Source organism: Schistocerca americana, chromosome 3 (genome assembly GCF_021461395.2).
Source record: "Schistocerca americana isolate TAMUIC-IGC-003095 chromosome 3, iqSchAmer2.1, whole genome shotgun sequence".
NCBI classification, from domain to species: domain Eukaryota; kingdom Metazoa; phylum Arthropoda; class Insecta; order Orthoptera; family Acrididae; genus Schistocerca; species Schistocerca americana.
This window is the reverse complement of record NC_060121.1, coordinates 571,145,236-571,206,183: the sequence shown is the minus strand read 5'-3', so window position 1 is coordinate 571,206,183 and position 60,948 is coordinate 571,145,236. Positions and strand designations below refer to the sequence as shown.

At 40.8% G+C, this 60,948-nt stretch overlaps 1 protein-coding gene across 1 annotated transcript; it reads right to left on the bottom strand.

Annotated features, from left to right (window-relative positions):
* Nucleotides 1–817: 817 nt before the first annotated feature.
* LOC124605428 (aspartate aminotransferase, cytoplasmic-like) lies at nt 818–57,013 on the bottom strand. Its single transcript, XM_047137087.1, has 8 exons — nt 56,430–57,013; nt 32,620–32,801; nt 22,331–22,439; nt 21,464–21,681; nt 16,263–16,413; nt 11,345–11,510; nt 7,742–7,884; nt 818–1,303 (listed from the first exon to the last, which is right to left on the bottom strand). The coding sequence occupies exons 1-8, from the start codon at nt 56,809–56,811 to the stop codon at nt 1,137–1,139; spliced, it is 1,518 nt and encodes a 505-aa protein (XP_046993043.1). The 5' UTR covers nt 56,812–57,013; the 3' UTR covers nt 818–1,136.
* Between the last annotated feature and the right edge of the window lie 3,935 nt (nt 57,014–60,948).

Here is a 60,948-nt window from a genome sequence, read left to right as displayed (position 1 = left end):
CAAATGTTATTACAGCGTAAGTGAATTTCTATGCTCAGCTGTATTAGAATATAAAGAACCACATGCTTGAAAATGTTATTACAGCATAAGTGAATATCTCTGTGCAACTGTATAAGAATACATGTTTATATATCTAAAAACAAAGATGATGTCACTTACCAAAAGAAAGCGCTGGCAGGTCGATAGACACACAAACAAACACAAACATACATACAAAATTCAAGCTTTCGCAACCAACGGTTGCTTCGTCAGGAAAGAGGGAAGGAGAGGGAAAGACGAAAGGATGTGGGTTTTAAGGGGGGTAAGGAGTCATTCCAATCCCGGGAGCAGAAAGACTCACATATCTTTAAGTTAATGTGACAAATGAAATTACATCAGTGAATATGTCTATCAAATACATAAGAAATTATGTTATAAAAACACTTATTAGTTGTATACTGTATTAAACATAAGATAGATTCATATGAATACAGCACATATAAAAATTTTGTAAAGATATTATATAGTTGCTAAAATGTACCCTGACAAATCCTATATCACAAATGTGATCATTGGGATGACAATAAATAAATAAATAAACGCCGGAAAGCGAGAGGTTTTTCCACACTGACAAGAATGAAGACTTTCGTTAGAAACACAATGAAAGAAGAGAGACTGAGTGTAGGCCTATTAGCTATGTGCTCTGTAGAAAAATCACATTTGAATGTGCTTAATTTTAATGAACTCGTAATTGACCAGGAAGTGCATGGAAAAAATCTTTGTACTATTGAGAGACAGTCTCTACTTATTGGAGGTAAAAACAGATAGACAATCTGTATAAAGCTGCAATACAATTTTATTTAACATATAAAAATCATACAAAAATACAATACAATATTAAGCAACAGTCTTACTTTTTAATAAGAAAGAAAATAATCAGCTTTAATACTTATATTCTGAGTCATTGCTTCATAAATGAAATAACTTCACTCATTTCCATATCTACCATCTAACTAAAGGACTTGTACTGTAAGTTTCAAAACTAGTACACTCTGTACCAAATAAATAAAAATAAAAATATGGAAAGTAGAAATCAGGTGCCAATCTCAGAGGCCACCATTATGGTGACCCCTCAGGAACGAATAAAACTTGTAGTTTTAGGCACGCAAAGGATTTTTGTCCTCTTCTGGCAATCTTGTCACAATATCATGAATGGCATTTGCAGTATAATCGAGATTCTTTGTGTTCAGACCACACATGTTGGCACGTCCATTGCTCAGCATGTAGACATGATACTTTTCTCTCAGAAGTTGTACTTGACGTTCTGTAATTTAAAAGTACCATATAAATGCCAGATTTGAAATGTATTTCTAAAAATTATTACTTTCGTGTGACTAACTCCTTTATGGAAAATAAATTGTAAGCCAAACAAATGCATAGAGACTTCTCTGTTCTGTCACTTGTACTTGTTATATAACGGCATTAAAGATAAAATAGTACCTTATACACCTGTGCACACTGTAAAAATGGTAAACATGTATACTGTAAAAGGGATTGGGTGGGCACTTAGCACTGGTAGTTCTTCAAGCAATAAAATAACATGAAATCTACACTCAAGAGCGCCAAAGAAACTGGTACATCTGCCTAATATCATGTAGGGCCCCACAAGAACACAGAGGTGCCGCAACATGAAGTGGCATGGACTCGACTAATGTCTGAAGTAGTGCTGGAGGGAACTGACACCATGAATCTTGCAGGGCTGTCCATAAATCCATAAGTATACAAGGAGGGGGTGGGTGGCAAAGATCTCTTCTGAACAGCATGTTGCAAGCCATTCCAGATATGCTCAATAATGTTCATGTCTGGGGAGTTTAGTGGCCAACAGAAGTGTTTAAACTCAGCAGAGTGTTCCTGGAGCCATTCTGTTGCAATTCTTGATGTGTAGGGTGTTGCACTGTCTTGCTGGAATTTCCCAAGTTTGTCAGAAAGCACAACTGATGTGAATAGATGCAGTTATCATTGGTCCCTTTCTGGAGGTTCTTTTTTCTGTTGTAGCAATGTTGGAGATTTGATGTTTTACTGGATTCCTGATATTCATAGTACACTCGTGAAATGGTCATATGGAAAAATCCCCATTTCATTGCTACCTCAGAGCTGCTGTGTCACATAAATCATGCACTGACTATAACACCACATTCAGACTCACTCAAATCTTGAAAACCTGCCTTTGTAGCAGCAGTAACTGATCTAACAACTGCACCAGATACTAGTAGTGTTATATTGGGGTTGCCGACTGCAGCACCGTATTCTGTCTGTTTACATATCTCTGTATTTGAATACATTTGCCTATACCAGTTTCTTTGGCACTTCTTGTAACTCTGTCGATAAAATAATGTGGATCTTGGCACTTCATGTAACTCTGTCGATAAAGTAATGTGGATCTAATGACAAGTTTGCTAAATAGCTTTTCACAAAATTTAAAAGGTAATAGTAATAATAATAATAACAACAATAATAATAATAATAATAGAAAAGCTAATACGGTAGAATATCTATGAGACATATTTCACAATACACATGTTATAAATGACATGAAATTCCCTTTGCCTGTAAAAATTATTTATTTACACTATTATAGTTGTAGCCATGTGGCCATAATCAAGTAATATAACTGTGCTTGAGCACATGAGAAAATCTAAACTCTTCTGACATGTGTAGATGTGATTGTACACTTATAGTTATTTGCTGTGATTCATATTAAAGGTGTTAACAATATCAAAAGGTGTAGCACACAGATACAATGATGATGTATACTTGTACACATGTGAGAAGATTGGTAGATTTTAGACATGTGCTAAAGCACCACTTAATAATGGTCAAATGTACAGCAGTGCAAGTAGATAACTTTTACAGTCAAATGCGAATATGTCATTTACAAAGTTTTACATGACTGGTAACCCCAACCGTGGGAAGTTAAACAGTACGTATTATTCTGAATGTGCATAATTTTATTTTTTCATCCTCTACAAATGCGAACAGTTCAGATATCTTTATCAGCATAATTTAAAATCAGTGAAGAGGACTTCAGTCATTAAAAAAACAATAATTTTCAAGTATCAGTCCATCAGTTGGATGGCTACATAAACTATAGTTCATCAACGAGAATTTAAGCAGGCAGTTTTTGTTTTGTAGTGAAGAAAGAGCACATGTCACATGTGTTTTACAAGAGTGGGATAACTGCCTCATAAGACATGTCTGATAAATACCTTGCAGAGAAGCTTCAACAAATTGAAAGTTTTTTGTGTTTAAGGAACAACCTGCAGTAACTTATTATTTTATCACATTTTTCCACCATTGGTTTTTAAAAATCCCACTCCCTTTGTTTTATTATATAGATCATAGGTTAAGGCACTGATGATGATCCTGTGTCCTCTACCCCAGGGAAACATTGTTTCATTGCCACTGTGTCATCCACCATAAGGCAAGAAAGCTAATGCGTATAGCACTGTGCCCCAAAATGTGATACCATATTATACATTCTCTGAAACCTGGGCGTTCCTGTGAGAAGTGCCCATTTACAGTATTGGTACATCTATATTAGGACATACTACAGTCAAAATATGCAAAGTAGACTTGTCTTCACATTTCACTGCCCATGACATTATCTTCAGTACTAAAGATGTAGAATGTTTGATTTCAGTGATTATGTGATGATCTTGTGAAGGAAACTGTTACTTCTTTTATAAGGAATCTTAGTCAGAAATAGTAATCTCAGTATTTTATTGCATGCACCCAGTCTCCACCTCCACACAAACACACACTTACTTGTTGCTGCTTTCTGAATCCAAACTGCTAATCTGAGAACAAATTATGTGTACAGAGGCATGTTACTAATTTTTGAGCCATCAGTCTCCTATTTGGTCCAAAGCAGCCTGTCATGAAATCCTCTCTTGTGTGGTAGCACTTGCACTCTATGTCCACATTCATTTAGTTAGAAGTATTCAAGTCTCTGTCTTCCTATGCAGTTTTTACCCTCCCTCTCTAGTACAATGGAAGTTATATCCTGATGTCTTAGCACAGGCTCTCTAATTCTGTTTCTTCTCCTTGTCAGTGTTTCCAATGTCTTTTTGTCTTCACAGGTGCTCTGGAGAACCTCCTCATTTCTTGTCTTATCATCCACTTAATTTTCAACATTCCTCTATAGCATCTCATCTCAAAGGCTTTGTCCTCCTTTTCTGATTTTCTCACAGTCCACAATTCATTACCCTGCAATGCTGTACTCCAAAAATATGTTCCCAAAAATATCTTTCTCAGGTTAAGCCCAATATTTCTCTTGAAGTTAAATGCCCTCTTTACCAATTTTAATTTACTATTTAGTCCTCCTTGCTCCATCCATTGGCAGCTATTTTGCTTCCAGGGTAGCTGAATTCCTTAACTTCATCTTCTTCGCATTTCCCAATTTTGATGTTAATTTTACTGATAATCTCATTTCTGCTACTCCTCATTACCTCTGTCTTTCTTCAGTTTTAGTCCGCAGCTCGTGGTCGTGCGGTAGCGTTCTCGCTTCCCGCGCCCGGGTTCGATTCCCAGCGGGGTCAGGGATTTTCTCTGCCTCGTGATGACTGGGTGTTGTGTGATGTCCTTAGGTTAGTTAGGTTTAAGTAGTTCTAAGTTCTAGGGGACTGATGACCATAGATGTTAAGTCCCATAGTGCTCAGAGCCATTTGAGCCATTTTTTCTTCAGTTTACTCTCAGTCCAAATTCTGTGCTCATTAGGCTGTTCATTCCACTCAGCGTGTCTTTAATGCTTCTTCACTTTCACTGAAGGTAGCAGTGTCATCAACAAATCTTATCAATGATATCCATCTTTCCCTGTAGCTTGCTCCTATTTTGCTCATAATTTCAAACATATTGCACCATTATACATTACTGAACACTTTTTGCAGGCCAACAAATCCTACCAATTAGTTTTTATTTTTCTTAAGTCTTGCTTCCATTATCAATCACAGTGTCAGGCCTACCTGGTGCCTTTTCCCTTTGAAAGTCCAACTGATCATTAGCTAACAGATACTCAATTTTCTTTCCAAATTTGCTGTATATTATTCTTATCAGCAATTTGGATGCATGAGCCATTAACCTGATTGTGTGATAGTCATCACACTTATTTGCCATTGCTACTTCAAGACTGTGTGGATGACACTTTCCTGAAAGTCTGATGGCCTGTCTCCAGTTTTATAATCTACACACCGACATTAATAATTTCCTAACTGACACTCGCCCCATTGATTTCTGCCTTATTTGATTGCAGCACTTCCAAAGCCCTCGTAAACTCTGGCTCTAATACTGCATCCCTCGTGTCTTCCATACGGACTCTCATTTTTTTCTGAGTCACATTATCAGGTATGTTCTCCCTCTCAGTTCCTCATAATAATTGCAGTTTATAGGGCACCTGTGGGGAACATTAAAAAATTCTTCTCTCAGCTAGAATTAGTTCTTACACAACTTTATGGATTAACTGTCAGATCACATTATTGGCAATTTTAACATTAATTTTCTTTTGAACAGTAACAGTCACAAGCAGTTTGAATCATCATTGTCAACTTTAAACCTACTTCTGATGCTTTCACTCACAACAAGAGTACATGGGTACAGCAAGGCCTTGATTGATAATCAGTTCCTGGACCCCACAAATTACAATGACATAAAAACGCAAGCCACAATGGTCATGATGGTCAGTCGACACCCTTAAAACTCATCAGTAGAAAAGTGGTAAATGGTCATACTCAGGTTACACATGTTAGAACAATAAATATGGGACCTATTAGCTTGTTTAGAATCAGTTTACACCATGAACAATGGGGGGAAGTGCACCCGACAGATACAATGAGTGAGAAGTTTATTTCTGCACTTATTTCTCAAACATTTTGAAGCCTGCTTCCCACAAAGACAGGTTAAAATGAAATGAACCTGTTGTGAAAGGAAAGAGAGGAAAACAGCTTACATCAAACTATCAAGTGCTAAAAAGAGAGACCTATATGTAGAACAAAGGGCTAGAACAAAATTAGCAGTGAAACTACACGACAAAAAAGTACTGTAAAATTCAAATATATGTCATCAGAAAGGCCACAGAAATGCATTACACTGAAAAAATTAGGAATTCAAAAAATAAAGTAAAAACTATACTGAATATCACAAAAAGTGAGGCAAATAGGAACCTAAAATCTGGACAAGCAGGGACTCCACTGTCCTTGGTCAGGACAAAAATAATCAAAAAGTTGCAGCCCCATATTTGAATAACTTTTTTCTTGCTGTAAGTAAGAGAACAGGGAACCATAATAAACATTTTCCCACAGAAGCTATAGAGCTACTTAATCACATGCAAATCACACCAAATATAACACTTCATTTCAAAAGCACAACTCCTAAAGAAATTGGACAAAATTGTAAAATTATTTAAAAGTTCTGGATCTTCTGGATGTGATGGAAATGAAGTAGGATTTTAAAATGATAGGCAGACTTAATTGATCACATATTATGCTATTTATGTAATCAGTTAGTGAGAACTGGGACATTTCAGGATAGACTGAAACATGCAATAGTGGTGCCTAACCACAAAAGTGGGACAATATCAGCCCATCCCTTTGCTGGCAGTGTTCTCAAAGGTGTTTGAGAGAGTGTTGTATGATATAATTTATGGCTACATGTCACAAAATGGCTTACTGACACCTACTGAAGGACATAACATGAACTGTCATATTGCCAAGTCCGTAAAACAGGCCAAAACGTTCTGGAATTTTGTTTTAAAATAGTCTCATAGGGTCCAACTGCACGATGAACTGAAAAATGCATAAATTGGTTTCCAACTAAAGAAGACTTGGGCCTTAGCATTGAGTATGCTCAAGATCCATTCATGTCATGCCAATTGAAGAACTCAGACCACATCACACAGACCCATTTCCTACACATCAGGAACTGTAGGTCACGGCTGACATCCCGGCACACACTTCTCCTTACACCACATCAGTACAGGTGTACCTGGGTACCACAGACGCATGATCAACTGCAGTAGGGAGGAAATATATCAAACATCACTCAGCAAAAGACAGTTATTATGATTGCCTGGAGATGACAAGTCAGCTTCCCAAAATATTGCACCATTTTGATGATGCCACATTCCTGAATACCCAAGAACATTTCAAAATGATGCCAGGAAAGCTTATAAATCACATTCTAAAAAGCCTTCAGAAAAACACTGTTAAAAAGGAAATTGGGCTGTATTAGTCCATGTTATCTCTCTACCCATTTTATGAAGCAACAAGTGTTTTAGTCCATTTGCAAACTGACTGCACATAAAAACATTGTATAATGGTGACAGGGCAACACTAATATGTACTGCATTGATTTTCATAATCTTGCCTGATATTTCACTGAACCAGGTACTTTATAGTGTTTGTTTCTTGTAGATTTAGCTTTGTATAACTGACAAATTTCCTAATGTCTTAATGGAGGAAAGGTTACAAATCTCCCATATTTCCTGACTTTGTCATAGGCCCTGTCATAGTTTTACTGTTCATTAGTCTTAAGTATTGTTTATAAGTGTTTTGACAACCACTGGCTGATTTATGTATCAATAATTCCTTTACCAGTATTTAAAAAATTGGAAACTGATCTCAGCTCTCCTGTGTGAATGGCTGCAGAGAACTCTGCAATTTATGTTCGTTGGAAAACTATTGGAGATGTGGTTAACATACGTGAAGCTTACCAGAGAGTCCTGTAAATGAAAAGAAGCCCACTTGCTGAGTGATGTGATCCCATGAGCCAGGTGTTCCCAATGCATCCAAGCGCTCTTTTAGGCCTTTCCTCATATCTTTGATGCGGTTTGTCATCTCTCGCAAGCATGTTTTCCTGAAATAGGAATTGTATAAATAGTCAATAAGTGTTGAGTTGTTAATGTACTGAATGAAAATTTTGGGGAACATATAGACTAAATAAAGCACTTTCTTTCCACGAAGTGAACCACACATTCAAGATGTGTTTGCATAAAATCCGTTACTGTAAGTTTAATTTTTAATATAAATGTAAGGACTAATTGCATATCAGTAGTCTAATAAGCAATATAAGAATGAGAATTTTCTGCTTCTAGTTCAGAAACAGAAAGCTGTTTTCAGGTTTCACATCCCACAACTACCCTCCCTACCTGGTACAGAAGCAAATAACCAGAGCCACTTCCTCATCTCCTCAAACCCAGAACCTCCCACAGAAGAACCCCAAAAGTGCCCCACTTGTAACAGGATACTTTCCGGGACTGGATCAGACTCTGATTGTGGCTCTCCAGCAGGGATATGACTTCCTCAAATCCTTCCCTGAAATGAGATCCATCCTTCATGAAATCCTCCCCACTCCACCAAGAGTGTCTTTCCGCAGTCCACCTAACCTTCATAACCTCTTAGTTCATCCCTATGAAATCCCCAAACCACCTTCCCTACCCAATGGCTCCTACCCTTGTAACCACCCCCGGTGTAAAACCTGTCCCATGCACCCTCCCACCACCACCTACTCCAGTCCTGTATCCCGGAAGGTGTACACGATCAAAGGCAGAGCCACGTGTGAAAGCACCCACGTGATTTACCAACTGACCTGCCTACACTGTGAAGCTTTCTATGTGGGAATGACCAGCAACAAACTGTCCATTCGCATGAATGGACACAGGCAGACAGTGCTTGTTGGTAATGAGGATCACCCTGTGGCTAAACATGCCTTGGTGCACGGCCAGCACATCTTGGCACAGTGTTACACTGTCCTGGTTATCTGGATACTTTCCACTAACACCAACCTGTCAGAACTCTGGAGATGGGAACTTGCCCTTCAGTATATCCTCTCTTCTCATTATCCGCCAGGCCTCAATCTCCGCTAATTTCAATTTGCCGCCGCTCATACTTCACCTGTCTTTCAACAACATCTTTGCCTCTGTACTTCCGCCTTGACTGACATCTCTGCCCAAACTCTTTGCCTTTACAAATGTCTGCTTGTGTCTGTGTATGTGCGGATGGATATGTGTCTGTGTGCAAGTGTATACTTGTCCTTTTTTCCCCCTAAGGTAAGTCTTTCCCCTCCCGGGATTGGAATGACTCCTTACCCTCTCCCTTAAAACCTACATCCTTTCGTCTTTCCCTCTCCTTCCCTCTTTCCTGATGAAGCAACCGTTTGTTGCGAAAGCTTGAATTTTGTGTGTATGTTTGTGTTTGTTTGTGTGTCTATCGACCTGCCAGCACTTTAGTTTGGTAAGTCACATCATCTTTGTTTTTAGATATATTTTTCACATGTGGAATGTTTCCCTCTATTATATTCATATCATTTATTTTGTATGTTATTTTTATTCAGTTGTACATCAGCATCAGTGACTCACTGTCAAAGAATCAGTTATAACATAACAAAACTTAAAGAAGAAAATGAAACAGAGTAATAAAACATAGCTTGAGGGTAAAATGTAGATGAACATCAGTAACAATACCAAGATTCTTTAATTGTTTTCTGTTTGATGTTTAATCATTTATACAACATTAACAATTTTCTTTCTTGCAGAATTATAATAGGTTTTTGCTGCTCTGCCCCTGAAATTCACCCCTAAGTATGACATTAAAGTCTGTAATACAAACAAGAATTTTAATTTGCAAATAGATATGATGAGAATAATTATAGGTATGAATATTACTTATCTTCCTGTTGACAAATGAATTTCAATTGTTTCTCTGAGTAAACTGTGTTACATCTGTCTAATTTAAGTATATTGAGCATGTGAGGCAGAGATCACAATTATCTCTGCTTAATGGCTATTTGGCATTAACAAATGTTTATTTCATGTTCTTGGCATCACTGCCTATACTGCAGGATGCATTTTTTCTATGTTGCTCTGTGTAAAAGTATTTGTGACACAATGCTGACATTCATGAATTTGTTTCACTATTTCAATTACATACAGAAAGAACTTAATTCCTAACAAAAATTGCTTTTCATCTATATTTAACTAACTGAGTTGTTATAATATAATCAGAGTCACCAACAATTAAAATTAGCAATTTTTAATGAACGGCATCATTTATCAGTGTTATGCTAACTTGATTTTCAGGGAAGGATATACTAATGTAATGTCAGGCATTTTTTTCAGGCATTGGATATTAGTAGGACCAAGAAAGAACACTTAGGAGCTAATGCCCCGTATCATAATGCATGTTACAACCATCTGAAAAAAATTATAAAATTATTCCTTGAGGCAAATGACACCTTGAATTATCAGAGCTCTCTAAGTAAACATTGTACTTAATGATAGTTCTGTGCAGCATGTCCATAGACCAAGAGGCTCATGAACAATTACAAATCCCATGAAGTGGCATTCCCATTGCCCATACTTAAAACTGTTAAATAAATGTTCTATACACAATGTTAACACCCATAAGAACTTATATAACCATTAGTAATGTAATAATAGAACATGCGTCCTATTTCCAATATCTAGGACATAACTTTTGAAGAACAGGGAGATGCAAGTAAGAAAATTAACACCTATCAACATATATAACAATAACATTAAAGGGTAAAACTAAAAGACAAAACCAAATGAAGATTCATAGAGCTATGGCACTAACCACAGTAGTAAATGGAGCAGAAAGTTGACATTAAGATCAAGAGAGGTAAGACATCTTGAAACATTAGAAATTAAATTAATTAGATCTGTGAAAGTTGCACAAACGATGTTCAAAATAAGAAATGAAGAAATAAGGAAATACGTGGGGAGTACAGCTATTAACAGAAAAAGTAAACCAATAGAAGCATGTTTTGAAAGAGCAGGTCACCTCACAGAATCACTTAACAAGTGATGAAATACAGTATCATTGGAAAGAGGAGTGTGGGAAGGCCAAGGTAACAATGGTGAGGCCAGAACAGGCCATAAGGCCTAAACCCTCAATTTGCAAAAGAAGAAGCATAATGTCATCATGTGTTTTTTTTATTATAATATTTTTGACTAACACTCTCACAGAAGTTAGTACTTCTATATCCCTCATGGGATTATCTATTTAATTGTGTTCCTGAGTCAATTTAATTAATTCTCTTTCCTTTGTTGCTGTCCACATAATTTGTCATAAGAATGCATCCTGATTATTTAATGATATCCCCAATATTTCTGTCTAGTTAGAAAAACTATACCAAAATGGAAGTTTTATATTGCATTTTGTTATTAATTCAAATAAATTTATATTTCAAAAATGGAAAATCAAACTAAAATTAAAAAATCTTGTTTACATGTATTAATTATAGCATTTATCAATGCCAAAAGCTTTTTATGCACTTTAATTAATATTTTACTTACCACTCTTCCTTCAGTTTAGGATCTTCTAGCATGGTAGTTACTATACGAGCACCTTGACTAGGCGGACTGCAGTATATTGATCGTGCGATAACAATAAACTGAGATTTCACTTTCTCAATCTTGTCTGGATTGTTTAGCATCACAGCCAGGTTCCCTGTGCGTTCACCTGTGGAGAAGAAAATGTATTCATGTCTTCTAAAAATGTCAAAAACTTTGAATTTACAATGTGCATCTAAAAAGTTTGGTGAGTTGACTGATATCTAAACAGTGCAGTATATTTAAAAAATGTGTGCATGTTCAGTCAGTCATTCATTCATTGTGTTCTGTACATCTATTCAAGGAGAGGTGTTGTCAGAGATATGAGGAAGTCAACAAATACATTTAAAAAAGAAAAGAAGATCATAGAAACTTAATTTGTATTCTATGTTAACAATAAAATGTCACTAAACTGCTTAGTGCTATTCACAATTACATTTCTAAATTTGGTTTGAAATCCAAGGTTTGACTCTGGGGGTGGTCATAGTTCATAAACTGAGTGTAATACTGTTAATTTTGTAGGCTTCCACAGCTTGTGTCATTGTGGGTAAAATAATTTTGTGTATTGGGCCAAGACATTGTATATTACTAAAACAACTAAACTGCTGATGTTTTGACTGATTCCCTATGGTCCTCTTCAGAGCAGTTCACTGCTGTATACTGGTGAATGTCTTCCTTTACAGTGTCTTCCTTTTACAGTGGCGTGGCCCAATGCCCAAAATAATTTTATCCTAAATGAGAGCAGGGCTGTTTATTTCAGTGTTCTTCCAACTATTTTTGTGTAGTCATTCTTTCATTTATTTTTTTCGTAGTGGAGTGTCTCCAGTTTCCATCATGTAGTTTTCTGGTAATACCTCCGAACTCTTGAACTGTGTCTGATATGTTGCTGACAGCAGGTACTGTCAAGCCTGAGAATTGGTGCCTTTACCTAGCAGGAATGTTCCATGCAGGCATTCAAGCCACAGCCTCAACCACATGTGCAAGCCTGCTTGGAAGCAACTAGAAAGCACCCTGTGTTAAACATATCTTGTAATTTTGCCAATTTGGAGATTTTCAGTTTTCATGTTACACTGTACATGAAGCTCCCAGCCCCTACCCACACTACCCTTTAATCTGAGCCCATTGTATTTTAACTGAATAACTTATAAGGAAAGCTGCTGCCTTTTCAGTTATACTAAATAGCTACTGTTTTTCTGCTGTTAGTGGCTTAAGATTTACTTGATTACAGTGGTATTTTTCAAAGAAAATATTTTCCTGCATCTACAAACACTGAGTCCTATTTGCAGTACATGCAGCTTTACTGACACTTGCCATGTATTAACAGAACATTTCAATACCTAAATCTAGATATGAAGATAATGTGTAAAAAGAGTGGTTAATGAGGAATGTGCTTAATTTTCTTTTGAATTGGTACATATTTCCAATTTCTTACTTTATGTTGGATGGGAGTGTGTTGCATATCTTCCCACAAGAGTGCATAACTTCATTTTGAACTCTGTAGAAGGAGGTTCTGTTGTGATTGTGTATATCATAGTTCAGCTGGAACTGATTTCTATTGTCAACGCCATAAAGCACAAAGGAGTAAGCATACTGGGAAGTGAGTGTAACAATTCCAAGATACTTAAAAAAGATTATGCAATATGTATGGTAATCTGCTTTACACAGTATTGTCACATCATAAATCCAATAGCAAGGTATTCAATGAAGCACAACACATTGCACTGAAATCATGTTTATTACAAGTATCATTGTGCAGACAGAATAGAACTGAACTCCTGAATGGAGAGTTCTGCTCTTCATATGAATGTCAAATATTGCAGAAGATACAAACATCACAAATGTAAGAACTTTTGAGAAGATTTCAGAAACAATAAATACCAATTGCTGCTGGTAGGTTTTGAAATGGTGCCCTGTAGCTCACCAGCCTGTGACACTAATCACCACTCCATAAGGCATGCAACATAGTTTGTGGCATTGCTCACTCTCGTGGAGAAATAGTGACCCACTGTTTCAGAATTTCTCAAAAGTGCTGCCTATATCATTCTGGATCTAGATGTTGTCGATGGTCCTCTATATGGTAGCACTGGTAGACCCTTGCATTCTGCTCATGTTGTCACTCTCTTCACTGCTGCGAGCATTGAAGGTCCTCCACCAAAGCTTTGTGACTGTCAAGTGGGTCTTCAGTTTCCTTGAATACTCTGATCTGCATCTCAGGATTTTAGTAGATCTTCATAAAAAAGACATGGACAACACCTCTGCACTTTTACCTTTTTGATGAATGGTCATAATCTTCAACTTCATATGTAATGTCCAACAAGCACAATATAATATGTGGTGAAGTACCACTTCAGTAAAGTTTCTGATAATCCCACTTCCTGCATAGGTGTAGAAATCCATAACAAATCTCCTGGGCTGTATCTCACTGCCCAGTACTCAGATTATAGCATCCTCAGTTCTTTTCCTAGGTGTCAAGGGTCCATATATGAGCCATCTGTATTTTCTTGTCACTGTAATGAGGAGTTTCAGGTACTGATCCTGAGTATCATGCAGTTCAAATAGGAACAATGTATCAACTGCCATAGCGGCCTCATGACTGTGGAGCAGAGAGAACAGTGTGAAGCTTGTAGAATCATTCTTCATGGTGTTATATGTAAATGTTACCACAGTCTCCTTGTTTGACTCAGCATATGTTGAGAGATATCTATCAATATCTTATTAAAACATTTTGTGAGTTCATGCATCTGGGTGTGGCAGATAGCTGTAATCCTGTACATGATGTCAAACTGGGAAATTATCTCTGATACTAACCTCTGTAAAACTTTTCTACAGTCCGAGACCAACACATAGTGTTCTACATGCTTCAAAATTATGTTTAGAGAACTTTGCTATTTCCAGAACTATAGCAGTCAGTGCAGCTAGTGATGTAGTAGTAAAGTGTAGAATACTATCCATCACTTTCTGTTTTGCCACTATCAGGAACATACCCAAGAGGTAAATTCCAGTTCAGTGGAATGGTACTGCAACAGGTGGAAATGGTACCAGATGCCCTAGAGGTAACTGCAGAAAATGTTTCCACCACTGCCACTCATTACAGTGGCTCACATATTGTCTTAATGGACCAGTAGTGATGTGGCCATTGTTCCCTAAGTCTGATTCTATTTAAAACCTTCTAAATCCCAGGTGATCAGATGTTGGAGCATCATGGACAATCTTTGGGAAAACTGGCCATAGATGAACTTGAATTACAAGTAACCATTGCAGACCCATCAGGTCATAGATCCTCTTATTCAGTGTTCCATTTATTAACTGGAATTCTCCTTCATTTTGTTCCTCTTTCTTCAAGACTTCTATGGCTTTCAGTAGTGCTGGATCTCCTTACTGTTCAGCAGCAATATCATTTAATGGAGCAATGGCTAAAATTTCATAGTGCTGCAGTGTTATGCTAAAAGATTACTTGAATGGCAGTTGATATTCATGTATTTGCATCTTTTTTTCCGCTATGGTGTCATACTACTGAAGTTTCAGTGCCCTTTTCATCAGTTCAGCTTACGGAGCATTCAGGATTGTCAGCACACATAGAGGATGGTGGTCCATCACAACTGTAATGGTTTACTGGATAAACACAGACAGAAACAGAAACTGCAAGACAAGCTTTCTCTGTAGTACAGTAATTCATCTCAGACTTGAAGAATACGCTGAAAGCATAAGCTATCACATATTCAGTACCTTTCTGAATTTGTACTAGGACTGGACCTACCCCATAACCATCAGCATTGGTGAAGAGCCATATTGTATTCATCACACTAAATTGAAATGCGTTTGTCTTTTACGGCTTGACAAATGTTTTTGTGAACTCTGCTTTCATTTGCATAAATCTTAAAGTCTAATAAAAAGTTATTAAAGTAGCAATAGAATCCATGGAGTAATGGTGCATGGATACAACAGTTTCAGCAAGTAGAAAAGGTGTCTGTGGTTTGTTCAAATGCTTTGAGAGCAAAAAAGGAAACTGTTAATTATGAATAATATTGAAGTCAAATGTCGACAAACTCTAACAGATAATACCAATCATATATGACAAAGGCTAGTATAAAGTTGATGATTGTCTCTGGGATTAATATCATAAAATTTGGAGATTAACAAGGCCATTGTTCACACCATGGTTCCAAAAGCAGTGTGCAATCAGGAAAAATGTTTCCAATTTATGCCACAGGAGCTAAATGACTAGCAGAAAACTGCACAGGTGGTACTCACTGGAGATTTCACTGGTAATAGTGACAAAGATCTTTACTGCAATCCGCATTCACAAAGTACAGAGCCTGATGCTACCAGTTATGCCTGGAGTAAGATAGGCAACATAGTTACATCAGGAACAGGGAAAAAGAAAAGGAAGGGAGGGAGGCATGTGAAGAGAATGTTTTTATCAATTAAAAAAGGAGCCTTTGACATATCCAGCAACACCAAAAACATATCAATGAACATGCATCATTTGGTGATGTACATAGATTTCTAATAGCTAATTCAGTTTATTTTGTTTTTATCTTATGTTCTGTTACATCATGAAGATGAGGTCAGACTGGGGCTACTAGTGTCATATTGATTTACCGGGTACCTAAAGTGTAAACTACCAGTCACAAATTTTAACTTCAGTTCAATTGAAACAGTAATTTATTGTGACCTTTCTATTGTTATTCGCTTTCTTAATTTCATTAGTCAATTCTTTATTTTTTAACTGTTCACCCTCATTCATTCATTCCTCTGATTGCACTGACAGCTTCAGATAAATGAGGAAGTATAGATCATGCATTTTGCTCAGTATATCTGTATCTAAGAAATATTTCAAACTGGTGTGTCAGCAGGAATGTTAGAAACTGGTATAACTTACCATATAACCCACAGTTCTTAGAAAAAGACTGTGCAGAGAAAAATTCAATGCCTCTTTCAGCGAAGCGTCTGACAGCCCAGGCATCTTCATCAATATCTCCAGAAGCTAGCCCCTGATAAGCAATGTCAAAAAATGGGAACAGCCTTCGTTCCTGGAAAAGTAATTTCAGTGGCTAATTAATTTCATGGCCTTGACAGTTACTGCAGCAAAAAATGTGCAGAAGTAATACAAACACTTAAATCTGCTATCTTGATCATGGAAGCTAAAGATTGCAACAGACAACAACAGAAGAGAAGGTTCTAAGCTAGACACACCACATTACAATTGTGGTTTTTTTGTATAATGTAAATTAAATATTATCTTTTCTTAATATTTGTGCCTTACCTCAGTACCAATTGCTTTTTTATTGTTTCTTATTAATTTGTCCATTACTCTATCACTGCTGTCGCTCATTGTTAGTGTTATTAATAGTACACTCTCTTTTTATTCTGACTGTTTTGCTTTTAATACTATTACATGCAGATTATTCTAGGCCTTTTCAGCAAGGGTTCCATTTCCTATTACCACTCTGTTATCCCATGACTGATGCAAACACTGCTGACCTTGGCCACAAAACCTTCCTTCTACCAGAAACTACCTGAATCTCCTTTGCTTCCTGGAGTTCTCCCATATCAACACATTCCTTATGCTCCATGCTGTTGTAAGCACTGACTGAATCAGAAGTATCCACCAGCAGTGTCCTTGCATGAGCTACAACTGAATGCGCCACCTCCATGTTGTACATGCAAATGTCCAACATCAGCCAGCTCATCTCTATGAGCGCCATCGTATATTCCAAGACAGCCATCCATGTAATATTTCATTGGAGACCTGGCTCAAAGCAAGACTTTTCACTAGTTCTAAGGCATGACGTAACAAATGAAGAGCTGAAGTAGGTGCACACTTACACTCTGATTTATCACCTACTTTGCTAAACACATACAAAGGTAATGAAGATTTATAGAGAACAAACCCATAATACAGGGTTATTACAAATCACTGAAGCGATTTCACAGCTCTACAATAACTTTATTATTTGAGATGTTTTCACAATGCTTTGCACACACATGCAAAAACTCAAAAAGTTTTTTTAGGCATTCACAGATGTTCGATATGTGCCCCTTTAGTGATTCGGCAGACATCAAGCCGATAATCAAGTTCCTCCCACACTCGGTGCAGCATGTCCCCATCAATGAGTTCAAAAGCATCATTGATGCAAGCTCGCAGTTTTGGCACGTTTCTTGGTAGAGGAGGTTTAAACACTGAATCTTTCACATAACCCTACAGAAAGAAATCGCATGGGGTTAATTCGGGAGAGCGTGAAGGCCATGACATGAATTGCTGATCATGATCTCCACCACGACCGATCCATCGGTTTTCCGATCTCCTGTTTAAGAAATGCCGAATATCATGATGGAAGTGCGGTGAAGCACCATCCTATGGTACGTTTAGCTCCCTGCTTGCTTTATTCGTCGACTTCCGCGGGCTACGCGTGAAACTTGCCCGCACGCGTTCAACCGTTCCTTCGCTCACTGCAGGCCAACCCATTGATTTCCCCTTATAGAGGCATCCAGAAGGTTTAAACTGCGCATACCATTGCCGAATGGAGTTAGCAGTTGGTGGATATTTGTTGAACTTCGTCCTGAAGTGTCGTTGCACTGTTATGACTGACTGATGTGAGTGCATTTCAAGCACGACATACGCTTTCTCGGCTCCTGTCGCCATTTTGTCTCACTGCGCTCTCGAGTGCTCTGGCGGCAGAAACCTGAAGTGCGGCTTCAGCCAAACAAAATGAGTTTTTCTACGTATCTGTAGTGTGTCGTGACCATATGTCAATGAATGGAGCTACAGTGAATTTATGAAATCGCTTCAACAATTTGTTATAGCCCTGTAGAAAGTGCCAAATATGTGTCCTGTACAACCTCCTAAAGTAGGCAGGTTTGCCTCATTCCTTGTCAAGTCTCAAATAGACATTTAAGCATATAGTTGCAGCTGGTGACATCAACATAAATTTTCTATACAACAGTCCTTCCAGTGTGAAATTTAACTGTTTGCTATTTTCTTCAAACATTTTTTTTCAGCATTATTTGAATTTGTGTCTGTCCATGACACAACCTGTAGTCACACCCTCATATGTAGAATTACAATGAAATCCTCGAACAGAATAATTTGTGCCTCATCAATATCTGCACCTGGTATGAGTTCAGTCTCATGGTGTATTCACTAGAATGTCCCAGGAAGAAGCCACAAATGACTACACATGGAGGCTTGAAACACATTAATTTATCTGAATTTGCAATTGAGGTGCAAGAAATTATCCAACAACAGACAGAGATGAGTTGCACAATGGAAAGACCTGCATGATCTTGGTATAGTTAGAGTCAAAGCTGCAGCTGATAACCATTGTCCCAGCTGAAGAACTGAATCAGTACTTCACACTACCTACCATTTCAATTGAACCACAAAGGAAACAAAGACTTATTGATTACGTCATGGGCATTAACAACGGTCATCACAAAAATTCTGTCTAAAGCATGTTTCATGCAAAACCATTAAAAAATCTATCAGGCATATCAGATCAGCATCTGTTGAACACTGTGCCATCATAGTTCAGATGTTGAAGCTTACTATTGACCCACTATTGTCCACTACAACAGTTATCATAAACCACTTCTTAACCACAGATGTTTTCCCTCAAGCATGCCTAGAAATTGCATTTCCACAGCAGCCTTTGACTGACAGTTTATTTCCATTCTTCTAGCACTGTCGAGTACCTTAGTCTATGACCAGTTAAAAAACTACCTAACTGCCAACGATTTAGTAGAAGAACACCAATCAGATTTGCGTTAACATCTCAGCACAACAACTGCCTTAATAAAGGTAACAGGTGACCTGAAGCTTGGCATGGATGCACATGAGGCAACTGTCATGTGCTTCTTAGACTTCAGAAAACCCTTTCACACTGTCAAGTTCAACATTTTGGTTGCCAAACTTAGCAGCCTAAATTTGTCACTAAGTCAAGTGCAATGGTTCTGCTCATACCTGACATTTAGCCAGCATTGCGTCTTGTTCAGCACTACAAAGTCACATTGGGGACAGGTAGTATCAGACATCCCCAAGGGTTAGGTACTAGGTCCTATACTCTTTTCATTTATGTCAATGATGTGTCATTAGTTTTGTCCTGTGCGTATCATTTGTATCCTGATAACCTGCAATTGTATCTTAAGTGCAAAATGAATAAACTTGAAAAATGGCATCGAGAATTTCAGTACAGACCTCTGTGTGCTATGCATGTGGACATGGAACATAGGGTTAAAATTCAACCCATCTAAAATCCGAGCAGTCCTGTTTGGTCATTCTAGGCTCATGAGCGTAATACGTCAGGAATCTATACCACATTTAATCCTAAATGGAACAAATATCAACTTCTCTCCCTCAGCAAAAGTCTGGGATCAATAATAGATGAAAATTTAAATTGGATTTAGCATATAGCAACAACAGACAAGCATCTCTCCTTACCCCCAAAGAAATATATATAAAGCTCTTCGCTTTTGAATTGGAAAGGAAATTTTTACAGGCCTTATACTTTCAATTACAGCAACATTATCCTGCAAGGTCTTTTTCAGGAAAGCTTAATTTGGCTGGAACATCTGGGCTTGAAATTTCTGTCTCGTTTGACCCTTTGATCAAATTTCAACATCATATGCACACCTATCCTGGCTGAATGCAGTCTGACTCCTCTACTGCCTTAACAGTGTTCACTGTACCTCATAACTCCCCTCGTCTGTAATTCCCTAGTCTGAACTACATGGAAGAAGCACTCGCCTCCAGAGAAAAATCCTTTATCTCCTATTCCATCACTCAACCACTCTCTGAGAGTCATTTCCAATAACAGAAACATCACTCTGGAATAACCTTCCTTATTATATGAGAGAGCTGAAAAACATCTTCAGTTTCAGAACATAGTTAATGAAATATTTACTGAAGCTTCAATAATGTCTACCTTTGTCTGGCACACATTCATTACCTAATTACTTTCTTCTTTCAAACTAGATTTTTTTCTCATTTAACGGTGCTACTAGCTGGTGCAGTCTAAATAAATTTCTCTCCCTCAGAATCTGCTTTATCAAAATATATCAATTTTGTACATTTGTAAATATTTTTGTGTCAGTCACTATCATCATTATCACTATTACTATTAGAGGCAGCAGCAGCAGGAGAAATACTGACATTAACATCATTAGTTCTTAGCCAATACTATTTATTCACATTGTCTCTAAAACCTTCAAAACATTTTTAACTATTAATGCTATTTTATTACTATTTTCTGTATTAAAATTAGTGTTATTTTGTAGATAACTGTGATGTAAAAAAATACTGTGTGTGTGAAACCATAGTCTAATGTAAGAGAGGATTTGAAGACCCTAAAGTGATTAGATTAAATAAATCAATAAAAATAGGTCATTCACAGCCCTGACAATGATAAAAATCAATAAAAGTTGACCATGTGAGATTCAGCTGCCTGATGGCCACATCTGCACTGCACCATTTCAGTACCAGCAGCTGATTAAATGTTGCAAAAGAACTAAAGTTATCACATGTGTGTCTTAGTACTATAACAAATACAACTGAACATTCTAAGTAATATGATTACTAGCCCACAATGCTTTGGAGAACTTCAGTCAGTTCCAAGTTTCATTGTCTCTTCTAGTTGTTGGGATATAATCTTTTTAGAATTTCTTTAGTGCTGACAGAAGCTCAACCTGCCTGAAGAAGATATGGATTGAAAACCAACAAAAAGCCATAATCAAAAATCTCTAACCTTTTACTGGCTGTTAGTCATCTAAGTTCCACATGATCCATATTTCAGCAAGGAAGACAATGAGGTAATGCCAAGATATTTAAAATACCTAAATTATTAAACTAAGCCTCTGAAAACAATTAGCTATGAGCTACAGTCACATACAGTGTTCTTGAAACTTGAACTTAGAAAAGAAACAAAACATCCTTTTGGAGTTACAAGCCAGCATACCTTTATGCTATTCTGTTTTATAGTTTTCCCTTCAGCTTTGTTTATGTATTTCAAAGAAAAAATTAATTTTACATTTAGTCCCTAGTTTCATTGGGATACATGTACTACAAATGTTTTGTGATTTATGTACCTCAATAATGTCAGCAATCCTGTCCCACTGCTCATGTGATGGGTCACAGCCAGTTGGATTGTGTGCACAGGGATGCAACACAACTACAGAGTCTGCAGGTGCACCTGAAAGATCTTCAATCAGACCTTCAAAGTCGAGTTTTCTGGTCTGTGTGTTCCAGTACCTATACTCCCTAACATCAGAAAATCCACCATGTGTAACAAGCCGGTAGTGGTTCTCTGAAAAATGGAAACGGTAATTCTGTATTATTACTTTCAGATGTCAAATTAATATATTGAGGGAAATTGTAGCATAATGTAAATAACTAAGGAATAGATATCACTAAGCAAATAGCAGAAGTTTTGCGTCATCAATAGGCACGTACAAAAGAGAATAGAATGAAAACATGCTTATACATGAAGGGGCACATGCTCCTTGTGTATGTGTGTGTGTGTGTGTGTGTGTGTGTGAATGTGTGTGTGTGTGTGTGTGTGAATGTGTGGTGTGTGTGTGTGTGTGTGTGTGTGTGTGTGTGTGTGTGTGTGTAGCTCATCAAAGGGTCTCTTCTGAAAGCTAGAAGTTTTTGGTCTCTTTTGTGTGTGTCTGTTAACAACTCTAACAACTCAACACTTCTTCTGTTTGGTGAGAGATTTAAAGTAAGCTAGAACAGCACTGCCTCATTAAATAAGCATTAATTTCCATTTTTCATTAAGCTGAATAATAAAAGCAATCTGCAACAAGAAGAATTGCAAATTTTAGGAAATATTCTAAAGAAACTTGACAACTTTGTTCTTCTTTATGCACATATTCTGCAAAGGATGTTTGAAAATAGATGTAAATGCAGTTTTTACATTAATAAATAAAGGTAGCCTTATAAGTAACACCTACCCCATGTCTCAAGTGGTATGAACACAGTCTTGTACTTCATTACTTTGCTGAGAAATTCAAATGCTATTCGAACACTGCCTGCTCCACTCAGACTCTGAATGCCAAAGACCTGTAAATATTCATGCAATTAAAGTTACCCATGTAATATCTAAGCAACTGACAGGTAAACAACTATTATCAAGCATTTCACTAACAGGTCCATGATTGAGATAGTTTTTATGTGCACATGGTGCTAGAATTAGCCATCTTGTTCTTAAGAGACGCCAAGTACTGTTATAAAGTTGTTCAACAGAAACATTGTCAGTCCAGTCAAATAAAGTAATAAACTGAGGATTATCAATTTTCTTTTATAGAGAGGGAGAGAGACACATCACTGTGACCTAAAGGTGGTGGTGGACAAGGGCACCCATTTTCAGGTGCAAGGGGAAGGGAGGGCCTGACCAGCTCTGCCCCCCCCCCCCCGCCAATTGCTTCTAGGGAAAGGAAAAAAATAGTGTAGACAGATGTTTTTCTTTCAAGAAAATTGTTTAAAAGTCAGTATTATGCAGATTTTTAACAGGGTTGATACTGAATCCATTTTTTATGGCAACTTACAAATCACAATTTGTCTTCCAAAATATTAAACGTAGTCCATACCAACAGGCCTTGCCTCTCTCCTACAAACTCTTTATTGTATGTGCACAATTGGTGTTGGATAGATAAGGAGAGAGAAAGAATGCAGTTCACTATTTGTTTGGGACACTCATCACTATGCATAGCAGTAACCTTTGGAGTGTCTCAAGGTACTGTGAGTGAATAATTGTCTAGACTTCACATGTGGAGCAGTATCCATATGTTAAAGTGGCTTATTGTACTAGTAACATTCTAGCATATTTATATTTAAAATATAATCTCACTAAGAGCAGGGATATTTCCTTCTGCAGTTACATGTTTGCTTCTTTCACATACAGTCCCTTTACTGATATTTATATCCTACCCAAAAGATAGAGTGCATTTTTTACACAAACACAACAGCATTCAAGTGGTTACCATAGCACATTAGCGCCTTATGTCATTACTCTATAGTTTGAGTGTGATTTACATAGACTATTGCTCTTAGTTGTAATTGGAGTGGTGGGAATGGTAGGTGCCATCACATTGAGTTATGTCAGAAGAGCAAGTTGGCAAACTGAAGTTTGTCCCAAAGAACCTCTAGAAGGTCATTCAACATAGAATTTTATGTTTTTATTTATTTGTTTTTAATTGTGAATCTTACAAGTCTATGATGAATTCAGAAGTGGTTTAGGGCTGCCATATCTTGTGCAATGTCTTTATTCTATGGTAAAATACAGTAGAGGCCACTTTTTTGATTTGTTTGATATTTATGTATTCCATTCTCTGTATGTTTCTTTCTGTGTGAAGGGTCAGACACGTTGCTGGTCTTGGCAAACTTTACAAAAGCATGACCTCTGCCATTTGTGGCGCCACATCCCAAAATACACACTGAAGGATCGCCCTTTGGTTTTCGCCCTACTTTTTCAGTTAAATCTTCCGTTATAATCTAAGGAACATGTGCTAAAAATTTTGAAGATTTTCCATGAACAGAAACTGAATCGCTCGTTGTTGAAAGGCACTAAGTCCACATTTTTGACAAATTCATTTTAGCGTGATATTCCGTTCTAATAGGAAAGATGCATGTTCTGGTGTTGAAAGGAACCGTGTCCTGCTATCGCAAGCGCCTTTAACACAGTCGGCAGATTAGTCATTCCATGTTGAAAGGAACTTAGTTCTGCAGTTAGTGCGTTTCAACACGGAACGTCTATCAGCGCCAGAAATGCTGGTATGTTTCAGTTGTCAAGACTGGCGTGCTTTTTTGTTTTGTTTGCGTGGATATTGAGTATTGTTGACGATATATCGTATGTGGTTGTTGTGCTGTGCATATCGTTTTCCTGCTGTGTTCATAAACGTATTTTCATTATGGATAATGAAGTTATGGCAGGAAAGAAACGTCAACGCAAAGAAGAAAATTATGTCAGGAAGAAAGTAAAGCGATCCAGGGTTAAGGGTACTGCTTATACTGGCTATGCAAGAAATGGAGTTCCTCTGAAAAGTATCAGAACTCCATGCCGGTATGACAGAAATTATCGTTTTCACTTAAATATTATCTGTCCAACCATATCACTTCCATAAAAGGGATTCGAATGATTACTAATGCTGAAGTTATGATTACTTAATTGATGTCTGAAACTATTTTACCTAGGTAACTTATGGGTTTGTGTTAGGTGCAAACGACAATGCTTCAAAAATGGCTCTAAGCACCATGGGACTTAACATCTGAGATCATCAGTCCCCTAGACTTAGAACTACTTAACCCTAACTAACCTTAGGACGTCACACACATCCGTGCCCGAGGCAGGATTCGAACCTGCGACCGTAGCAGCCGTGTGCTTCCGGACTGAAGCGCCTAGAACCACTCACCCACGGCAGCCGGCAATGTTTCAATAAATTGCAAGAAGAAGAGAGCTGGAGATATTAGTACTTTTTACGGTTACGAAACCAAAAATGAACAAGATATCCACCTACAGAGACTTATTGAATGGCATCCCATTAAACGGCAAAGACCGAGGGCCGTTAATCAAAACGGAGAATAAGAGAAAGTAGTACGTAACTCTGCATATACATATTACGTAAAGTGAATTTTATCCATAGTGGTTGCTGTTGAACTCCGTGACTGTTCCTTTAATTTCCGTTACCAGTCACAATAAAAGATTATTTATTCATCACATGACCGATTTTTGGCTTGTGCCCATCCTCAGGTGTTTACACATTCATGTACATGTTTACCATATATTGCTGAAGATCACTGTATAAATACAAAAAAAAAAATACTTGCTGGTGGCTAAACAGATACAAGTGGCAAGCAGCATTTGTCGAAAATATATCTGTACTTACATAAAGATGATGCTTCATTATTATAATTACGCTGTGGTGATAGTCTTTCCACTTAGTTGCACATTTGTTATCATTTTCACGTCCATATTTCAGTTGTATAAAGTTTAGCTGCAAATTTCACTATTACAGTTTTAGACAAATGCTACCTTGTCATTTACAATTGTTCCACATGTATCTATTTAGGCACTAGCAAATAATTTTTTGTATTTATACAGTGATCTCCAGCAATATAAACATTTACATGAATGTATAAACACCTGAGGGTGGGCACAATCCCGAAATCGGCCATGTGACGAATAAATAATCTTTTATTGAAACTGGGAGCGGATATTTTTCTACAACATATTACGTAATTAGACACCAGGAGCGTCTGCAGGCATGTAGGAATGCATTCATTAGCTTATATGGTATAACGCAGAAGCGTGTACTCAGGATTGCTAAGCTGCTGGCAAAAGATGAAACCCCAGTAGACAAGAGAGGATTTAATAAGAAGGCGCATACTATATTACATGAAATCTGGCCTGAAATTCGGGACCATATTTTCAGGTTTCTTGTTAAAACATCTAATTATGGGAGAAAAGAAGTAAAGTACATGGATGCAAAGCTGAACTTTAAAAAATACATGAATTATTTTGTGAGGATTACCCTAATCTTAAATTAAAATATGCATTTTATGTTAATTATTTCAACAAGAACTTTGACTATAGATTCGGTAGACCCCAAATAGATATGTTCAGCACCTGTGAAGAACTTCAAGTCAACGAGAAGTCTCCGCACTTATCGCAAAATATTAAATTAGCAGCGGGAAGTGAACTAAGTATTCACATGCTCAAAAGTCGCAAATTTTATTCCTGTATGAAAGCATGTTCAGAATAATGTCAGCCCAGCGATACAGTCTGTGTTGCCTTGGAGTTCATGCAAAATTTACCTCTACCTCATATACCAGTTCAGGAAATATTCTACCTAAGGCAGCTATGGGTGCACGTATTTACTATACACAACCTCAAGGACAATAGTTCCATAGTATACATGTATCAATGAGGGTCAGGCCAAGAACGGGGCGAATGAGGTGTGTACATTCATATTGTACTACCTCATCAACGAGATTAAACCAAGCACGAAGAAACCACACATGTAACCTGATGCATGTCCAGGCCAAAATAGGAATCATTCAGTTATTCGTTTCTGCATGGGTTTGGTCGAAGATAAATGATTCGAGGAAATTATTCAGCGCTTCCCTATAAGAGGTTATTCCTTCCTGCCTTGCTATAGAGGTTTTGGTGTTTTCAAGAAAAAAATTAAGTGCTGCGACAGAATGTACACACCAAAATACTTTTGTACAATCATTGCTAAAGCAAAAAGAGCTGTTATTGTACAAATGGTGGAAGGAGCTAATATCATTGATGTGGACACTTGGTGGCCTAAGCATTACAGAAAAACAACACCAAGTGATGAATCAGTAGGGAAGAACATTCCTAGAAGAGCCAAAGTGCAGTTTGCTCCAGCATCATTCTCCGAGTTCCACTGCTCTGCAGATCATCCTGGGAGAGTGGTTGCTTGTCCCTTCATTGGGAGCGTTGTCCATCACAAATTCTATTTGCCTCAGGCTGGACCAAGAAATGCACCGCTTATGAACCACTTGAGAAGGGCCTACGAAGAATGAAGAGTTCCAATCAAATCAACGAAACATTCAGTCTCGAGAAGGTTCATCGTTATGTCACGACTTGCGAGGCGAGTAAAGCATTCTTTGATGAAATACTAGAATGGCCTTGTCAGTGAAAATGCATTACCTACTTTTCCTAACAGTATGACTTGTTACCCTATCAGTTTTGTTGTGCAATACCTACGACTATGCACCAGCTGTTTTATCAATAATAGGGTTGCATTCCACCAAAGAAAATTATAAACAATTCCGTGTGTTGTATGAAAAAATAATATTGCATTTATGTTACCTTTTAATTTAATACTTTATATGCAGATATTCATTTGGAAATAAAGCGATAAACAAAGATTATGAATGTTACTGCCCCCTTACAGGTTCTGTTCGTTCCGTGTTGAAAGGAACCAAGTCCAGTTACGTATTTTGTCAATAAAATCGTTAGTAACATCACTAGCAGAAAAATTTTGGTTGTATTATAATGGTGCGTGTGTGTGTGCGTGTGTGTGTGTGTGTGTGTGTGTGTGTGTGTGTGTGTGTTTGTGTGTGTGTGTGCGTACTTTAGACGTACAAACAATTGTGTCTCATACTACATTACAAAATTAGAAAGAGATTTTTTTGTGTTTCTCAAAACTGTAAAGGTTGGACTTAGTGCCTTTCAACAATGAGCGATTCAATTACAGAAGTGGCCATCACCACAGTTGGTACTTCTGGTACATGAAAATCATGGTTTTTCGGGTTATCTTGATAGCGAATACACATTTTCGAAAACAGGAAAATGGCCTTTGTAGGTGAATGTTTAAAGAATGTGCAGTTACATTTTGAGCCATTTGGTATCATTAGCTATTTAGCTAATTGAAGCCCACTGTGAAAAAGCGGGAAAAACTGATTTTGCGGTTTTCTACATAAGTACGGCAACTTTGAACCTCTGGATCTCGGTAACGGGTAATGATATTCTCCGAGAATATTATCTTAAGAACATATTGTAAAAATTTAGGTGATTTGCTATGAATAGAACTTATAGAAGTTTTCGTCTCCATAAGTGGTACTTTTCGTACCCAAAAAATCATGGTTTTTCGGGGTTTTCTCAGGAACCACCCATGGTGCTTTTATAAGCCTCTGAATGTCCTCTCTAGGTACACCTAATGCAAAATAAGCAGCCGATTGGTCAATTTGCCTGGGATAGAGGAAGTGTAATGTTTGAATTATGAGCATAACTACAGCATGCCCGTTCTTCTGACAGGTGTACAAGTGGTCATTTGGCCAAGGGCTATCTATTGCACTTCTTACCTCTGTGATCAATAGACACCAAGATATGATCCCCTGAAAAAATCGCATTTTCACGCGCGGCTTTCTGGGACATACTGGTACCGTGCACTGTCGTGACCGATGAAGCAGAATGTTATAAGCAATGTGGTAGTGTTGCTACAGGTTCACCCTTGTTACCAATAGCATGTGACATTTTTACGGAACATTCTGAACAACAGGCGCTAAGTGATGCGCCACTAAAGTCTTCTTGTTGGGTTCGCTTTGTGGATGACACGTTTATTAAAAAGCACGCAGCAAAGAAGAACTTCACGGATTCCACAATTTCTTAACTGAGGTGTAATCCAATGTTAACTTCGCCTTTGAGGTAGAGAGTGAGATCAGTCTCCGTGCCTAGACGTGTTGATATATAGATGATCTGACAACACTCCAACACACAGCATGTATAGAAGCCTATTAACACAAATAGGTATTTAAATACGAATTCACACCCCCACGCAGTACAGAAGCAAATAGGGGGTCAATACACAGTCTTCACGTGCCTTCCATATCAGTGACAATAACAGCCTAGAATCGGAGTTGGTTATCTTAAAGAAGACATGAAGGCCAACGCCTACGATGGTTTGTCCATAGGCAGGGCTTCCGAACGAAATATTAATTAAGCCAATAAGAAGGACGAGAGCCCGTCTTTTCATTCTGTTTTCTGGGGTTAGTGAGCGCACCCGCAGAATTCTGCGAAATAAGGTACACAGAACAGTCGGAATAAAACACGAGACCTTTTCTGTCGCAAAACGGACGCTCCCAATTATCTCCACTCTGCTTGAATCTATGAAATGACGTGTGGCTGTGCCAGAGTGTACGTAGGCGAAACGGATGGGACTATAAAAGAATGTGTTAAAGGACAGAAATGCCACACACGATTAAAGCTAAGTGTGAAATATGCAGTAGCGGAACACCAGAACTGCGACCGCAACATTGATTTCAACAACATACGTGTACTGGTAAAGCAAACCAACATTTATGGAAGAAAAGTCTGAGAAGTAATTGTGATTTCACAGAGCGAATGTAACTTTGATATAGGAGACGGCTACGGGCTTCCGGCATCGTAGCTTCCCGCCATCAGGGAAGTGAACACACGGTCGCGATGCGAGAGCAGTACAGACAACGTTCAGCTCTGCCCATTTCGCTTCTATTCAATGACCATAGCCCACCATTAGCCGCCGGGGGAACTTTACACAGTAAATCTTCTTCAGCATAAGCGCGGGAAAACTTTCCTATCCAGTGACGAATTGCTCACATAGGTAGCCGCTCGAATTGTATCTAGTAACTCCACTTCTTCAGCATAAACACTGGTAAATCCCTTTTAAAAGAGAAAGAAACACTATTACAGTGTTCAGCTAACCGTGTGCACCGCAGTATCCTCAAATGGACCCCGCAGATGGGTCGAAAGGTCGATCATGTAGAAGAAAGATGATATAGCCTGGCAACCTATAAGATTTTACCTTCAATGATTTCACTTTGTTGACACATTTCAGATAAACATAGAACATCCTATTTAAGGTGATAGAATTCCTACCCCAAATCCACTAATCTATTTGCGCATCCAAATTTATGTTGTTTGTAACCCCCAGATATAAAGTACCTTAAGAAATTGGGTTACAAAGGTTCATATTAAAATCCTTTTAGGCAAACTTTGTGGAGCAACAAAAGCAGCTGGTTATTTTCGATTATCTGAAGTCATTGCCAGACTTCAGTTTGGGATCAATAGAAGTTTCAATGGCAAAAAAACCGGTGTGAAATCTTATGGGACTCAACTGCTAAGGTCATCAGTCCCTAAGCTTACACACTACTTAACCTAAATTTTCCTAAGGACAAACACATACACCCATGCCCGAGGGAGGACTCGAACCTCCTCTGGGTCCAGCCGCACGGTCTATGACTGCAGCGCCCATAGACCGCTCGGCTAATCCCGCGCGGCGTTTCAATGGCATTAAATTTGTCAATGCCGCAGATGAACAATGGCAGTAGGTACCATCGTCTTCCATTATCAGACTAACACAGTCACCTCGGCCAGTTCACAGACATTTTAGTGACAGGAGGCTCGGTCATGCCTGTTTTTTGCTTGAGCACACTGTTGTACATCATGAGAAAAGGCAGTAAACGGAAGAATATGGGAGGGACTTTGAGAAGTTAGTCTAAGTAGTGGGTATTGGTATTTATGAATGGAAGTTGAAGCAGAGTAGTCACAGGGCAATTTGCATGACGTCCCAGGTCTTTGAAGATGTCACATTTACCCACTATCATCATAAGGCACTGTCTACAAGTTATTTTATCTATTGGACAGCATCCCTCTTTTATCATCCAGCAAGTTGTAATTATAAAAGTGATCATAAGCTGTTTTTCTAAACAGAACTTTCTACCAAATGCTCCTTCCTCTTACAACTAATAAGCACTGATGTGTACACAGGTACAGCTGGAACAGAGAAGTACACCTTGCAGTTGATACATAGAACTAGGGAATTGTATTGTTTGTTCGGTTTCCACACTGTACGTGTTTTACAAAAACATTTTTATTTATGTCAGTGGTCTTTGGTAGAAGTGTTATTAACACTGAACAAGAAAAATTAGCTGCATGGTTATAAAAACATCGGTGTGGGCAATCACTAGTAGATCCTGAAAGTCTCCCTGGGTTTTCTTCCGGATCCTAAAATCAACATGATTCACTACTTCGGCGATCCATTTGTCTACTATCTTCAGGAGCACGGTGCTGCTGCTGTCTCCCGCTGGAAACTCCTACCAAGTTCGCAAATCCTCGCCCTGTATGGGCCTCTGTACCGTACACTACTCATGCGCCACCCATCACAGCTGCTGCTTGTGTGAATTCCCAAGGGGCTAAACTGCTGAGCGAGCGGTTCTAGGCGCTACAGTCTGGAACCGCGCGACCGCTACGGTCGCAGGTTCGAATCCCGCCTCGGGCATGGATGTATGTGATGTCCTTAGGTTAGTTAGGTTTAAGTAGTTCTAAGTTCTAGGGGACTGATGACCTCAGCAGTTAAGTCCCATAGTGCTCTGAGCCATTTGAACCATAAACTGCTGAGGTCATCGGTCTTTGCTGCCCTCCAAGACCGGAAGTGTAGTGCCTCCCTTAGTCGAACACCGACAGCAACGATATATCGCATTGAGAGACTGTTTTCAAAGCTCGCCGCACCGAATAACGTTCTGTTTTGGTGCGGGACAGTAAAAGGTTCCACGTCCTGCTAAGAGGAAAATCTCTATTGATCAAAATGTCTGCCAGACTATTTTTAATTGCCTCTTTATAAACACTTGTCCAAAAATCGGAAGTGTTGACTTCAATTCAGTCTCACCAAATTTCATCCCGTGTCCCACGGTCAGGCAATGTTCTGCTACCGCCAATTTTTCCGGTTGTTGTAGGCTTGTAGGTTGGCGATGTTACACGCATCTGTCCTGAACTGAACGCATCGAACGACCGATGTAAGCTTTCCCACACAGACCCGGAATTTTTTGTATGATAGGCTTCCTAAGCCAGAAATCATTTTTCACAGACCCCTAATGTTGGAAGGTAGACGGAACACACACTTAATGTTAAAACTTTTTTAAATCCTTCCAATTTTAAACGATATACCCCCAGCGTAAGGGATAAAGGCCACAGATCTATGCTCCTCTTCGTACACTTCTGGAGGTGGTCCAAGCTCCATACGCCGACGTATCTTCTTATCACAGTATCCACTTTCCTTAAAAACAGCCATCAAATGTGCAAGTTCTTGGATAAAATTGTCGCTTTGGAAATGGTATAATGCTCTGCATACAAGAGTCCTGAGGACACCACTGCGTTGGTATGGTGGAGGGCAACCTTAGCATGCACATACCGTTTGGTGTGTATCGGCTTTCGAAAGACACTGTGTACCAGAGTATCATATTGCTTTTTATAAACCAAAACATCCAGAAATGGAAGCCTCTCATCATTTTCACTCTCCACGGTAAATTTAATAGTAGGATGAAAACAGCTGGAGTGGTCCAAAAACCTGTTGAGAGCGTCACGTCCATGAGGCCAGACGGAAAATGTATTATGTAATTATCTCCTGAAGCACCTTAATTGGAAAGCTGAAGTCCTGTTACAGTGTTCTACTAAGGTCGGCGCCACCTGTCCAGTCTTGGAGTGTGGCAATTGTGATGGGCGGCGCATGCAACACGTGTAGTGCGGACGACTATACAGGACAGCGATTTTTAACCTTGGCATCAGCTTTCAGCGGGAGTCAACAGCAGCGTTCTCCTGAAGATGGCGCACAGACGGATTGTCGGAATACTGAATCATGTTAATTTTTGGATCCGGCAGCGAACCCGAGGAGACTTTCAAGACTTACTACCCCAAGAAAACCTACACTGTCACACTAGTAGGTCCTGCATGCATACGCACCTTGCCCTGGTGTATGGCTGGGCTGTTGTCGCCCAGTAGCAGCTCGTTGGCACACCTGGTGAAGCGCTCGCAGCCCAGGAAGGGGAGGTACTCGTGGTTGAGAGTCGGGTCGTGAGCCAGCTGCTGCCTCACAGTGTACACCCATGGCATCACCCACGGCCGGCCCTCCTCTGTCCGGTACGCTGCAAATATGAGAGAACACTGTTTAACTAATGCTAACAATGCCAGTGCCTTGCTCTGCCACAGTAAAGTAGAAATACCACAAGTTAGCGTTACCGCCTCAGCAAGGTGTTGTATAATTACACACTTTTAAAGGGCGTGAGGGTAGTTTGTACGATAAGTCCCAGAAATGTTCTGTACCCTGTTTCAAGTAAAACAAAGTTGTCTAAGCAAATCTGTGCATCAGACAGATTCAGTCATGTACATGTTGAAGCTGTTCTTCGCACATCCATCTACAGATAGAATGGGGTAAACCAGCTGCCACTATTGTTTTAGTACGAATGAATCCTCCACTAACTCAGTATTTATTCAGCATGTAACCATGTTTACAGAAGGGGAATGTAAAATGACTCGATCCACAACATTACGACTTATCGTGCAAAGTGATCCGTCGAACATGAATTTACCCTGTATTTAAAGATCTTGCTTTTTTGCTAACTATTTTGGCACTGAAATGCACCATATTTAGGACCCTCCATGATGAATTGGACACTTAAGCAGATAACTGCCATCACAAACATAATGCTTGTTGATATACTTGGACTTTCAGTTCCATAAGCAAGAAGGGAGGAATTCATCATTGCAGGCATCGAATTGATTGTGGCTTCTATTGAAATATATTATGGTGACTAAACACTTATAGAGAGGCCTGAAGATGGTGGATTGTAGCGCTGAAATCGATAGTATATAAAGCGAGACCTTTAAATACAGCTGTAGGTTTCAGATCCTCAGGTGTACTGGCACAGCATAGTTCTTAGCACACTGCCTGCGAAAGGCAAGGATCTAGAATCGAATCCCGGTCTAGTACACAAGTTGAACTTGTCACATAATCATTATAACAGATTCTCTGTTTAGAGTAAAATCATTAATTTTTAAAAAATTTTGCTGTAATATTGATGTCTGTTTCGTTGTTTTCTGTATTTGAGATGAAGTAAAGCCTAGTGTCACACATTCCGATGGATTTCAGCAGATCTTCATCGGTTTTATCTGCTGCCATCCCGCCCACTAATGGGGAACTGAAGTAACAAAAACAAAACATAGTCCGTGTCAGCATCTGGGGGCTCACGTGAAGATGACTTGCACATTCTCGGATGAAATATCGTGTGTGATAGTGAACGACAGCCAGCTGCCGTTCCGAAACATCACGGAATATATACATAATATTAAGCGACTAGAATATTCGTGTGATTAGTTTTGTACCCCGTCTTTATTTATCCACAGAAGTACAAAACACTTAATCTTGCAAGACTTAAAAATATCACACTTGCTACTATCGGAGACGACCAACCCTACAGGTAGCGACAATGAACGCCGTAACAGGTATGTTCACTAGAACACCTAACAACACGGCGACAACTGCACGACAACCTATTGCGTACGGGTTGCACAACAAGAGGTGAACTAGTTGTGTCGGAACGAGTCAAACGCTCCAGCAGGTCTTGCATAAGCAAAGGACGCGACCTCATCTCCACTACGGCTCCCCCTGGGGCGAATGTTATGCTTTTTAAATTCTGCTCGTTTGTCAAACAAATTAACGCCTTATCAGATGAACTCCACATTTCATAATTTTTTGTGACCTTTAACATTCTATCACCCATATAGAAATGAGTGTTGTAAGAAAGGATTCAAATCCTAAACATTGCCTTTTTTCAGAACGAGAAAATTTAAGATTTTATCATCAGATTTACACTCCTGGAAATTGAAATAAGAACACCATGAATTCATTGTTCCAGGAAGGGGAAACTTTATTGACACATTCCTGGGGTCAGATACATCACATGATCACACTGACAGAACCACAGGCACATAGACACAGGCAACAGAGCATGCACAATGTCGGCACTAGTACAGTGTGTATCCACCTTTCGCAGCAATGCAGGCTGCTATTCTCCCATGGAGACGATCGTAGAGATGCTGGATGTAGTCCTGTGGAACGGCTTGCCATCCCATTTCCACCTGGCGCCTCAGTTGGACCAGCGTTCGTGCTGGACGTGCAGACCGCGTGAGACGACGCTTCATCCAGTCCCAAACATGCTCAATGGGGGACAGATCCGGAGATCTTGCTGGCCAGGGTAGTTGACTTACACCTTCTAGAGCACGTTGGGTGGCACGGGATACATGTGGACGTGCATTGTCCTGTTGGAACAGCAAGTTCCCTTGCCGGTCTAGGAATGGTAGAACGATGGGTTCGATGACGGTTTGGATGTACCGTGCACTATTCAGTGTCCCCTCGACGATCACCAGTGGTGTACGGCCAGTGTAGGAGATCGCTCCCCACACCATGATGCCGGGTGTATGCCCTGTGTGCCTCGGTCGTATGCAGTCCTGATTGTGGCGCTCACCTGCACGGCGCCAAACACGCATACGACCATCATTGGCACCAAGGCAGAAGCGACTCTCATCGCTGAAGACGACACGTCTCCATTCGTCCCTCCATTCACGCCTGTCGCGACACCACTGGAGGCGGGCTGCACGATGTTGGGGCGTGAGCGGAAGACGGCCTAACGGTGTGCGGGACCGTAGCCCAGCTTCATGGAGACGGTTGCGAATGGTCCTCGCCGATACCCCAGGAGCAACAGTGTCCCTAATTTGCTGGGAAGTGGCGGTGCGGTCCCCTACGGCACTGCGTAGGATCCTACTGTCTTGGCGTGCATCCGTGCGTCGCTGCGGTCCGATCCAAGGTCGACGGGTACGTGCACCTTCCGCCGACCACTGGCGACAACATCGATGTACTGTGGAGACCTCACGCCCCACGTGTTGAGCAATTCGGCGGTACGTCCACCCGGCCTCCCGCATGCCCACTATACGCCCTCGCTCAAAGTCCGTCAACTGCACATACGGTTCACGTCCACGCTGTCGCGGCATGCTACCAGTGTTAAAGACTGCGATGGAGCTCCGTATGCCACGGCAAACTGGCTGACACTGACGGCGGCGGTGCACAAATGCTGCGCAGCTAGCCAACACCGCGGTTCCTGGTGTGTCCGCTGTGCCGTGCGTGTGATCATTGCTTGTACAGCCCTCTCGCAGTGTCCGGAGCAAGTATGGTGGGTCTGACACACCGGTGTCAATGTGTTCTTTTTTCCATTTCCAGGAGTGTATATTTAACACCCTATTTTTAAATAAAGAGTTCAATTAGCGGCCAACCCAAATCTCAACTCAAAACCCTTAGTATCTCCCTCTAGGTGATCTTATAAAAACATGATGTCACCTAACTTACTACTGGGAAAACTACAAAAAAATTGGCTTTCCGGACACAAGTGCATTCCTTTCCGTACCCAAAGCCCGCATCACCCCCAACCAATAAATTTATTTAACCAATAAATTACTGTTATTCCGTTTAACCAAACGGAGGCGAAGCTTTCATTCGTAGACGGTTGCTCTTTGTGTTGTATGTTAATGATCTGGCAGACAGTATCAAAAGTAACCTGACACTTTTTGCAAATTCTGTAGTTGTCTGTAATGAAGCAATATCTGAAAAAATTAAAGAAATTATTTGTAAGATTTTGATAAGATTTCGAAGTGGTGCATATACTGGCAACTTCTGTTAAATGTTCAGAAATGTACAATTTCGCAGAAGAGGCGAAACTGTACAGTAACACCTTCTGACTACAATATGAAGGAGTCAAAATTGGACCCACTGGAGTCAACTCGTAGGGAAATAAAATGGAATGACCGAAGAGACTTAGTCGCAGATAAAGCACGTGGTTGACTTTGGTTCAGTAGTAGAATACCGAGAAAGTACCCAGGAGATTGCTAACAAAACACTCATCGATCCATACTATAATACTGCTTAAGAGTGTGCGATCCACATCAGGTACTGCTAACAGGGGATTTTGACCTTATACAGTGAAGGGCAGGACGAATCGTTGTAGGATCGCCTGACCATCGGTAGAGCGTCGCGAAGATGCTGAAAGATCCGAACTGGTGCCAACTAACTCGTGAAGGCCTACCTGCAAAGTTTTGAGAACCATTATTAAGTGAGGGACCTATGGATATACTACAACCCGCTACGAATCGCTCCCGTAGATTAAGTGAAGCCGATATTAATTACAACACGCAAAGGTGTTTAAGCAATAAAAACTTCCGAGCTCCATTCTCAAATGGTGTGGAAGTATCCTCCGCCATATAATTCACAGCGGTTTGCAGAATATAGATGTAGATGGATCAGAATGCTTTTCATCTTATTGCCTAACGGAATGTAGAGAGAATTTCCAAATCAATTGCTTTATTCTGACAATATTATTTCATTTCCGTGCACAATAACGTTATTTAAATAGTATCTAAAAAAGAAAAGAAGACACGCTACGAAGGAATTAAGTGAATGACACGGTATCCCTCCGCAGTCTGGGTCATCCCTTGTCATAGGGGCTCAGTCCAAAGCGGAACTCTTCATTAACACAGTTCTACTTCGGTCAGTGAGATCCAAGGCCGAATTTGCGCAGCACCATTGCAGACGAACTATTTAGTGTACAGAGGTCATTGGTAGTCGGCCCAAGGAGCGCCGTGATCCCAGCCCCCTTTCTGTGAGCTTCGTGTTAATGGCCCTTGTAGTCACTGACGTACCAGTTGCACGTTGGATCGATGACAATGATGACTTCGGGTCTCTGAGTATCTCTCTCTGACGATTGCTCCTTCCCACACGTTCCGTCGTCTCCCTAAGTCGACCGCTTCCTTCTTGACACCGCATTCGGCCCTTGTGTTCGGCCGTGGTTCACCCATTCTTCCCAACAAATAGTGGCATCTCTCGTGCTAAAATGTCGAGCGGTCCACCGATTACTCAGACCGGCTTCTCTGAGCCCAACTACACGTCCTGTCTCAAATACTGGCATCTGCGTATATTTTTCACGCGCCTGTGTGCGAGGCATAGTTATTGTCCTACTGAGAACACGGAGTGAAATTGTCAAAGATTTTATGGCCTCGTGTCGATATCTCCCCTGTTTACTACTCTTGCCAACTGCGCATCAAACATTCATCCATAGGGAGCCAAAGTTTACAGCTTTGCATTTTCCGTCGATCTTCTAATGACCAACAATTTGTGACCAACTTGCACAACTCCTTCGTGGCGTGTCCTTTTTTGTCTTAGAGCGTATTATGTTACTTTATCTACCTCGTTCTTAAGTTTTATAGACTACTTGCTGTTGCTGCTAGACAGCTAGAGGATGTCTTCTCCCTGGTACACTTGCTATACTATCAGCGCCAAAGCGTTGCTGGCTGCGTACAAATACAGGCGTATAAATACTGACGCAAACGATTCGTTAAGGAGCGAGATATGTGCGAGCGAAACAAGCGTCACATAGAGTGCGATGGTGTATGTTTTCGACGAAGCAAGCAGGCCCACAAGCTAGCGGTGACCTCACGTCACTGAGAGACACTTGTTGACCTGTGCGCATTCCGGCTCGTCTACATCTGGCGCCTAGGCACAGATCTTACTGCGCAGTCCACCACTCAACAAAACAGCTTCAATTGGGGCTCGCCGTAAGCAGTAGCCAATTACAGTTCTGCGCAGTCACAAATACCGCGTGCGTCAAGCTGACGGAATGGACTGCAGGCACACCAATAAAGATATCTTTCTGAAATCGCTCTTCGGGCATTTCCGCATGGAGTAGTACGCTATTTTTTATTTTAATTTATTAATTATTTATTGCAAAATCCGAGACCAAAAAATACAGGACAAAACTACATCTTTGTTCCAGACAAGCGCCATTTCATTATTTTGTATTTTTTATGATATATCGTTTCCGAAGGATCGTTGAAAACGATCACATTCATTAAATATCTGAGAGCAAACGTGTCGAGCGACTTTAAGTGCAACGACCACATAAAACTAATCATAGGAAAGGCAGATGGCAGACATTCCTTGGGAGAAACCTTAGGAACTGGAGGAGGGACTTGCAAAATCCTCGTTAGACCGATCCTTGAGTATTGTTTCTCAGTCTGGGACCCTAACCAAGCAAGACTGATACAGGAAATAAAGAAGATCCGGAGAGGAGCAGCACATTTTATGAAGCATCACAGAAATGCTTTTTCAGCTACCGTGACGTACAGTAAAAGAGAGGCGTTGTACATTGCGATGAGACTTCCTATCAAAATTTCAAGAGCGTACATTCCTTGAAGAGTCAGCCAGTATATTGCTTCCTCCTGCATACAGCTCCCGAGAAGACCGTGAAGATAAAATCACAGACATTCGTGCTCACACGAAGGCTCACCGGCAATTATTCTTCCCGGGTACCATTCGCGAGCTAAGGTGTACGGGTGGGAGTATCAGTATGATTTTGCTGCTGCTGTGTTATATTTTGATTATAGTATTACAGTACTTTTAACGTAGTTGATTTAACAGTCGATTTTTACCCAGTTAACACAGAAATTTCGTGTCCAACATAACCAGCCAAGGATTATAATTCAGAGTGTTCCCTGGTCTGACTGCTCAACAGAAACCAATGTCTTCGGCTGATATAATTAACAGCTGAGCTGATCAGCGTAATAGTTATTAGCTGGAGCAAGTAACTATATTATTGACTCTTGTTTTATGTCCGTTTAGCCGCAAGGGTGCACTTCCGACCTGTGGTTACTGGAAAAAGATTGCTCGATTCGACTCTCCTACCCTGCTCTGTGGCCTCTTATCGGGTCCTTTTTCTCCACCCTGTAGATAAGTTTTCATATTTGTACGTGGAACTTGTCACGATTAGACGTATCTTAATATTTTCATGTGCTTTTAGCAATTCTGAATGTAATATTTTTAATTAGTGCTCAGGGTGACACCTGATGTAATATGACTCTATGAAAATCGCGCCCAGTGAGATTCGCGCCCAACCAGAAATGTGTGAGATTCGCGTCCAATACCTGCTCCCTTTGTGTCGGGCTCCCCCGCGCCCGGGCCGTTCTAATCACCGTAAACTACCTGCTCCTCGGATACAGGGACCTACCCCCCTGTACTAGGCACAGCCGCCGACTGTCTGATACACAAACACAGCCTTAGTGCCCCTCTGGCTTAAACAGAGGGAATCTAAAGAAGGTGGTGTTACATGGATGTGCTTACGCCGAAAAGCGGATCATTGCAAGGGAAAGCTGCTTTCGAGGAACGGAGAATACATTTATTTCAATTGTGGGAAAAACTTGACGAATGGCCGATATCGCAGTTGCCTCAAAGTCGACCTTTACTTGTTTAGGACACCACTCAGGGACTGCCTGTTTTATCAGACGAACATATGCATCCTTCTTCTTATTAGGGCCGGCCGAAGTGGCCGTGCGGTTAAAGGCGCTGCAGTCTGGAACCGCAAGACCGCTACGGTTCGAATCCTGCTTCGGGCATGGATGTTTGTGATGTCCTTAGGTTAGTTAGGTTTAACTAGTTCTAAGTTCTAGGGGACTAATGACCTTAGCAGTTGAGTCCCATAGTGCTCAGAGCCATTTGAACCATCTTATTAGGGAGCACTGCAAATACAATAGAAAGAATGTTTGTTTCTTTAATCGGGCCTCCTAATTCTACATGTATGGTGTAGATTTGTGCAAACTGCTTGCATCAGCTCTTAAATGTTCCATCCATTAAAAATGGGAACATGTTCTTAAACTTTCTTTTCCTTTGCTTCCACTGAAAATCATTATTCTCTCCTCTTATCTATCGTTTTCCAGAAGAAAGCTACTGCCATCTCCCATTTTTAATAGGTCTTCATGAAGATCAATTTCATAAGAGTTATTAGGCTCTTGTTGGTTCCCCCGCGCTTGACTCCATCGACGACGCATGGTTCTCTTCACAGATTCTGAATTAGGCATCACTGTAATAAAGTCATAAACTTTATTATGTAGATTTGCCATTTCATCCGCCTATATCACCGATAACTGTATAGTTCCTTCTCGAGACTTTCTCTTCGCCCTTTCCATTTGCTTTCTCACTTTCAGAGCCACATCGTCAGGTGGTCCACAGAGATGTTCTAAAACGTTCAATACTTCTCCGTTCCTCGAAAGCAGCTTTCCCTTGCAATGATCCGCTTTTCGGCGTATGCACATCCACGTAACGCCACCTTCTTTAGATTCCCTCTGTTTAAGATACGCCTAACCTTTGTAATGAGCAGGAGGCCGGCCCTTGTTCGTTGTAATAACTTCCATACTGATGGTCACGTTAGGAACTTCGAAAGCAAACTGGGCGGGCGGGTGAGCAGGAGGAGAAGGAGGAGGGACCCAACCCCTCGGAGCAGGTAAAATCGTGGCAAATGTCCGGCGTGGTAAATGTCCGGACACCGTCGGAAGAGTTCATATCGCGCGATTCGTGTATTCTTGACACAGTAGTTCAGATACGGAATTTTCAACCACTAATCACGGTAAGCCATGTTGCCACTACAAAGGTTATTCTTACATAGTGAAGAGTACTAAAGAAGATGGAACAGTAACGTGACGCTGTTCAAGACAGAGAGCAAACCACTGCCGAGGAATGCTGAAAACGAAGGATTCGACGGTGCTTTTTTCATTCGAGCATCAATGTGGACCTCCAGATGTTGCTTGGTTGGAGGTAAGGAAGACTTTGAACCACGCAAAGAAGAGGACAAGAGGCGTCTATTTCAAAAATATATTCAGAGGAGCTGGGTTGCATGCATAATCGAGGCTATGATTTTGTCACTGAAATGCCAAAGCAGCAAACAACGAAGAGAGCTTTGTACTACCAGCGGGCAAAATCACAGGGAAATGAGAGCGATCCACCGACAAGAGAAGAAATTGACCTAAAGGCAGATTTACTAGCTATGAACGATGGCAGCAGTTTTCTGTTAAGCGACGACAAACTAGGAGAGAGGATAATAATTTTTAGCGGAATGGCAGGAAGAGTGGCTTTAAGGAGTAAACAAGACTTTTTTATGGGTGGTACGTTCAAGTACTGCAGCAAACAGTTTTCGCAAATATACACCATTCACGCCGACTTTGGGAGACAAACATCTATCCAGTTACCTTTGCACTACTGCCAAAGAAAAGAGACGTACGTCCTTCTTTTCCGAAATTTGATGCAAAAATTCCAGAATGGAAACCTGCAAATGTGACCATAGACTTCGAATCAGCTGCGATTTCAGCAATTAAAGTTGTATTTCCGACAGCTGAAGTGCAATGATGTTATTTTCATATAAAAAGTGTCTCTGGAGGAAAGTTCAAGAGCTAGGACTTACTCGTGATTACAAAGAAAACGAAAAAGTGAGACAACATGTTCGCATGTGTGCTGCGCTGGCGTTTCTACGGCCTGAAGATGTATGTGATGGTTGGCTGGAGATACATTCACATGCACCGGATATCCCCAAACTTTCTGAATTTTTTGACTACTTCGTAGATAGATGGTTGGAAAATGAAGAAACCCCTATCAACCTTTGGAGTTGCTACAAACGGCGCCACCGAACAACCAACGCTGTAGAAGGTTGGCACCACAAAATTAATAACATGCTTGCTAAACCAAATCCGAAAATTAATGACGTTATTAGATGTTTGAAAAAGCGGAAAATTCAGCGTGCGCCTTAATGAGGGCAGAACTGAGTATGGAAGGTAAACGGAGAAAAACAGTCTACATGAAACGTGATGAAAGGTTGGGAAAAATAGTAAAAAAATACGAAGAGGATGGTGAGACCAAGGATTGCTTGAAAGCCATATCCTACCTTCAGAAACTTGACTGAATTTATCAGAAGATGTATATAGATACAATAGTGTTCAAATGTAAATAGCAATTTATATGAAAAATAATAAAAATAAAAAAAATCTTGACGATGCTTATAAGCTGATTTTAAACACGCCTAAATGACTTTTGCTCTTTAGCCAGGCCAAAGCCTGGATAAAGTGTGATGGAAATCAGATTATTTTTAAAATACAGTATATGTGTTTTACAATACACCAAAACAAAAGCGAACCCTTTTCAGAGTCAACCCTTTACAATTATACTTCTCATTCAAGAGTCACCACCCCAATTCCTTGCTAGTTTTTATAAATTAAGAGTTAAAATTAAGTGACATTACTAATCGCCAAGTATAGAGTCACTTGATATTTCTTAGTATTCAAGAAATGTAGTTGTTATAATGAAAACGATATTGATAATGACTGCTGAATGATACTGCAAGTGAAGCAAAATAATGTAATGTCTTGTATTTACTGCAGTTTAAAGTGGTGTGTGGTAGAAACTTAATTCTCTCTCTCTCTCTCTCTCTCTTCCTGACGGCTGAAAAACTCCAGCTCGGAAACCTCCAGGTAGCGTCCCTCAACTCTTTTGTCTGCTGGGCAAGGGGATTAGCGGACCCGATCTCGACCCTTTCTCGGCGCGAATCTCACTTGGTGCGTTTTTCACTGGGGGCGTTTTTCAGTACACCATGTAATATATGTTTCACTCTAAACGTTACAAACGATTTTTAGAATGCTTGTTCTTAGGACAGTTTATTAATTAATTGTCGTGTGATTTCTACTGCGTTCAGCTATAAACGTTGCCTACTTTGAGGTGCTGTTTCGATGTTCACTTAACGAAGTCACTTACCATTCGTATAGTGTTCACCCAGTGACGCTAATGATCGCGCTGTTGGGCGCCGTTAGCGCGTTTTACACAAACGACTTTTTGGACGAAATCGACTCCTCGTTGTGGATGCGCGTCAGGTGCCAGCATGTAAATTAGCCGCCAAATACGTCGCGTGGTGGAGACTGACGTCATTGATCAATTGCCTGTGCTGTGCGTGGAGCGAGAACGATGCAGGCTGCGCATGCGCAGAAACAGCGGACTGTGGCATTGTCTGCTAACATCGAGGTTCACCTACTTTCGCCGATTTCGCTCTTATTACAGTAACTGATTCTATGCATAGGTACGTTCTTAACCTTCTTTTTGTTGTTTACTTTGTATCCGTGGCGCATTACAGAGGTTGCAAAAGGGCCTGGTGTTTTTCCTACTCTTGTCCACAAAACAGACGAAATACCGGAAAACAGAAAAGTATTTATGTTTTGAAATGCCCTGACAAAAAAAGCCTGCACAGTGAATGAATAAGGACATAGATCAACGTCATTTTAATGAAAATTGTTACAACAGCGAAAAAGTCAAATCTATTTAACGAGAAAAATAATTTTCGTTGTTTTTGGCACTTAGAAATAAATCCAGATACAAAAGACAAAGGCCGGCCGTTGTGACCGAGCGGTTCTAGGTGCTTCAGTCTGGAACCGCGCGACCGCTACGGTCGCAAGTTTGAATGCTACCTCGGGCATGGATGTGTGTGATGTCCTTAGGTTAGTTAGCTTTAAGTAGTTCTAAGTTCTAGGGGACTGATGACCTCAGATGTTAAGTCCCTTACTGCTCAGAGCCATTTGAACCATTTTTGAACAAAAGATAAAGTGAAAACCCACTGTTTACAGCCATCTAAACATCGTTTGTTATGTTTGTAAGAGTACATTTTTCTTGGTCAGATAAATATAGATGTTTTGTTTGGCCAACACATGTGTGGAAAATTTACCATACAACCTTTGTCAAGAACATGCACTACGAATTTTGCTTTGGTCATTAATACACTCTGTTGTTGTTGCTTGTTCTATTATCATTCTATTACTATACTGAGATTTTCTCGTAAAACGGATGGTCTCTCATAAATTAATTTTCGCCAAATTGCACAGCAGCCAGCTCTCACGACACATGCAATTTTGACGCAGACATGTAACGAAAAGAACCACTCGTTGCAGACAAGGCTCAGTCCAAGAATAAAACACCAGGGGCACTGCGATAGGCCCTCTTGCTTCAAGAAGTCGACTGAGACAAGAACACGCAACCATAGATATGCCCGATTATCTCACGCAAACATGGGCAATATTTCCGCTCCTGGACAATTGTCATCACAGCGAACAAGAACTGCTTTCCTACGTGGCTGAGCCTCGTCGCTGTCGGTAAGCGACAAAACAAGTTGCGCAACGCTGGGATCCGGTGAGCGGCAGCAGCAGACCGCGACCATTGAGTGGCCGAACCACGCCACATGACGTCACGCCAGGGCAGCAACGCCATTGGCCGGCGGCCACGGCAGAGGGGCCGCGCCCTCCTGTTTACTCACACCACGCACGGCATCGTTACACAACGCCGCTCATGGAGAAACGCAACGTCAGGGACACCGAACCCCGCGCCGCTCCAGAACTTCGCGGGAGCCAGTTTAGACCCGATGGCCGAAATGAAGAACGACAGGCTGTTATCTCTTGCAGCAATACTAGCATCGGACGCGACGACTCTTTTCTGTCTCGTACTGTACACGGTAGAGAGTTTCTTAGATACGTTCTTGGTGCACGTTTCTCTGCTTGCTCCTACATCTCTGGAAGTAGAAAATTTTTTTCATTCGACTCAAATTATGCAGTTAGTCCACTGTGTTCGTCTGTCGTTAAAGACATGGTGCTAACATTGAGCACGTTCCGTTAGGAAATGAAGGAAACTAAATTACTCTCTGATCGAACATGATTCGTGTCGTTTAGTGTCAGCAAACTGCTTTCGACATCGTCATGATGTTGCAAGTGTTCGTTAACACCGATGGAAATTTTAGGCAGACTTCCTCATATTCCTCTACAAGCTTCTGTCGCAAATAATTCGTTCAACCGCGCCACCGAAACGAACGCTACAGTGGTAAATTCTCAGCGACATTGTATTATATCCATTTATTCGCCAATCTTCATAAATTGCACATAGCGATAGCTGTGTGCGGAAAACGGCTTGCTAATTCAGCTGGAGAACTTGACCACCAGCCCTGTTTACAAGTCTACGCACAGTTACCTTGAAATTGCCTGGTCCTCTAAAATGCTGTAAATGGCAGAGGAAACTACGCAATGTACTTGTGTCATATCGTAGGCTCCAGTGGCTTTTTTAACCAATATAAATATAAAATACGAAAACTCAGAGCGGAAAAAAATACCGGATGGTCAGAAACAGTCATAAAAGCAGGTTGTGCTCAGAAATAATACTGTTAAGAAAAAAAATCAGTACCTTGAGCCATTTATGAGTTAATTAGTTTTCAAGTTAGACAGTCAGACATTTGTGCGTGCAAAATCAAGAGGCCCGCCACATACTGTACAATTAGTGCCAGTTGTTCTCACAGAGTAGATGATAGCTCACGAGACTGCTCAGCATTTAGCTTGGGTTATAGCCTTAGTATCGTCCTGCATCCAATTTTTGTATTGCTCTGTTGTTCGGTTTTAGGAAACTAAACGAAGAACACAATTAGCGACACCGTCTCTGGCAGGCCGCCTGAATTTGCGCGCAACAGCCTTATGGCTAACTTCAATGCTAATTAACAGGGAAAGGGCGCAATGTATCGAATTTTCTTTCTTGACAATTATTTCTCAGCACAACCTACCATCCAACTCCCTTATAAGCTTTTCAGAATATTTCTGACCACCCTGTATATAGCAGGTAGAGTAGAAAAATGTAGTTGAGACAGCTCAAGCAAAATACGTAACTGGTAGATACTTAACCGCTCAGATTTGTAGGATATCGTTTCCTTCTTCGTCATGGGCTAAAAAAATCTATAATGTTTCTTAGTGTACGATCAATGACTTATGAGCGTCATCTGATAAAACAGGACGCCAATATAGTTTACATCCGTTAGGGAAATTTCAAGATATTCTTCGACTAACAAACCAGAAAAGAAGGGCCTGAAATGGACCGTCAAACAGTGTTCCGTCGTTGAATCTTTAGGCGCGGTGACTCACTTCTGCTGCCGTTGGATCTCGCTAATGCGCCTCAAGGAAACCGTTCAAGGACGGCAAGGTTCTCTGTTTACAGCGGAGCTGCCTCGAAGAATGGATTGCCACTCACATTACGCAGGGACTTAGAAAACTCAAGTAAAAAAATCTGAATTTAGCTGGTGGTATCTAAAATAGAAGACGGGTCAGAAAATGTGGTGCAGAGTGACCTGTTTCCAAGCGTTCACCTTTCCTTCACGCAACAAGATAGCGATGCCACAGAGAGGCGAATACGAACGAAATGTGATTAGTCTGATATGCTCCAGACCTGCATTTAGCATTTGCCTAACTACATGTACTGAATCCGACAATCGCTTATCCACGTTTTCGGTTTGTAACTCCACACAATTCCTCCTCATTCTACTGGATAGGATACTCAAGAAAACGGACAGTGGGGGACATTTTGGATGTCGTGACCTACGTGCACAAGGTGCTTAAAATAAGGTGTCTAAATAGACTCGTCACTACGGTGTCTTACTAGGTGTGGTCCTGTCGACAAAGTATGCCATTTCTACCCTCCGGCAGATGTGGGGCACCTACCGTTTGATGTCTAACTCAAATGACTGTGCGAGGTCGAATTTGTCATATACATGAAGCATTACCATGGATGAAAGTGACTTAAGTGCCATGAAAAATCAATAAGAACTGAACATCTGCTCTGAGATTTAAGCGAACTTGTTATCAGATTTCTTAAACTAAGTGCTGGAATTTCTTGGAACTTCTCATGGCATTCTCCTCTGAAACATGCGGCTCGAATCTTGGTGGGTAAAATGTTATCACATAGGCATTTCATTAAAGGTAATGTAAAAATAATTCCAAAATCACCGTTATAATCTCGATACTTTGATAACAAGTAGTCGGGATAGTGCAGAAAGATTCGTGTTCTCTAGGGACAAATGTTTACTCTACTGTAAGCACAGAAGAACAGTTTCATTAGTAACTCTCTCTCTCTCTCTCTCTCTCTCTCTCTCTCTCTTTCCGTCCCTCTCCCTCTCCGTCCGAGCATGCCTAGGAAGACCCAGCTGTACCGACCGGCCACCGTGTCATCCTCAGCCGATAGGCGTTACTGGACCCGGATGTGGAGAGACATGTGGAAAGCACACCGCTCTCCCAGCCGTTGTCAGTTTTCGGAACCGGAGCCTCTACTTTTCTATCAGGTAGCTCCTCAACTGGCCTCACAAGGGCTGAGTGCACCCCGCTTGCCAACAGCGCTCGGCACACCGAATGGTCGTCCATTCAAGTGTTACCCAAGCCCGACAGTGCTTAACTTCGGAAACCAGTGTAACCACAGCAGCAAGGCCGTGAACTTTCGCTAGTAAAGTACGAATGCAATGGAAGATCGGCGTACACGGCATTCAGCCAATAACTATATTTATTAGTAAACTGTGGGTAAACACTCATGAAAAAAAGTTGCACAGTTGAAGCCCACTTGACACAAAAATCATTTACATGCTCACCTCTTCATTATATAAAAGAAAGGTAAAATCTGTCGCCTCTCAAAATAATATTACCTTATTAAAACATAAAGTGCACTGAGTTGAAACATGGCACATAGTAACTGTCAGTCCACAAGCACAGCACATTATACGTCCTCCTGCTGGAAGAAGCTGTCTTATGTCAGAAAATAACATTCTAAATATAATCGTGGTAAATCGATTTTTTCTTCGTATACAGCCCGGTCACAAAGAATCTAGAATGCTTGTAAGGCCATTAGGAGGTAGGTTGTACTAAAAAAATTATTGTTAAGGAAAACACTTCGATACATTGCGCCATTTCCGAGTTGCTTAGCATTGAAGTTAGCCAATCAGACCGTTGCACGCGCAGATTCTAGCGGCCTGCCAGTTACAAGTAGAGTCACTTGTTCTCATAGCGTAGGTGATAACGCATGAAATTCCTCAACCATCCCATGTCCAGTTTTTGTATCGTTCGCTTGTTCTTTGTTAGGAAATCAAACGAAAAACATGTTTGGCGACGCCGTCTTCTGGCGTACCGCTTTAATTTGGGCGCGCGCGGCTTGATTGGTTAACTTAAATGCCAAATACCTCGTAAAGGCCGCAAGGTGTAGAATATTTTTCTGAACAATTATTTCTCAGCACAACATACATTACAACACGCGTATAGGCTTTTCAGACTTTCTGACAACCCTGTATAAGTGAAACGCAAGACGTCTGCCGTGACAAAAATGTCTACGTAAACTGCCGTAGTTTGTCATGTCTCACGACCTGCTACTCAGTCCTTTTGCCAAATTACTTCCATTTCAACGGTGAGGTAATAGGAGGCAGTCCGTGGTAATACGATTAGTGACCTACTGCTTCCGACGGTCAAACTCTGCCCCGATGAATTGGGTAAATTTCCAAAGCCTGTCTGGTTTATTATGAAGTGAAGTCGAATGACATTTTTATAGCCTCTTCGGTTCCTGTTTCTGTAATACAGTTTGGAAATCCTGTGACTGTGGATAGTTACTTATTATTTTCGTAATAACGCGTTATCTGTTTTCTGATTGTTTCGACACTCATTTCGTAGATCTATGTCTCTACCACTATCTTCAGTGGAAATTGTCTAGTATTTTCCATTTGTTGCAACATGAGGTTTCGGTCTCTAACTATTTGTGTGTAACAAATAGAGTAAACTGAAACATAATTACACAAAAAAATGACGAGGGTGTATTATCATACGTCAATGTCAGACGTTCTCTGTAGAAAATTATAAGAGAGCAACTTGGCATAGAAAACAGAACTTATGATATTTCAGCTGAACGTGTGCCGACAGGAAACTTCCTGGCAGATGAAGATTATGTGCCGCACCGAGACTAGAACTCGTGACCTTCGCCCTTCGCAGGCAAATGCTAGTCCAGGAGTGTTAGTTCAGCAAGTTTCACAGCAGCATTTCTGTGAAGTTTAGAAAGTAGAAGATGAGATACTGGTGGAAGTAAGCTGTCAGGAGGGCTGGTGAGTCGTGCTTTGGTAGCTCAGCTGGCAAAACACTTGCCCGCGAAAGGCAAAGATTCCGAGTTCGAGTCTGGTCCCTCACACAGTTTTAATCTGCTAGGAAGTTTCGTATCGGGGCCCACTCCACTGCAGAGTGAGAATTCATTCTGGATGTATTTCTATTGTGCATTTATAAGAAATTTGCAGTTGCAGATGCACGATCATTTGTTGTAACACGCTCGATTTTGATTTCGTCTTCTTTCATTAACTGCAATTTCCTAAATAAAGGACTTCACACTTAGCAATATCGTGTCCCAAGAAATGTAAAGCATCAGACAATCGTTGCTGAAGATGGAGAGATCATTATAAATGCGCCTGGAAACAATTATAAAAGTGGATGGTAGATGTTAGTTCTGGAAACATTATTTAAATTTTATTGATTTCACTATTGACTCTTGCTGAGATATTATTATTTGAAAAAAAAAAAGGAACAGTTATTTGGCACGTGTTTCATTTATTTTTATGACCTGTGTTTCCGGTTATCAGCCGAAAGCTAGTAGTGCTAGACAGTGGGGCTAACAATAGTAAACCAAGGTTGCAAAAATGTGAACTAAGAGTTTTTCCATAATACGTAAATGTTTTACAGTAATCCGGCCATTGTATAATGATTTTGGAAATTTGTGGTAAGTTCCTATGGGACCAAACTGCTGAGGTCATCGGTCCCTAGGCTTACATACTACTTAATCTAACTTAAACTAACTTACACTAAGGACAGCACACACACTCATGCCCGAGGGAGGACTCGAACCTCCGACGGGGAGAGCCGCGTGAACCATGGCAAGGCGCCACAGGCCGCGCGGCTATTAAGTCACTTTGCCCTAGTTTGACTTCAGCAGTCCTGCGCAATAATAAAGCACCAGCTACAGTTATCCACTAGACACAAGTACTAAAGTACCTCATGCTAATGTGTATGTCCGAGAAATCGCCTTGAAAACCGCTCTCGGAGTTAGGGCTCCAGTTAACGCGTAGGCAGAGGCTTCAGCAGGCAAGTGTTTACCGCGACCGCCCCTACTGGCAAAGTGTCTGGCTGGCAGCGAATGTTGAGTTCAACGCACTAGCAGCCGGCTCCAAGGCCGCCAGCATGCACACTCCACGCCTTCCAGAACCTTCCGTCTGCCTCACAACTCAGGGACGCTCTTTAGATTGCGAAATCCAAAGGACAACAGTGAACATACCGCAGCAAAGTGGAGCATCCTTCTGCGACCTTAAAGCGGCCCCTAGGCTGTCAATAATATTGTGTAGTATTTTGTATTGTGCAATATTATTGACCGTCTGTGGATAAGGTTCAACGTTGTGCAACACACTGTACAATACACTAATGGGCCTACTGAAATTAGATAGCTGTTACGCAAGCTGGTTAGACTTACCTATGTTTGCCAGACTGCTTATTATGCGCGATTTGTTGTGTTGCGTAAACTGAATTGTCAAAATGGCTTCGAAATCAACGAAACGCAAGTTCAAAAGGCTGTGTAAAATCAAACGAGTATAGTAAACACTAGAAGAAAACCCAGAAATGCGATCAGCTGCTGTCCAAATACAGAGAAATATATTCGTAAGCAGATAAACTCCAATCAGTAAAGAAGTTAAATTCGTAGCGGACAAATTACAAGAAGGCACTGATTTGCAGGGATAGTGTCTCGCAAATGAGCGTTCCTTTTTCCTTAAGTATAGGGGCAACCATCCGCTAAAATAAATTAAATGAACGAGAGTCCATCCTCAGTAAGTTCCCACAATCATTTGTTTCGCCTTTCCTGTAGCCAGTCTGAAGAACAAACAGTAGCTAGCGTCCACATCCGCCATGTTCTCCCCTCCGAAATTTGACATGAAGTTTGCGCTGTATAACTTCACCTTCTCGAGTCAATCGTCAATATATTGTACAATATTATTGCTCAGTATTACTGATAGTCTAGGGATCGCTTAAGGTTAGTTTTTTGGTTGTCATACACGAAGCATTCGAGCCAAGTAACCGTACAAGAAACTTTTGACGGATGGGACATAAGTCACACGTATAAGCCTATGAAGAAAGCAATACAACAAATTTGTTAAAGGTTAAAGCCATGGTTCCACCGAGGCTGTTAACATTTTGTCTTTTTCTCAGCGGCGTGGAACCCAGCTTAAAGACAATGATACCTCAAATAATATTCCGGAATGTATCGTTCACTCTGCAGCATAGTGTATGCTGTTTAGGAAAGATATGTTGGTAATTAAAGTGAGGGCGGGTCTTGATTAGTGACAGCAGCTCAGTCGACAAGAGCATCGTCCGTTAAAGGCAATGTTCTGGGTTCGAGTCCTTATGCGTCACATAGATTTGATCTTCCTGGAAATATCAAATAATATTTTTTAACCAAGTTTTCACAACACTCAGGTCTATTAATCCTATCCAGTACTCAACGAACCCAACCTGTGTTACAACGTATGAGATGTGCTGGGTTTAACTATACGATTTCTGTAGACCTGGAGAAGCTGTAGTTTGTCAACAAACAGTATTCCCGCAGTTTCGGAAGGTTCCTGATTCGAGATGAAGTTTTGCACACACTTCCCTCATAACAAATTTAAGGCCAGAGAGAGGAAACATAAATCTTAAATGAACTGCACGACAGGCTATGTGCAGCTATTACCCTAAACACGACGCTGCCCGTATATGTAATTGTAGGCTTTTCCGGCGTATTCAGATGATAAAATCTTCAGGCGAAGTGGCTTGACTTCGACTAAAGATGATCGGTACGAAACTCCGTGTAACGTTGCGACAAGACGTCGCCACCATTCGGCTGATGACTGGAGAAGATGTTATCACTGACTCCTCAGTTTCACTCCAGATTAGCATAGATTGGGGCACGCTTCCTGGGACTTACAGTTTCCCGTCCAGTAGCGACCTTTGATAGCTTCTATCAAATTTCTCTTGCAGCTAAATTTTCTTCCGCAGTCCTAACAATGAATTTTTACTGTACAGGAAAACCCACGCGTAACAGCGAAATCAACGTGTATTGTAGCAGAACTTCCTCTTATTACCATCACTTGCTAGTGTTACAACGTATGAGATGTGCTGGGTTTAACTATACGATTTCTGTAGACCTGGAGAAGCTGTAGTTTGTCAACAAACAGTATTCCCGCAGTTTCGGAAGGTTCCTGATTCGAGATGAAGTTTTGCACACACTTCCCTCAGCCACTCGTGACCTGCACCTCGTATAGAAAAAACCCTGACAAACCCTTGATTCCGTTTAAGGTATTAAATAGCGTATATATGTACCGACTACTACAGCTTGTCTTGGATAATTTTAATCAGTTTCTACTATCTGCTGAGGTAGCAATATCTAAGTTCAAGCCTTAAAACTGTCGGTTAAAATAGGAAAATAACGCACAAGATAACTTATACGTAGCATTTTCTTCAAAGAAGAAAACCAGAGAAACTAGATAACGCATACAGATCTCTTAGACCGCAGTTATTCAGTACATTCAAGAACGTCAAGCCCATATAAAGAAGCTTCCTCCGCAACGCAGTCATCCTACGCGAGAGCTTATCGGATGTTACACCCGTGTCCCAGAACGAACGGTCAGTGTTCTGAAATATGACAGGTACGATCATTTGAAACACAAAAGTCTAGTAAACATTGGCTCTAAAGTGCATACCTTAACAGCTATGAACACTTTTTCAGTAGAGGAGATGTGTTTCACAGTAGCGAAGATGAAAAAGTGCTCATCACTTTTGAAGTATGCATTTTAGGGCACATGCAGTCGAGTGGCGAAAGTATACAGGGACTCGAGAGGAGCAATCATTCTAACTCATTCGAACAAAATAAACAAATCCAGCAAACATGGGTACTAAAATGAATACTTTAAAAGCTATGAACACTTTTTCATCTTCGCTACTGTGAAACACATATCCTCTACTGAACAAGTGCTCATAGCTGTCAAGGTATGCATTTCAGAGCCCACGTTTGCTGAATTTATTTCTTTATTTATTTCATTCGAATGGGTTAGAATGATCGTCTCGAGTCCCTGTATACTTTCGCCACTCGACGGTTAACGGAGGTGGGCAGCTGATTCTGAAGAGGCGGCAAGAATTTTTGTTAGACCCCGAAATGGTCCATAGACACTTTTCTTTCTTTTCGCCTCCGACGTGGTTTTCACTTCTGGAACACCTTCGTTAGCGCGTGTGATTAGCATCAAATATGATACTGGATCGAAATCCACGTTAAGGTGTAAGCTTTCTGACGACCGACTAAATGAACTACTGCTTAGGTCAAAGAATGGAACAGCTCTACCGTCTTCCACAGGAACACAGTCTGTATAACAAAGTTGTTTTCACGCAACTGCTCAAGTTACTGAGAACTTTTCTTTAGGGGACTGCACTGTAATAAGTATCCCGCAATTAGCTCCAAGGGTGTATCTATATGTTCCCTGTGTGAGGGACTGATGAGTTATGAAAACTGTATATACGCACTTTTCCTGCTCACACACGGGCACACTCATTATTCACAAACCAAGACAGCGTATACTCCACTAAAATTAAAAGAAGTTATACTGTTCGTCAATCTTTTGCCAAGGATGGAAACTAACATGGTGACACAATGGGTTTAAAAATAAGTCAAAATCTCCGTCTAGCCAGCTTTCCCTAAACCAATTCGTGTCTTCGTGTGACGAATGACAGAATGATTCCCTTGCCAGGATCAACACGATTTCGGCGCCCATGATTTTCCATCTGAGCGAGTGCTCTTCCTGTAATGACCATGAAATCGACTGAATGTTAAACAAACTTCTCTGTGCAATTTGTTAATAGTTATTCGGTTAATAAATACGTATGATTCTGTGTCACAAAATCCTTATGTCATTCAGTACGTATTTCGACGGTTGCACCGTTATCTTTAGGAGGAATACTTCTTTCAGATGGCTGTTCTCAGTAGCAAGCATCGACCATTTCTTATGTATGAGGTGACGAAGAGCTTAGCTTAGATTTGAAAAAGGGGCAACAACAGTATGAGAGCTGGCTCCTGATGCAGAAGATTGCGTATACTTTCCACTGAAAACAAATGACGCATTGTACTGGGACAAAAAATAACCGACCTTGTCACTAAAAACAGCTATATAAATGATACTTTGTACCTGGTGATTAAGTAACCGCCGAAATGCGTAGTGAATTAAGTATATACATACATAGGTTTCATGCAACCCGTAACGCCGTAACGTCTTCAAATCCGACGCACGAGGGCTACTATTAGACCTACGGCAAAAACGAACAGGACCTTTTTGTAGGAAATTTAATGCAGTTAAATTTTAACTGGGATATATTTTCGCTAGAGGCCATAGTTCCCGAATTATTCAAGAAAAATGTTCAAAGGTGATCTTCAAACGCGTTTTAACTGAATAATTCGAAAACCATGGCCTCCAGTTAGTCTGCTTAATATTCGCATTTCTCGCAACACACTTCGTAAGAGCTGAAGTGATTGTACATCTACACTAACAAGAATAGCAGCATTAAACTGTTCTTAAGTTCTCCGATCGAAGGGCAATGCAACCAAAGGGCATATAAGAGTTACAGTCGCCGTTACATCCCTCACGTTGTGTGGTTTACCTAAATCGCTTAAGGCGTAATTTGCTGGCACCGTTTATTTGAAAGAGGGCACGTATTCTTCCCCGATCCGAGCTTGGACTTCGTTCCTTATGACCTCGTCGTCGTCGATCATCCATCCTTTCTCCTGATTGCCATTTTTGCTTTTGCAGCCCCTCATCCTAATAGTAAAATTGTTCAGTTATTTATCCGTTTTTTCTGACTGGGAAGAGCAACTATTGGTATACGTATGTATTTCTACTGCGATTCAACAGAAACACCTGGCATACACCTCTAAGACTTCTGATGCCATTGTGTCATCCATTTCGCCCTATGAAAGCGTTTTGTTAGACGTATGAGTGTGAACATCAAATTCCGTAAAATCCGCGGAATTTTTGTTAGGGAGTTAAACCGAGCAGACATGCAAATGTTCGCTTCTGTGCAATAAAATCACAGCGTTTCTAATACAAGTGTTTTCTATTTTCTATTAGCATTCCTGACAAGACAAAACATCTCACTCAATTTAAAGACGGATAACTGCACCAGTCACTTATGAAATAATGTTTTTTTTTTTTTTCGTTAACTCGCTTTTGAGCCCTTTCGTGGTCACCTTCAGATGAGACCTGCAGAAAATACATAAATATGTTTGTAGCTTGATGCTGGGTGCTGGATATTGCTTCTTACGGCCTTATGGAAGGTCTTGATGTTAATATCCACATTATAGCTTCCAGTTCATCGCCTATCGGCAACAGAATTAAAACACTTCCGCTATAAATTTCAAGTGCCACTCAATGTTCATACGAGTAATGCGTTAATCTGTTGCCGATAGACAATAAAAATGGAAGCTGTTTGGTGGATACCGACTATACTACCTCAAGAAGCAACCTCCAATTCCCAACATCACGCTACAAACATATTTATGATACTTCTGCAGGTCTGTTCTGAAAATGAACATGAAAGGGCTCGAAAACCAGTAAACGACCAAACGTATAAGTGACTGCGAGCACTTATTTAATTAATATAGAGTCACAAGGTTCTACTATATCCATAATGGATAAGCTTAATGCGTTATTTGACAGTTGGAAAAGCGTATCCGCCTGCTGACGTTGAAACTTTCTGCTACTACCGGCTCGGTATTCGGCCGGTACCGTTGCAAAAACACTGTCAAGGTAACCAAGATGGAGAAAAATGCGATTCTAATTTTAGAAGCAAGGCGGCGGCTGTTGGATCAACAACGCTGAAACTGGTTCTGGGTGAAAATTCAGACAGCTAACGGTAGTATTTCCCGCCTCTCTCTCTCTCTCTCTCCCTCTCTCTCTCTCTCTCTCTCACACACACACACACACACACATACTAACCTCCAACTCCGAGATCGACCTTCTTCTCGAAAGGGTCGGCGTTGTAGCTGGCTCGCACGATGTGTACTTCGATTGGCGTGCCGAACTCTACGTCTTCAAACCTGGATACAGGACTCGCAGACGACGGATAGAGTTCTGGCTGGAGAGCGAAGTTGTGCGCCAGCTGCTTCCTTGGGCCCCCAGAGGGAACCACGGAGGAATGTTGGCGCCACTGCGCCTGCCCAGCGCTCCTCACTGGTGAGCCATCTGCCTTCTTTCTCGCTGATCTTGGATCGGCAAGAGCGTTCCTGGCGCCACTATCGACAGTCAGCGCCCGCGGCAGCGGTTTCTGCAGTGACAACAAAACCTCGTGGTTCAGTTGGCGTAACGTGTTGCCCAGCATCGCGCTGTCTTGGCGTAGCAGGTACAGCGTCAGATATGAAAGTCCCTTGCGAAGTGAATGTATTGTCTTCTTCGTCGTACAGTGTTGCAGTCGCTGGTGGGACAAATATCTTCACTGGGCCCTTGTAATAAGGAACTGGAACAATGCGTGGCCGACGTCACTCCAAACGCTCCCTGGCTGCGAAACGACGCTCGCGGCCAACGCCGGGTGCTTTATACGCGCGCCGCATGCAACGTTCGGTGCTGCTCGGGGGTTTCCGGCTCACTTCGTGACGGTACAGCCGTGGGCGCACAGGGAGAGAACGCGCGAGTCGATGACGAAGTTGTGATCTGCAGCTGTCTTCAGCGGCGCGAGGCTTCCTGGAAGACAATTGCCAGTGTCTAAAAGGAAACACTGTTCCTTCCGGTGAGGCAGTACTGCCAGCATGTGATCTGCATCTATTATGCAAATGGTTCAAATGGCTCTGAGCACTATGCGACTTAACTTCTGAGGTCATCAGTCGCCTAGAACTTAGAACCAATTAAACCTAACTAACCTAAGGACATCACACACATCCATGCCCGAGGCAGGATTCGAACCTGCGACCGTAGCGGTCGCTCGGCTCCAGACTGTAGCGCCTAGAACCGCACGGCGACTCCGGCCGGCATCTATTATGCAATTCACACTTTAAGTACTTGGCTTCTCACCACTTTCAGCCTATTTATCTACCGCACCACTCTCGGATAGCATGTGGAAAAAAAAGAACATTTTAATATTTCCGTGCGAGCTCTGGTTTCTCTTATTTTATTATGATAACCATTCCTCCCTATGTAGGTGGGAGTCAATAAAATATTTTCTAATTAGGAGGAAGAAGTTGATGATTGAAATATCGAGAATGCTGAAAAGAGCTGAACTTCTCTGAACTTTTTCGAAGTGCCCCGGTTAAGGATCCCATACGGCGCTAGTACTCCAGAAGAGCAAGGACAAAGGCAATTTCTGTCGCAGATTTGTTGCATCTAACAAAACCCAGTAACGGTTCGCCTTCCTCAGAACTTTTTCTATGTCGTTTCCTGTTTAAGCGATCGCCACCACTCTCCTAAACTATAGAGGAGATCGTACACAGGGTAACTCAAAATTATAGTACAGCCACATTGATTCAGGGTATAGAAGTATAGGGTACTATAAACCTTTGAGATAAAAAATATGCAGAATAGCTTCAGACAGTAAACGAGTAGTCGAGAATGAATATTTCAATATTCGTTTTAGAAATTCAAACATTTTATTGTGGCTTTCCAAATGCGTTTTGCCTTTTATATGGTAAGTATCTTCAGTGGATTTTTCAGTCATTTTTCTTTTCTGTTAAAATTTACGTTTTGTCTCATCTGTCGTAGGTTAGGCCGGTATTGCACTATCATATTTATTTGTCAAAGGTAATATCTCAACTATATATGTCAACGAAATTTGATGGTGTAACAGGGCACATTGTCAAATCTCGCCTTTCGTCAAAGAAATCTAGGACCCTACTGTAGATGTGATTATGAAAGTCATTCGTCTTCTGTTCCTTGAAATGTGAAATGTAACCGCTTGGAGCACTGGCGTCGCTACAGTTATTTGACGTCTGTAGTGTGTTTGAAAACATGGCTTAATAGTTCAGTTGTTACATTCCTTCTACTCTTTTTAATAATCTTGCTTCGACCTGGGGGGGGGGGGGGGGCTGAGCAACGGGCACTAATAGGCAGGTGGGATATGCTGCAAGCAACTTCGGATCCATAATCACAGCTACAGTCATCCACCTCTACACCTACAAATACCCAAGCAGCTTTTCAGCAAGCCAGAATAGAGGAGAAGGGCACATTCTAAAGTAAAAAATGAACCACTAATTTTGATTTCTGGGCATCACAAGTTAAAAAGTGCCTCGTCTGTTTCGCACTTTTTATTAATTTTGTGGTTGTTGCATCCTAATAATTAATTTATTCAAATATAAAAATAGTTCTTAACGACCTTATAGTGTGCTATACATTTATTTACCTTCAGATATTTCCCTTTCAGTGCTTTTTAAATCGCTTCACACGCTAATAGAATTATTTTCATTAATGTGCACTGTGGCATTCGAGTACTATATTATTAGCTAGAGTAGCTCTCTCCTGTAACAAGAAATCGCAGTGTTATGGTGAGCTTCACGTCTGCACTTATAACTTTTCTCAAGTCAGTGTTCGGCTTTTTAATGTGAGGAACCACTTTACTGAGCAAACACTGAAACTCACTGTCATCCATTCGCAAGTAATTTGTATAAGGCTTGACGTCCTCCACTTGTAGCTCTCGTAACGAATTTTGCTGAATGCTTTTATTATCTCGACGTAAAACCCACGGCTTCGTCCAAATATGATCCCCTTTTTTTCAGCCTCTTCTCTTCCAAGTGCACAAACAATGCAGTTGTGGCACAAGGAACTGCAGCGCATAGTAAAAATTTGTTGACCGACATCTTGAACTTTGATGAAAAATATAATGGCAGTGTAATACCCCTTTTCTGCGCCACGTCAAAGATCTTTGTCAAATAAATAAGATAGTTGAATACCGGCCTTAGGCGATGCGCTTCCAATACGCTTATGGACGTTCAACACATATCCGCGTCGAGGTATTGTTGTATTTTTGTTTTCATATTTCGTTTTTTCTTTAACTAAATGATTTGAAACACTTCATAGTTAATAGGTATTAACTTCACAGATATAGTACGACAACCAGGTTGACGTTTGTTGACACTGTTGCCAGATTAGCATTGGTGTGTTTCACATAATTTAGCAAACGAGAAACAAAGTGTAGCAATAAGAAAACCAAAAGAGCCATAGACCGACTCTTCAAGATAATACATGTGCTACAACTGCAAAGATAATAGAATGACGGAAGAAAATCGCAACACCAAGAAGGAGCTGTGCGACGTACACGAAAGTTGGTAGGAATGTTTCTACGTTTGAAACATGACGTCTATTTAAATTTCGCATCAATCTCATAAGAGTGGCGCTACGGCTTTAAATACTAGTTTTAACGGTCCTGACCGTTAGTTACCTTTGAGATTGGCCGTGGTGAGTTGATGTTAGTCAAGAATGTCTTCAAGACGACAAGGGCGCCATTATCATCACCTCACTGACTTTGAACGAGCTCGTGTAACAGAGCTCATGATTGCTGAGAGCGGTGGTCACGAGAATGTACAGTCACAAGACGACAGGGCTCCGAACGGCCTCGTTAGAGATCATTGTCAAAGAAATTTGCTGAATATTTGACATAGACCATAGTGTTCGGCGTGTGACTCTGGCGCATCTGCAGCAGCAATTTGAGCAGCAGTTGGCACTACAGTGACGTAACGAGCTGTTACAAACCAGTTACTTCAAGGACAGCTCCTAGCCACGAGCTCTGTAGCGTACATTCCGCTGATCCCAAACCGCCATTTGCGACTTCAGTGGTGTCAACTGAGAGCTCATTCGAGGGCATGGTGGGGGTCTATTGTTTACTGATGAAAGTTTGTTCTGTCTCTATGCCAGTGATGGCCGAATGCTGGTTAGCAGGAGACCAGCTGAGGGCTTGCAACCAGGTTGTCTGCGTGCTAGACACACTGAAACTACACCTGGAGCTGGTCTGAGTCCAATTCCGTATGACAACAGGAGCATTCTCGTGGTTATCCCACGCACCCCGACTGCATATTTGTACGTCAATCTGGTGACTGAATTTGTTGTGCTGCCATTCGTGAACAGCTTTCCACAGGGTATTTTCCAACAGGACAACGCTCGCCCACATAAGAATACTGTAACCGAACATCCTCTACAGAATGTCGACATATTGCCTTGGCCTGTTCGATCAGATCTGTTTCCAATCGGGCACATATCGGGTGATCAGAAAGTCAGTATAAATTTGAAAGCTTAATAAACCTCAGAATAATGTAAATAGAGAGGTAAAAATTGACACACATGCTTTAAATAACATGGGGTTTTATTGGAACCAAAAAAAAAGAAAACAAAGTATTGCTAGACGCGTGAAAGATCTCTTGCTCGCGTCGTTTGGTGATGATCGTGTGCTCAGCCGCCACTTTCGTCATGCTAGGCCTCCCAGGTGCCCAGACCTCAGTCTGCGCGAGTATTGGCTTTGGGGTTACCTGAAGTCGCAAGT

Coding starts and splice junctions, on each gene's coding strand:
- LOC124605428 (XM_047137087.1), bottom strand. CDS start 56,811: ATGCTGGGCAACACGTTACGCCAACTGAACCACGAGGTTTTGTTGTCA. Junction 22,440..32,619: donor CAGCCATACACCAGGGCAAG/GTGCGTATGCAT, acceptor GAATATTTACAG/GTCTTTGGCATTCAGAGTCT. Junction 21,682..22,330: donor CATACCACTTGAGACATGGG/GTAGGTGTTACT, acceptor TCCATTTTTCAG/AGAACCACTACCGGCTTGTT.